The sequence below is a fragment of the Rhinolophus ferrumequinum genome, chromosome 15 (genome assembly GCF_004115265.2).
Source record: "Rhinolophus ferrumequinum isolate MPI-CBG mRhiFer1 chromosome 15, mRhiFer1_v1.p, whole genome shotgun sequence".
Classification (NCBI taxonomy): Eukaryota; Metazoa; Chordata; class Mammalia; order Chiroptera; family Rhinolophidae; genus Rhinolophus; species Rhinolophus ferrumequinum.
In genome coordinates this window covers 47931534-47994444 of record NC_046298.1, presented here as the reverse complement: position 1 = coordinate 47994444, position 62911 = coordinate 47931534, and the positions used below count along the sequence as shown (strand labels likewise).

Genomic DNA, 62911 nt, shown 5'->3' with positions numbered 1-62911 from the left:
AGCATTTGACAAGATACAACATCCATTTATGATTAAGACACTTAATAAAATAGGTATAGAAGGAAAATACCTTAACATAATAAAGGGCATATATGACAAGCCCTCAGCTAATCTCATAATTAATGGTGAAAATCTGAAGCCCTTTGCTCTATATTCAGGAACACGACAGGGCTGTCCCCTATCACCTTTGCTTTTCAACATAGTGTTGGAAGTCCTTGCCAGAGCAATCAGGCAAGAGAAAGAAATAAAAGGCATCCAAATTGGGAATGAAGAAGTAAAATTATCACTCTTTGCAGATGACATGATGCTATATATAGAAAACCCTAAAGACTCTACCAAAAAGCTATTAGAAACAATCAATGAATACAGTAAAGTTGCTGGCTACAAAATCAACGTACAAAAGTCCATTGTATTCCTATATACTAACAATGAAATGTCAGAAAAAGAAATACAAAAAACAATTCCTTTTGCAATTGCAGCAAAAAGAATAAAATACCTAGGAATAAACTTAACCAACGATGTGAAGGATTTATATGCTGAAAAATATAAGACATTTTTGAAAGAAATTGAAGAAGACACAAAGAAATGGAAAAACATTCCATACTCATGGATTGGAAGAATCAACATTGTTAAAATGGCCATATTACCCAAAGCAATATACAGATTTAATGCAATCCCCATCAAAATCCCAATAGAATTTTTTAAAGAAATAGAACAAAAAATCATCAGATTTGTTTGGAACCACAAAAGACCCTGAATAGCCAAAGCAGTCTTAAGAAAAAAGAACAATACTGGAGGTATCACACCCCCTGACTTTAGCTTGTACTACAGGGCTACAATAATCAAAACAGCATGGTATTGGCAGAAAAACAGACACATAGACCAATGGAATAGAATTGAGAATCCAGAAATAAAACCACATAAATATGGACAGATAATATTTGACAAAGAAGCTAAAAACGTACAATGGAGGAAAGACAGCTTCTTTAATAAATGGTGCTGGGAGAATTGGATAATCACGTGCAAAAGAATGAAACTGGACTGCTACCTGTCACCACGTACCAAAATTAATTCAAAATGGATCAAAGACTTAAGCATAAGACCTGACACAATAAACTGCATAGAAGAAAACATAGGTACTAAACTTATGGACCTTGGGTTCAAAGAGCGTTGTATGAATTTGACTCCAAAGGCAATGGAAGTAAAAGCTAAAATAAATGAATGGAATGAAACTTAAAAGCTTCTGCACAGCAAAAGAAACCATCGACAAAATAAAGAGGCAACCAACTGAATAGGAGAAGATTTTTGCAAACAGTGCCTCCGATAAGGGGCTAATATCCAAAATAGACAAGGAACTCATGAAACTCAACAACAAAAAAACAAACAACCCAATTGAAAAATGGGCAGAGGACCTGAAGAGACATTTCTCCAAAGAGGACATACAAATGGCAAATACACATATGAAAAAATGCTCAACATCACTACTCATCAGAGCTATGCAAATAAAAACCACAATGAGATATCACCTCACCCCAGTTAGAATGGCTATCATCAACAAGACAAATAGTAACAAGTGTTGGAGAGGCTGTGGAGAAAAAGGAACCCTCATACACTGTTGGTGGGAATGCAGACTGGTGCAGCCATTATGGAAGGTTGTCTGGAGGTTCCTCAAAAAATTACCAATAGAATTACCATATGACCCAGCAATCCCTCTCCTGGGTATCTACCCCAAAAACCTGAAAACATTTATCCATAAAGACACGTGTGCTGCAATGTTCATTGCAGCTTTGTTTACGGTGGCCAAGACATGGAAACAACCAAAATGTCCTTCTATAGATGAATGGATAAAGAAGTTGTGGTATATATACACAATGGAATACTATTCGGTGGTAGGAAAAGATGAAATAGGACCATTTGTGACAACATGGATGGATCTTGAGATTTAATGCTAAGCAAAACAAGTCGACAGAAAAAGTCGAGAACCATATGATTTCATTGATATGTGGTATATAAAACTGAAACAACAAAAGAACAAGACAAACAAATGAAGAAACAAAAATTCATAGACATACACAATAGTTTAGGAGTTACCAGAGGGTAAGGGGGGAAGGGCGCTCTAGAAGAGGGTAAACGGGGTCTAATATATGGTGATGGAAGGAGAACTGACTCTGGGTGGTGAACACACAATGGGATTAATAGATGATGTAATACAGAATTGTACACCTGAAATCTATTTGACTTTACTAACAATTGTCACTCCAATAAACTTTAATTTAAAACAAGAAAAAAACAACTACTCGACTTAGAGCAGATGGGTCCTGGGAAAACACACTTAAAATAAATAAAAGTTTAGGTCCATCCATATTGTTGCAAATGGTAAGATTCCATTCTTGTTTATGGCCGCTTAATACTCCATTGTATAAATGTACCGCAGTTTCTTTATCCAGTCGTCTACTGATTGGCATTTTGGTTGTTTCCATGTCTTGGCGATTGTGTATAGTGCTGCAAGACCTAGAGAACATTATGTTAAGTGAAATAAGTCAGACAGAGAAAGACAAATACCATATGAACTCACTTATATATGGAATCTAAAGAAAAGAATAAATGAATGAACTAAGCGGAAACAGTCTCAGAGACATAGAGGAAAAACTGAGGACTGCTAGATGGGAGGGGGGAGTGGGGATAAGGGGGAAGCTGAGGGGATTAGAAAGCACAATCGGTAATCACAAGAGTGCACGGGGATACGAAAGTCAATTTGAGGAACGTAATCAATAATGTTGTAAAGATTTTGTAGGGTATCCGATGGATACTTGTCTCATTAGGGAGACCACCTCAGGGATGATGTAGATGCCTGATCACTGCACTGTACACCTGAAGCTGAAGCTGAATAATAATGAATGTCAACTATAATTTTATATACATGTATAGTTACAAGAAGTGGAGTATAGCATTAGGAATAGAGGCAGTGGGAATGTAATGGCTCTGTGCAATGTCAGAGGGGTAGTGGATGGGGGGAAGGGGTTATCACTGGGTGAGGGATGTAAATGGCTATTACATTGTTTTGTACACCTGAAACTAATTAAAAACATGTAAAAAAGTAAGAAAAAAAATAATAAATATATAAATAAATAAATAAATAAATGAATAAAAGTTAAAAAAATAAATAAATAACCCCATGCTTACTGATCACAATCTTTATGGCCTAGAATTCTTTCCAGGTTACTGTCATCACTGCTCCTGGGTTGATGACCACATTGAAGAGCCACATCGCCAGAGGGAAGGCTCCATGCAGACCCCCGGCACCATCACGTAGCCTCTGGAGGAAGGCCCAGATTTCCCTTAAATATCCCAGGCTAGTCTGAGAATGTAAGGCAGTTTTTGGAGGTGTTAAAGTGCTGCCTCCTCAGACCACTGGAGCTCTGATAATAAACGCTTATTCTATGACTCAACTCCTGTGTTGGTCTATTGGCTGAGCGGTACAGGCAGCACAAGCCCTGGACTCGGTTGACCTCCAGTTTCAGTTTCTGGCGACTACACCAGGATAGCCTTGTGGTTCCTCCAGTAAGTCTTGCGGCTTGCGGAGGGTCTTGGGGACTGCCTGGGACTGGGTGGATTCCTTGATGCAGGACTGACCTCTGGAAGCAGATACCAAGTGATTTTGCTCACTGAGGTAGTGTTTGTGCCAGGGTTTGCCTGTCACAGACGCCTTTTCTGGTCAGTTGGGATAGAATAAGCATTTGCTCTGTTTCCTGCCTCTAATTACTGGTTCGGAAAGCAGGGTTGCCCCAGTGTGCGCAGCTGGAGGATTTTGCACTCACCATCTGGGGGCTCCTCTTTGAAAGCCATTTGGGGGTCATGCTGACCCACAGGTGCCAATAGGTGAGGCTGCAATGTGCATAGGACCATTTGTGACAAGGCATAATACCCCCACCAGTAAGGGTGGGGGCAAGGCATAATACCCCCACCAGTAAGGGGCTCTGGTTGCAGGCTCGTTCTGGTTCTAGAAGCGCTTGTGGTTGGCAACATGGTTCCTCGTGAGGAGGGGCCCATCTGCCGCACTGTAAAAGCCACCACGTCCGGTTTTGGCCTTTGGGCATTTAGTGGTCTTATGGCCACATCTGGTTTCTGGTTCTAGCCCACTGGCTGACTGTCTGATGGTCGACGGACCATGTATAGGAGTAACTTGACGTCACATCCCAATTTGGTGCCTGACCAGGTTCAGTTTTGGTTTTTGTATTCAGATCCAAGTTAGGTTTTCTGGTTTTGTCCGTCCAATTCAGGGAATAGTTAGATGTGTGTGTGTGTGTGTGTGTGTGTGTGTGTGTGTGTAGTGCAGCTGTATTTGGTCGAGCTCCAAAATTGGATCTAAGGTTTCAATCCTGGCCGAGAGCCCATTGAGCAAAGTATTGGCTGGCAAAACTAAGGCTATAAGCCTTGACCAAAAATAAATGAATGTTTTATTGCAACACCGCTTGGCCAATGTATATATTAGATTCTGGGGAATGCTGGCTGCTCAATGGTTCACTGAATTATGATACTACTTTGCAACTGGAATTGTTCTGTCCGAGGTCTGGGAAATGGGATGACATACCTTATGTACAGATGTTTATGAGTTTCCATAATTTGGAAGCTGGCAAAGAGGGAAACAAGCTAATGTTTCAGAGGCAGACTGCCTCAGTGCCAGAACCAGCAGCTGTCCCAATACCTGATTCTAGGCCAGGGGAACTAAAGGGTGAGGAGGAACTCAATGGCCTGGTAGCTGAAAATCAATACCCAGGACCTGCAACCCGTCCCCCACTGCCAGGCATGTCTGAAATAGACGGGGTTGATTGAATGGCCTCCCCCTCTTCTACCAGACAAGGTACGCAATTTGGAGTAGGGCTAGGGAGCCAAGGGGCCACGGCAGGGCAACACCCTTTGAGGAGGCTGGCTGTCAGAGTTGGTCCTGGGGGACCGTCCGCCAGATATTGTTGGGCACATACTCCTTTTTCCACCTCAGATTTAATGAATTGGAAGAATCTTAACCCCTTTTATCGAGATAGCCTCCAAAAGATGACAGATCTGAAAGAGGGAAATATAAACTATAACGCCAAACTGAGGGGAAAAAAATGAGTCCAGGGCTATGCTTGAGAAGGAGGATCACAAATAACCAAAACCGAAATTATGCAATCATTTTTCCCATAACCCAGTTTTATTGTACATTAAAAAATATTGGTAAAAAAAAAAAGATGACTGATCTGATCTTGGTCTCCTCTCGCCTACCCGCCCACCTGGGCAGATTTACAAGCCCTGCTCAACATGCAGCTGACTGCAGACGAGCAAAGGCTAGTGACAGGCAAGGCCAAAGAAGAAGCTGAGAGGTTGCACCAGGAAGATCCTAATGGGACCCCGACACCAGACGGGGCGATCCCTCTAGTTGAACCAGACTGAGACCCTACTGACAGGGATGATCAGTCCAGATTAGACCATTACCGGCGATTTCTTATACTGGGGCTACGTAAAGCGGTGCCGAGACAAAAGAGCTTAAATATGGTGCCGTCTGTCCAACAGAAACCAAATGAGGATCCCTCAGTTTTGGGAGAAAATTCACTAAGCCTACTGACAGCATACTGATATTGATCCCCAAGTGGCTGAAAATTCTCGTTGATCAGTATAAGCTTTGTCTTCCAGAGCACCCCAGACATCCAGAATAAACTGAAAGTTAGATGGAGTCATGAGCATGCCACATGCCCCGCTTGTATTATAGATATCGCCTACAAGGTGCACAATAGCTGTGGGTACCAAAAGGCTAAGGCCACCACCGTTTTTCTAAATCAAGTAAAGGGGGATGAGCCATGAAATATGAATACGCAACGCTTGGGCTCCCCACTAGAGCGAGAGAGACAGCAATGCGCCTATTGCAAAGAGAAAGGACATTGGAAGAAGGAATGCCCTAACAGAGGTAAACTCAAGGGTCAGAAAGCACCAGTCACCCTGATGGCCTAAAGGATGGCTGGCTCAGAGGAAGAATGATGGTCTCTTCTGTTTCCCAAACAGACCTTAGCGATCACCCCTAAGGAGGCTCGGGTACAACGGACAGTGCGGAACATGAAACTAGACTTTCTTTTTGATCCTGGCGTTACATACTCAGTTCCAAATGAGAACATTACTGGACTTTCGCAACAAACTTTTCGGGTCACTGGGGTGACCTGGCAAACTAGAATATGAGCGTTTTCTGCAACCATTATAATGTGTAGTGGGTGATACACGTTTGCAACATAAGTTTCTATATATGCCTGATTATCCAATATCTCTGCTGGGTCAGAATTTACTCTCAAAACTGCATGCTCAAATAAGCTTTGCTCCTGAAGCAAACCAGCTCCACCTACAGGTTCCGATTGAAAACGCATATCGACTCCAGAAGCTCCTGGAAGACCTGACTGCAATGTTGGAGAACAAGTTAGAAGATTCTGCTTTCTTATTCCGGGTCAATCCCTCTGTCTGGGCAGACAGGAGCCCTGGGTCAAGAACAGTGAACCAATAAAGATAAAACTGAAGGAGGGGATACCAACTGCCCGGAAAGGACAGGACCCCCTCAAAACGGAGGCCTTGAAAGGCATCCAAACTTTCATTCAGAAATTCAAGGATTTGGGCCACATTCGGCCCTGCCAGTCACCATATAACACCCCCATTCTGCCGGTTTTGAAACCTGAACCTCAGAAATACCGGTTTGTTCAAGATTTGCGAGCAATTAAGGAAATTACGGAGGCTATTCACCCAACTGTACCCAATCCATACACCTATTGACTGGTATTCCCCGCACTTCCCAGTACTACACTGCGCTGGGTTTGAAGGATACCTTTTTCTGTACACCTCTGGACCTACAGTCTCAAGAGTTGTTTGCCTTTGAATGGCAAGACCTGGATTTGCTAGTGAGGATGCAATATTGCTGGACTGTGTTGCCACAAGGGTTTAAGAACTTCCCTACCCTCTTTAGGGAAGCCTTGGCCCAGAACCTCAGGCTTTGCAACTAGAAAAAGGAGTGCTTCTGCAATATGTGGCTGATCTGTTAATCACTGGTGACTCTGAACAACACGATAGAGGCTTTAAACCACCTGGCAGAATGCGGGTATAAGGTTTCTCCAGAAAAGGCCCAGATCTGTAAAAACCAGGTCACCTTTCTAGGATTTCTTCTTGAGCCCAGAAACAGAAGCCTCCTCAAAGACCAGAAGGATCTAGTAACAGGTCCGAGACTCCCTCAAGTAGGAGGCAGTTACAAGGATTTTTGGGAATGGCTGGATTTTGCAGGGTTTGGATTTTTAATTTCAACCTCATCACCAAGCCCTTAAATAAAGCCCTAAAAGGAGAGGAAAGACTGCCCCTCGATTGGACTCCTGAATGTCAAATCGCCTTCCAGAAATTAAAAAGGCTCTTAAGCTCTGCTCCTGCTCTTGGGCTACTCAATGTGTCTAAGCCATTCCACCAATATGTTCATGAGAAACGTATTGGTTTTGCCCTGGGGATGTTAACCCAGATGATTGGGACTGCTCGACAGCCAGTAGCTTAGCTTTCTAAGGGCAGGAATGGCCCAGCTGCCTATGGGCCGTAGCTGCCACCTATAAAGGGACTGGTACAGGAGGCGGAAAAGTTTTCCCTTAGATAGCGAATGACCGTACTAGTGCCACACCAGGTATTGACACCTACTGGAACAAAAGGGCAGACTATGGTTAACAGCTGGACAGGTGCGCAAATATCAAGCCATCCTGCTAGATAATCCAAACCCCCACCTCCAGACCGTCTCTGTCCTAAATCCAGCAACATGCTACCCCTTCCCCACAAACCATTAACTCATGATTGTATGGAAACTGGAATTAGTCTGTTCCAGTCGGCCAGATCTCAGGACCAGCCCATCCAGGACCCAGATTGAACTGTTGTTGTGGATGGAAGCAGTTTTGTTGACAACGGGAGACAAAAAGCAGGGTATGCGGTGGTTACTCTGGACCAAATGATAGAGGCCTGACCTTTATCGGCAGGTGTGCCCGCCCAGAAGGCTGAACTCATTGCACTCAAACAAGCCAAGGGAAAACGAGTCAATATTTACACTGACTCAAAATCTGCTTTCCTGGTATTACATGCACATGGAGCCATTTGGAAAGAACATGTCCTTCTTACAGCTGGGAAGAAATAACACACCTCAGAAATTTTACAACTACTTGTCCAAGAACCCGCCCAGGTCACTGTAATGCATGGCGTGGGGCATCAGAAAGGTGGAGACCAATTGGCAACAGGAAACAGATGGGCCAAGTTTGCAGCCAAGGAGGCAGCCCACCTGGACACAGTTATGGCCCTGATTCCCGTGAGAGATGTCCGGAAGCATCAGCCTGCCTATTCCGAAACGGACCTGCAAGAGGCAGGCATCCAAGAGGGGCTACACACAAAGTAGTTCCACAGGGAATGGAAGGTCAACTCGGAAGGGAAAGTCTTCATCCCCTCCAAACTCCTGCCATTGATTCTCCAAGAAATACATCATCAGGCCACACACTTTGGGAGAGATGCTTTACTTGATTTTGTAGCCCGCGAATCACTGGAATTCACTTGACACAAATAGCTTAAGATACTATCAATAAGTGCTCGATTTGCCAGAGAAATAATCCAAAAGCACATTCAGACTCCAGAGGCCAAGGTCGTCAATACGGAGGCCAGCTGCCCTTTGATGACTAGCAGACTGACTTACTCACATGCCCCGGGCACGGGGAAATGACCAGAACCTGCTCGCACGCATACTTTCTCAGGCTGGGTAGAAACATTTCCTACTCGAACAGAAAAGGCAGCTGAGGTAGTCAAGGCACGACTCCGGGAGCTCATCCTCAGGTACAGACCCCCCCGAAGTCTGCAAAGTGACAATGGACCATTGTTTATCTCAGCCATCACCCAAAATGGGAGTAAGCACCTAAATATTACCTGGAGACTTTACACACCATGGAGGCCCCAATCCTCAGGCAAAATAGAAAAAAATGAATCATATCGTTAAAAAGGCCATAGGAAAACTCTGCCAGGAACTCAGCTACCATGGACTCGAGCACTACCACTTGCCCTGCTGAGGGTCTGGGTGGCTCCCCAAAGCAGGCTGAAATTAAGCCCATTTGAAATTGTTTATGGGAGACCATTCCAGGCCCTAAGGGACATAGCTCCGTCTGAGTTTAACCACAATTTACCTGTTAGGAATTATCTTAAGGACCTTACCCAGGTAGTAGAGATTTTCCCTTAACAGGGAGTGGGCCCCATCAGAGGGACCCTGCCATCCTCTCAAGACAGGAGACAAAGTACTGCTCAAAACCCGGAAACACCAAGGACCTGCAGACCAGCTAAACGAACAGTGGACCGGACCTTGGATTGTGCTGCTGACCACAAACTCAGCCACCAAACTTGAGGGAATGTGGCCCTGGATTCACCACACCAGAATAAAGAAGACAGAACTGGAAGACAGAAGAGAAGATACTGCAACATGGAAATCTATGCCTTTAGGGGACCTCAAATACTTGTTCTCACGGCCGTCCTCCTAGGATATTCCTCGGAGAGACCAATACCATTTGCGAGGAATGAAAATGTCTGGGCCTATCTGGCTAAACATGTACTTAATATTTCTGATTTTGCCTTTCAGGAGGGACGTATGTAGCACAGACCTTCACCTCCTGCTTAATAGGAGTTTGTACCCCACTAGGGACTATCAGGACTCACACAATGTTCCAATCTATTGACAAGTGTATATCATACTCTGACATCTATCACTGGGGTCCTGTCGTCACCAGGAAGGACAAAGCTATGTTTTCCTTCAAGGTCTCGGCGGTGACCCCAGCAGAGGATTGTGTTGTGTTTACTGGTTGTACCCATTCTTGTTTTGTTGTTACAGCCAACGCAGAACTAAACTGCAGTTCCACCATCTTAATAAGTTATGCCAATGGACATGTTAAGTTACCTGCTGGGTGGTTCCTCAGCTGTGGAAGAACTGTCTATTCTTATGTGCCTACCAATAGTTCAGGAGGGCTTTGCTCCCTTGAAAGACTTACTGTTTTTCTGCCACAGAGACCCCACCAACCAGACGATCGCAGGCAAATTGCTCTAGGCCCTGACTGCAATAGTGAGCTACACTTGTTTAGTCCAGTTGAATACGCAGCCTTCTCTCTATGACTATTGCCCTGAACGTAGAAATAAGCAGAATGGCCTGCTCTATGGTAAAAGCCCTGAATGCCACCTCTTAGGCCATCCATGCTATCGGGGAAGAACGAGGACAAGTTAGAGAGGCCGTTCTTGAAAATCTGGCCGCTATAGATTATTTGTTGCTAAGTCACAACCATGGATGTGAGGAATTCAAAGGACTTTGCTGTTTTGTTTTGTTTTTTTAAAGATTTTATTGGGGAAGGGGACAGGACTTTTATTGGGGAACAGTATGTACTTCCAGACCTTTTTTCCAAGTCAAGTTGTTGTCCTTTCAGTCTTAGTGGTGGAGGGCGCAGCTCAGCTGCCGTTATCTAGTTGCAGGGGGCGCAGCCCACCATCCGTTGCAGGAGTCGAGGAATCGAACTGGCAACCTTGTGGTTGAGAGGACGCGCTCCAACCAACTGAGGCAGCTCAGCCTCAAGGTGCCGTGTTCAATCTTAGTTGCAGGGGGCGCTGCCCACCATCCCTTGAGGGACTCGAGAAGTTGAACCCGCAACCTGTGGTTGAGAGCCCACTGGCCCATGTGGGAATCGAGCCAGCAGCCTTTGGAGTTAGGAGCATGGAGCTCTAACCGCCTGAGCCACTGGGCCGGCCCAGGACTTTGCTGTTTTAACCTTACCGAAAACTCCCAATTAATTGAGGGAAGGTTAAAAAAATTCATGATCTCGTTCGTATCTAATATCAGAGAGAAGGGATTTTTTGGTTTGGGTCTATCCCAGCTTACTTCCTGGCTCCCCAACCTTGCGGTTTAAGGGAAGCATCTCTCATTTTCCTTTTGTTTATAATTGTAGGGCTTATGTCTTGCTGCTGTGCTCAGTGTGCCCTTGCTTATAGGTCTGCTGCCAGCTGGCTGCTGGAGGCCCGACAGACACTGGAGGCTCGAGCCTTTCTTCAACGTCACAGCGACTAATTTCACCTCAAGCTGGTCTCATAGATATGGACCTTGCCTTTTGACAGTGGGGAATTGAAACAGGGCCCAGTTGCGACCCCCACAGAACAGGCCTCACTTTTCCCTGACCTATAGCTTAGTATTAGATCAGCACCCCCATAGCAGAGGCCTTGCCATGTCCCCGGCCTCACCTCTCCTTGACCTGCCTAGAGCTTAACATTAGGTCATGCCCCTGAGGCTTGAGCTCACAGCGTCCCCTGGCCTACCCAGTTCCCTGTTGTAGAAAATTACCCTGAAACTTATGATTAATACCCCTTGCTTACGGATCAAAATCTCTATGGCCTCGCATTCTTTCCAGGCTACTGTCATCACTGCTCCCGGGGTGATGACCACGAAGGAGAGCCGCATCGCCAGAGGGAAGGCTCCACGCAGACGCCCGGAACCATCACTCACGTAGCCTCTGGAGGAAGGCCCCGATTTTCCGTTAAATGCCCCATGCCCAGTCCGAGCATGTTAAGGCAGTTTTTGAAGGTGTTAACTTACTGCCTTCTCTGACCACTGGCACTCTGATAATAAAGGCTTATTCTACAACTCGACTCCCGTCTATTGGCTGAGTGGCGCAGGCAGCATGAGCCCTGGGCTCCGTTGACCTCCAGTTGCAACTTTATTTCACTGACGCATTCTTAAAAGCACTACGGGTATACGCCATTTCTTGGGGAAATGAAACCTGCAGAAGTTACAGAGTACTGCGTGTCAGTAAATGGACCATCACAGGTCTGCAGGGGGTTGTGTTAGTGCATGTGTGTCTGCGTGTGTGTGCGTGCATATATGTTTGTATATGTATGTGTATCTAGGTGTGTGCATGTGTGTGTGTAGCAGAACATGATGAAATGCAGTTAACCAGAAAAAAACAAGTCTTTGTTTTGTCCATCATTGCTCTGATCTTACTCAGGAGCTGCCCCACTTAATAAGAGAGGGCACACATACAGACACACAGACACACAGACACAGACACGCAGACACAGTCTCTCTCACACATGCACACACAGCCCTTCCCAATCATTGCAAACGCTCCTTTAGGTTACATTCCGTCTTCCAGGGACCCCCTCTCCTTGCTGCTTCCCAGGATGCCATCCAGGGTGCAGGGAGCAGGTGGCCAATGTGACTGTTGGGGGATGAGCGGCTCTGTGTCCTCCCGCTGGACCCTGGGTCTGAGCTGACTGGGTCTGAGCTGTCTCTTCTTCAGGTTGTTGGAGGCCCCGCTGATGTCTGTGCCCAGCAGTCATGGGGTCCACTCTCCGTCTGCTCCCTCAGGACCTGGGGAACCTCCTGGTAATCTCAACATCCACTGTATCCCAGGGGTTCAGAGGACGTGTCCGAACATCCACTCCTGCCCCATCTGGGCAAGGTTGTATCTTCCCTCCCACCACACGGGACCTCCTGAGGCCCCCCGGCATTCACCCCAACACACCTCAGGGGATTTGGGGGTCCCAGTGCAAGGTAGAGCCCCTGTCCCCCTGGCCACGCGGAGCCACCAGGAGTGCTAATCATGGCTTGTCCTCCAGGTGGCGCCTGGGGGCCACGGAGCAGGAGGGACGTCCTTCCAGACAGGAATGTCCCTGCATCCCATGGCCCTGTCCTGCCTCCAGTGTCTGGCAGGTCAGAGGGTCAAGTAGAAAAGATTGGCCCTGACCTGGGCTCTTCTGTCTTCTCCCTGAGACCCCTCCTCTTCCCACCAATCCCACGAGATGGGAGAGTTTTCTGTTTTATTTTAAATTTCTCCCAAACCATGTCTCTTCCCACTGTGTCCTTGCTGCCTGGACTTACAGGACATCTTTTCACTGAGCCGTCTGTGCTGGGGGCAGGGGGTGTAGAACACTCAGGATTCCTCTCTCTGTGAATGCAGCCTCTGCAGCGTCTCCTCTGCTCAGGAGCCCTGTGCCCACCTGTCTACCTCGGATCTGAAGCAGACAAGCCAGAGTTTAGGGGTGTGACAAAAAAAGGGGTCTATGGAAAATAACCCCATAGGGTGATCTGATCGTAGATTCCTAGCTGGGCAGGTCACGGTGGGGAGTCTCGCCCCAGGCCTATACTTACTTTAGTAAGAAGGTTTATCTTTGCCTCCAGCAAGTCCTATCCTTTGTTTTTGTGCATCTCAGTTAACACACCTTTGAAATGTCCCCTTTCAGACCTTTCCTTCTAAAGCACGATCACCCTCAAAAGAGCACATCTTCTTAACTATCCTGTAATCTGATCTTCTTTACATTCCCTCCTTAATCTCAAATGCATTAAAGAAGCTGCAAAACTGTCATTCTCTGGAGCATTTGAGATCTTTCTCCCTGAAATATGTCATCAGTTTGGCTCAAATAAACTCTTATAAAAATTCCCTACAGGTTTGGACATTTCTTATGTTGACACGGGAAATGCACCTGATGATTTTTGTCAACGGACTGGGCTTGGGGCCCTGAGAGCTGATAAAACACTGTTTCTGGGTGTGTCTGGGAGGGGCTTCTGGAGGAGATTAGCTTTGATTCCTTGGAATGAATGAGCCACACTCCCCAGTGTGGGCAGCACTACCCAATCCCCAGAGGCCCCAACAGAACAAAAAGGGGAAGGAGGGAGAATTCTGTCTCTTTTTGAGCTGGGAGAGGGGTAGACACAGGAATGGCACTGCTTGCTATTACCCCTACTGACCCACTAGCAAAATTTGTGCTTTCTGTCCCTGCGACCTTATGCTCTGCTGGCCTAGAGGTCTTAGTTCCAAAAGGAGGAATGCTTCCACCAGGAGACACAATAATTATTCCATTGAACAGGAAGGAAGTTAAGATTGCTGCCCAGCCACTTTGGGCTCCTTCTGGCTCCGAATCAACAGGCAAAGGAGGCAGTTACTGTGCTTGCTGGGGTATTTGATCCTGATTATCAAGGGGAATTTGGATTGCTATCCACAATAGAGGTAAGGAAGAGCACGTCTGGAATACAGGAGATCTCTCAGGGTGTCTATGTATAACCATCCCCTGCAATTAAGGTCAATGGAAAACCAAAACAACTCAAGCAAGACTACTAGCAGCCTAGACCCTTCAGGAATGAAGATTTGAGTCACCCCACAAGGTAAGAAACCATGACCAGCTGAGGTGCTTACCCACGGCAAAGAGAATATGGAATGGGTAGTAGAAGAAGGTAGTTAATACATAGCAGCTAAAATTATGTGACTAGTTACAGAAACGAGTGCTGTAATTGCCATGAACATTTCCTCCTTATTTTGTTATGAATATATATATATATATATACCTTTGTTTTCTTCTCTCTCTTATTCCCTTATCATGTAACACAAAATGTATTGACTCTGTATCATAATATTTAAGCATTGTTAAGCTTTACTCCACAGTATTTGAGTTATGGAATTTCAAGGAAAAGAGTAAACATCACCCAAAGACTTTGCATCCTGTTCTAGGGAACAGGATAGTGCATTTTCAGTTGTTCGCAGGATAGTAGTATCACATTAGGTGGAAGTATAGCCTGTTATGATCTTTATCTGGAGATTAAGTGTGATTTAAGGAGATGTAATGGGTGCCAAGTTGACAACGGGTGGACTTGTGATGGTTAAATTTGTGTCAACTTGGCTGGGCCAGGGTCAGCTCTGTGGTCAAACATTATTCTAGATGTTTCTGTAATGGTGTTTGTGGATGATATTAACATTTAAACTGGTAGACTTTGAGTAAAGCAAATTGCCCTCCATAATGTTGGTGGGCATCATCCAATCAGCTGATGGACTCAACAGAACAAAAGATTGACCTCCTCTGAGCAAGAAGGAATTCTGCCAGCAGGCTGCCTTTGAACTTGAACTGCAACTTCAGCTCTTCCAGGTCTCCAGACTGCCAGCCTATCCTTCAGACTTTGGACTTGCCAGCCTCCTTAATTACATATATATATACATATATATATATAAAATTGTTGCCCAAGATTGCGAATGTACCCAATGCCACTGAATTACAGGTATACACTTTTATTTATTTATTATTTACTTATTTTCAACTTTTTTTATTAGTTTCAGGTGCACAAGACAAAGTAATACTTAGACGTCTATCATTTACATCCCTCACACTGTGTCAATCCCCCTCCCCCCATCCACTAACCCTCTGACATCACCCACAGCCATTACATTTCCACTGTCTCTATTCCTAATGCTGTACTCCGCTTCTTGTAAGTGTATACATACATATATATACATATATATATATATAAAATCATAGTTGGCATTCATTATTGTTCAGCTTCAGGTGCACAGTGCAGTGATCAGGCATCTACATCATCCCTGAGGTGGTCTCCCAAATGGGACAAGGGTCCATCGGACACCCTACAAAATCTTTACAACATTATTGATTCGGGTATACATTCTTAAATGGTTAGTGTTATGCTAGGTTATGTGAACTTTACTGCCATAACAAAAAAAAATGTAATGATGTGATGTTTGTAAAGCAGGCAGCACTGCCCTGCGTTTCATGAGGGCATTCTCATTGCACTCATAATGTGTATTCATAACATATGCAGAGAAGACAATATTATGACTCATCCTAGTCCAGGGTGCTTCCATTTGTGCTTCCTCTCTGCCTGCCCCAGTGTAGAGTGGGGGGAACATTGTCTTTTCCAGATGACGGCATTCTGTGGTCAAGCTGATCCTCATCTATGTGTTGAGCCTCCCTGACTCCTGAAAACTTGTGGCTCCTTCTCTGGGTGTCCCCAACACCTCTGGACCTGTATCTAGATACTCTCCCTAATTCACCCATCAGGACCCAACCCCGGGGGGTGGGGTTCGGGGGCAGTGGCGGCTGTCGCTGTCCATGGTTCTGATGGGGTCTTTTGCTGTTTGACTCGAATTTCAGCACCATGGTCAGATCCTATAGGGGGGCAACATCACTTTCTCCTAGCCCAGTTGGCAATTTTGCATTGGCTGAGCCCCCCAGCTTTGGTTTTCCTATATAGTCGCCATGCAGAAATCTAATAAAAATATTCAGTCAGAGCAGGAGAGTAAATTGGAAAAATACTAGGGGATGACAGTAGTTGGCATCAGTCCAGACTCCCCTCACAATCCGTGGATCTCAAGTGGGGACAGAATTCGGGAGCTCACGGTGTTGGCTCTACACTCAGCATCACAAGCACTGGAACAGCCCAGGGTGTCCTATAACATTAGTTCTCCCCTATTTACTGCAGAACGTCTCTTACCTGACCAGGTTCAGGATGCCAACCACTGGGTGGCTCCAAAACGTAACAGGTGGGGTCACAGCAAATTGGTTTCAAATCTAGATGTGCCTCTTGCTAGCGCTGTGTCCTTGGGAACATCATTTTGCCTTTCTGTGGCTCACTTTGCTTTCCTGCAAAATGGCAATAATAATGGTGTCTGCTTCATAGGAATCTTTGGAAGATTCATGGTCAGAGATATTCTGCCTCACATAGGAGGGAAAGGTCTAGAGCCAGGCAGCCTGGGGTCTGATCATAGCTCTGTGCCTTGTTAACTATGTAATTTAGGGAAAGTCACCCACATGCCTCTATTTTGTCATCTGGAGAATGAGGATCGTGCCAGGACCTACTTCACAGGGTTTTGGTGAGAAACTAGTTTGTATGTGTGATGTGTGAAGAGTTACAGTTGAATCCAGTTAGCATTCATTCAAGAGTGTGAGCTTTTGTTACTATTATTACCATGATCACCAAAATCACCCTAATGGTTATGTGCCTTGACACAGACTGATAAACTGCCTGTGTTCAGTAATGATAGCTACTTTCACGGATTATGGGGAGGACCCTTAGATATCTGACACAGGTGAAGAAACTGACACTAAGAGTTAAAAAGTGACTTGCTTGGGGCCGCATGGCAAAGTTATTGGGACTGGGACTCAAAGCCAAGCCTGTCTGATGCCAGTGTGTGGATTCTTGCCGCCGTCCCACCTGCCCCATTTCCTGTCAAGGCAGGAAGGACTTTAGGAATCTCCTCCACCCCCAGATGGAAGACTGAGGCTCATGGTACTGTGGTCACGAGTTTGCAGCCATTATCTCTTGGTCCTTTCCTATTTCCTCAGCTTTTCTAATTGTACCAAGATACCTCTTTCCTACACAGAACCTGCAATAGGCCCCCAAGGACTTTTCCTGGTGAGGTTTGAGGGCAGAGGAGAAGGGAACTGCAGATAATCTGAGCACAGGGGGACAGAGCCACGGGGAGACAGGGGTCACTGTCAGACAGCTCACCTAAAGAAGGAAGAAGCTGAGACACATCACAGGGAGCTCCAGAGACAGAACTCAGCTATTCTTGGAAGTGCCAGACTAGCTGCAGTCCACTCACTGGTGTGTCGGCTTCTCCTGGGGCTCTCTCTGTTGAAATGGTCCTAACTTACTTCCTCTTTTCTGCTTCCCTCTGCATCGCTCTGTCTCTGTCTCTCTCTCCCTTTCTGTCTGTGTGTATCTCTTCCTCTCCCTCTTCCCTTCCCTTCCTTTCCTTTACCTTCCCTTCCCTTCCCTTCCCTTCCCTTCCCTTCCCTTCCTTTCCCTTCCTCTCTTTCTCTGTCTTTTGTTCTCACTTTTGCTGTCTCTCCTCCCCACATTGCTGCATCTTCGACTCTGTCTTCCTCCCTGGGTTTCTTCTCTGTCTCTGTCTCAGTCTGTGTTGGTCTCCATCCCTCTAGCTGGCACTCAGCCTGTCTTTCCTGGCCTGTCTCTGAGTTTCTGCCCCTTTTACTGTTCGGGATCTGGATCTATAGGTCTCTCTGTCCTCAGAGGCTCTTGTCATGCCGTCTGCTTTTATGTTGGGGTGTTTGTGTTTTTGCACTCCTCATCTCTACATTGCACTATCTACTCCCCCACACACACTTCTGTCTGTGCCATGTGTGCCTCTTCATTAAATCTCTCCCTCTCCGTGTTTGTGTTGTGCAGGTGTGTAATTTTGTCTCTGTCTTCCTGGGGCCTCTGCTCTTCTCTCTGACTGTACATCTCTTTCTCTGTGTATGTGTCTCTGTCTTTCTCTAGGTCACTCTCTCTCCATCTTTACTCTCTTTGGGTCTCTCCTCTCTCTCTCTGAACCTAGATGGTGCTCTTCAAAGTGCTTTGGTTTTTGGAAATCCTTCCTATTGGCAAAACCCCAACCCTGGGTGCACTGGTCGCTGCATGGTTATAGCCTCTGACTCACAGCACAGCACAGATAAGTGTGCCCGGGCCCGGTTCCCACTCCAGCACCCAGCAAGCATGCACCTGGGACACAGTGCTCACTGGATCGTCCCGAGGGCTTTAGCGGAGGACCTGGGGTCCTTCTCCTTCTCAAAGCGATGAAAGCCCAGAGGCTGAGTGAGGCTCCTGACGAAGCCACACACCCGGGACGCGGGTCTTCAGTTCACCTCAGTGCCCACCTGGCCAGCTGGGCTCACATGGTTGACCCACCTTTCCCACCTGCACTTACCGGCACAGGGCGCACAGTAGACGGGTCGGGGGCGCAGGTGAGACGCAGGTAGTGCTTGGTGACGTCAGGGCAGGTGCCCATGATCTGAAGCTCCTGCCAGTCAGGGTCAGCCCCGCTGCTCTCCAGGCTGCCCACCTGCAGCACCAGGGGCTCGAGGCGCAGGCGGCGGGAATGTCCATGCTGGAAGCGGGCCGCCCGCTTCTGCTTCTTCAGCTCGCGCTCAGGGTCCTCACACTCCAGGGCCACCATCCTCTTGCGGCTGCACTTGGGAGCCAGGTCGTGCCTGGGGAGGGAGGCGGCCCGTGGAGGCATCAACGCCATCCTCAACCGCAGCAGCAGCCATGTGCCTCCCCAACCCTCCCCAAGGACACGGCCCCTCCTCCCTGGTCACCACTGAGACTCACCTCTTCCCACGCTGTGCCCTGCCTCTGCCGCGATCCATGTGGGCTCCCCTACCCCCGCGGCCCTTGGGGGGTGGGTTCCTGCGGCCCACAGGCTGACACTCATTCCCTGAGTAGGAACTGTCAGAGTCCGAGTGGGAGTCACTGTGGAAGAAGCAGGAAGGTGAGGTCCCACCTGGCTGCACAGGTCACTCACCCACAAAGCTGGCCCTGCTTCAGTCTCTCCTGGGCATGGTCTTCAGCACCTTTCAAACACCTGTTGCTCCTCCCAGTTCTCCACCTTTGTGGTGGCCTCACATCCCCCAGGACTTGCCCTCTTAGGGTCATAGGGTAGACAGAATGCACCTCTAAGGATGTCTAGGCACGAATCCCTGAAACCTATGAATACGTTGCATCACCTGGTAAAGCGACTTTGCAGGTGTGATTAAAGTGACAGACCTCAAAATGGGGAGATTGTCCTGGTGTGATGTTCCCTTTTATGTGTCCTCTTGGCCAGGCTATATTGTGTCTGGTCATTGAACCAAACACAAACCCAGGTATTGCTGTAGTTAACACCTACAATCAGTTGAAGCCAAGGAAAGGCGATTACCCCTGGATGTGGCCAAGCCTCCGCCAGTCAGTTGAAAGGCCTGAGGATGAAGAAGTTTTGCCTCAAGACTGCAGCATCCTTTCCTGCCTGAGTTTCCAGTCTGCCCTGCAGATTTGGGGCTTGTCTGCACCTAGCATTGCAAAATCTAATTCCTTGTAGTAGATCATATACATATATGTGTGTATATATTACATAGATATAGGGAACTTACTGATTACCAAATAATACATAAATACATATCCATTACCAAATATATATATGGATATGTACTACTCGGTAATCAGTAAAAATATATATATATACTTTTCCCCGAAAATAAGACCTAGCCAGGCAATCAGCTCTAACGCATCTTTTGGAGCAAAAATTAATATAAGACCAAGTATTATATTATATTATATTATATTATATTATATTATATTATAAGACCCGGTCTTATAGTAAAATAAGACCGGGTCTTGTATTAATTTTTGCTCCAAAAGACGCATAAGAGCTGATTGCCTGGCTAGGTCTTATTTTCGGGGGAAAACAGTATTTACACTGGGGGTGCCAAAAACATGTATACAAGTGGATACTTTGGTAAACGTTGCTCAAGTAGTAGTTCGCCGTAATCAGAAGTGTCTGGACGCTGATGATAACCACTTTGAGCACCTCTTGTAATTGCGAACTCAAACGTGACTTGTATTCATCTTTTTTTTTTTTTCAAGATTTTATTGGGGAAGGGGAACAGGACTGTATTGGGGAACAGTGTGTACTTCTAGGACTTTTCCCAAGTCAAGTTGTTGTCCTTTCAATCTTAGTTGTGGAGGGCGCAGCTCAGCTCCAGGTCCAGTTGCCATTTCTAGTTGCAGGGGGCACAGCTCACCATCCCTTGCAGGAGTCGAACCGGCAACCTTGTGGTTGAGAGGATGCGCTCCAACCAACTGACCCATCCGGGAGCTCAGCGGCAGCTCAGCTCAAGGTGCCATGTTCAATCTTAGTTGCACAATCCTTTGTGGGAGTAGGGGAATCGAACTGGCAACCTTGTGGTTGAGAGCCCACTGGCCCATGTGGGAATCAAACCGGCAGCCTTCGGAGTTAGGAGCAGGGAGCTCTAACCGCCTGAGCCACTGGGCCGGCCCTACTTGTATTCATCTTTTGTTATCTGTATATATTGAGTATTACAATTTTAATAGTTTTTTCCTTTCCTAAAATGTGTATACATTTCTTGGGGCACCCTCTGTATATATATACTATACACACACACACACACACAGTCAATTAAGTTCACGAACTCACCCTAGAAAAAGTGCCACAGACCTCATTGCTGAATATCACTACAGTCACCTTCGAAGTACGCCCCTTGGGAAGCTATGCACCAATGCCAGCACCTAGTACACACTTTAAAGCAATTTTGGAACTCTTTTTCTGGAATGGTCATCACAGCTGTTGCTGTATTACCCTTGATGTCCTGAATGTCATCAAAATGTCTTCCTATCAATATTTCCTTTATCTTTGGGTAAAGAAAGAAGTCATTGGGGGCCAGATCAGGTGAGTACGGAGGGTGTTCAAATACAGTTATTTGTTTACTGGCTAAAAGCTCCCTCACAGACAGTGCCGTGTGAGCTGGTGCATTGTCATGATGCAAGAGCCATGAATTGTTGGCAAAAAGTTCAGGTCATCTAACCTTTTCATGTAGTTTTTTCAGCACTTCCAAATAGTAAACTTGGCTAATTGTTTGTCCACTTGGTACAAATTCATAATGAATAATCCCTCTGACATCAAAAAAGGTTAGCAACATCGTTGCAACAATTTCACTAACTTAATTTCTGACTTTGTGTGTGTGTGTGTGTGTATGTGTGTAGCATATATACATATTATACAAAAAGATATATATCTTAACTAGAGAGATAGCTTCATTCTATACTTAATAATATACATGGAGATATATGTGTCTGTATGTAGCTATATGACTCCCACTGGTTCTATTTCCTGAAGAATCCTGATACACCTGTTATTCAGGTGCGCCCAACGTAATCAATCACATAAATCCTAAAAGCAGAGATCCTTCCCTGGTTGGAGGCAGGAGAGAAGGAGCAGACCCGCAAATAAGGGAGATTTCAAGCATAAGAGAAGAGGGACTCAACCCAATGTTGCTGGTGGAGAGCCACATGGAAAGAACAAGAAGGATGCAGGCAGCCTCTGGAGCAGACCAGCCCCAGCTAACAGCCAGCAAGAGCCAAGGATTTCAGTCCCATGGCCACCAGGCACTGAATTGAGTCGGGAAGAGGACCGGTCCAAGTAAGGCTACAGCTCTGCTGACACCTTGATTTTGGCCTCCTGAGACCCACAGGACCCACCCGGACTCTGCCCAATGGAAACTGTGAGATAATTAATGTTGGTGGTTGTGAGCCATGTGAGTTGTGGTGGTCCGTGATGGCAGCAATGGAGAGCTACTAGCATTGTCCTTGGTTCCTCTCTCTCCTGCAACCCCATCCCTTTCCATTCCCAAGTCCGAGTGAGCCTGCCTCCTGAATCCCTTCTGGTCCATACCTTCCTCTCCATCCTTGGGCCCCCACCCCAACTCAGACCCCTCCCAGGGTACTGATATGAGGCAAAATAAATAAATACATAAAATTCAGCGGGAACCAAAGATTCAGTCACCACAATCCACAACATTGTAATGCAGCAAATGAATAAATGGAACAAAAAGAATAAGTGACACATCTAAGAGGAGCAAAGTATCAAAATTGTAAATGGAGACATGATCTGTGTGACTGATTTTTTCTTCAGCAGTCTCTCTCTCTCTCTCTCTCTCTCTCTCTCTCTCTCTCTCTCTCTCTCTCTCTCTCTCTCTCTCTCTCTCTCTCTCTCTCTCTCTCTCTCTCTCTCTCTCTCTCTCTCTCTCTCTCTCTCTCTCTCTCTCTCTCTCTCTCTCTCTCTCTCTCTCTCTCTCTCTCTCTCTCTCTCTCTCTCTCTCTCTCTCTCTCTCCCTCTCTCTCCATACACTCCCACAACAGCTGCAATCTGGAAGAAATTACTGTTCCAAACAGCCAGACTTCCCCAGTTTCAGGAAATTCCAAGCTGGGCACGGGGCGGGGCCAGGTTGGGGGGCGCGCCCTGTGCATCCCCCACCCCCTCTGCGTGTCCTCCGCGCACATCCAGTCACGGCCTCCACCCGCCCCCACACTCAGCCCCGAGGGGCCTCAGGTTTTCCACCCGCTGCTTTCTAGTCCTTTAAATCCTAGAAGCAAACTTTTGGGGGATAAGGAAAGCTGGGCGGGGCCTGCGCCTTAACCCTGTCTGCCCCAGACGGACTGAGCTGGACTGCGCGGTGACGGCGCGCCCGTTTGGGCTTCTACCATGGCCCCCGAGAGGGGCTGACATTTCAGTCCCGGTGCAGGTAAAAACGGGACCGATGCCAGGGGTGGGGCCCTGATTCCTGGGTCTGAATGGGGGAGACACTGGGACCCCTGACTCCTGGGCTGAAGAGTAAGAGCTGGCAGCCAGGACTCCTGGGACCTGAGACAGGAGGGGGCCTGAGGAGGTGGCACCGTGCGCCGGGACGCCTGGGTTCTGATCCCCTTCCAGGTTCCGCGTGACACTTCCTTTGCTAGGTGAGATCCGGCCGGGAGGCAGGAGGAAGAAAGTGCGGGCCTGGGACCAGGAGGCCGAGGCGGGCTCCGAACCCAGGACACGGGGTCCCAGCTTGAGCTGAGCCTGAGCGCGCGGGACCCCCTCAGCGAGGACCACGAGGTAAGTGAGGGCAGTAGTGGGCCGGAGTCCCCAGTCAGGTCCAGAGGGAAGCGGACCTAGGGCCGTAGAGACGGCGGCCGCTGGAGTCTGGGCCGCAGCCACGTGGCCTCAGGAAGCGCGTACTGCAGCCCCCAGGGACCGGGGTCTCCCCCTTTAGGGTGCCCCACCCCACCTCGCCTCGTCTCCCACCCGGCTGAGAACCAGTCCGGCCGGATCTGGAGCGGGTTGTTATCTCTGTCCTGGCTGGGCTGGGGCTGGGAGAGGACAGAAGAGAACCAGCTGTGCCCCCCACCCCCGCCCCTACAGCTGGAGCGCGCTGGAAGGGGCAGAGGCGGATGGGGGCGGGAGGAGGGCCTCAGCCCCGGGCGCGAAGGCAGGCGGCCGGTGTCCCATTTTCGCTATTGCCTCTCTGCCTGCTTCACGTTTGTCACAAACAACGGCCCCTCTGTAGGAGCTTTGGCCGAGTGATGGACTTTTTCTGAGTATGATCTCATTGCATTGAGCACAGAACTCTGCTCGAGGGAGATTAGAGCCTCTCTTTAAGAATACACGAGGCTCAAGGCTAGGAGAAGTGGAGCGACTTGCCCCAAGGTCTCAGAGCTGGCAGAAGAGGTGGCATTCAAAACAACAAACAAACAAAACACATTTACTTCATTGTTCTCATCTGGAATAAATAAAAAGAAAAGAGAACCAAACACGGTCATGGGTGTAGGAATCCCTGGCCTTCATAGCAAATCAAAACATTCTTTCCATGGGATGCACAGAGCCTGCCCTATCCTATGGGGGCTATGAGCGATCAAATATCCTTAGACTCTGGAATTCAAGTGCTGGCATCCAAATCCGTCCCCCAACATTTGCTACTGTGTGACCCAGGGTGTTACTTCACCTCTCTGTGCCCCAGCCACCACTTGTGTAAATCAGACATTATAACACTGTTCTCCTCTTTGGGTCGTTCTGAGGATTACTTGAGTTTGTTCATCTGTGTAAAGCACGTAGGCGCCCGCCTGGCCCTGAATAAGTGCTTGGGAAGTAAAATGTGAACATCCTGAGTGTACTTTGTAACCACCTCTAGCACACACGCATTCTGACTCCCGTTTTTCAGCCGAGCAAACTGAGGTTTAAGGTTGAGGAAGTTCAGGGTGCTACAGAAAGGAAATGGCAGCCCAGGTGTGTTTGACGTCAGAAACCAAGATCTTAATGTGCTGCCGGGTGCTGGAAAATGACGGTGACATCAGCTGTTAGGGAAATAGGAGGATGGGACAAGGGGCAAACTAGGGCTTTGCAGGGAGAAGCAGTTCCTCAGAGCTTCCCAGAGAGACGTCCCTTTAAAGGGCAGCAGGCAGTGGAAGCAGTGACTCTGGGCTCTGAAGACCCACAGAACTGGCTTTGTGACCTCCAGCAAGCCACGTACTGTGAGTGTGTTTCCTTATCTGGAATATGAAAGAATGACCTAAGGTGGGACTCCACGGAACATTATTGAGCATTTTCTGTGTGCAGGGTACTATGCTAAGACTTTCATGGGCAACATTTCAGCTATTCTTTCAAAGAGGTTATGAAGTATCATACAGGTGTCATTCCATTTTTGAGGTGAGGTCAGAAAGGTTAAGTAACTCCCCAAAGCCACACAGCAATGGGGAAAGGCAGATCCAAACCAGGGCAGCTTGCTTTCCAAGTATTGCTCTTTTCACCTATAAATCACTGCAGTGTAATAATGGGCACTGGGAGAGCATTTTTTACTTTAAACTGTGAATTGATATTCATTAATGAATGTCAGAGGTCAGCATTTAAAAAATATACAAAATAGATTAGAATTGAAAATATCCAAGTGCCTAGCATGTTATAAGAGTAAGTCTTGTTTTGTACAATTTTTATTTCCCTTATGTGGAGAGCGGGGTGATTGTGTGCCAGGTTGCAATAAAAATATATTTGTTCATCTAGGTGGAGGTCAGAGAAATTTGAGAAACACTGCACAGGTGGTGAAACAAAACTAGTTTTCCCAGAAAAAACAAATAAGTGTGTGTGTGTGTGTGTGTGTAGGATAGAGGGCAGTTCTCACAACTCATCCATCTACAACTATTTTGAATCCTTTTGGCTTTCCTTTTTGTCCACATTATCACTGATAGTGCCCAGGGTGCTTGTTACTAAAAGAACAATGCTGGGTGTTTAGTCTCCCTTGTCGGATTTTATTAAATCTAAATTTTGTTCCACTGTGGTTGTTTGGGAACACATATCCTGCCATCCAACACTAGCACTCACAATTGGCTGGCACTGTTACAAATACCATTTTCAACATAGTTTTCTTTGATTGAGCTTTTCTGTGTGCCCTGCAAGGAAGCTAGTACTATTTTAATCATTTTACAGATAGGAAACAGAGAGAGATGACATAACTCATACAGCTGGCAAAAGGTGGGGCCTCAATTCAAATAGAAAGAACATCATTCATTATAATAACAGTGACTGTTATTACAAAGGCACAAGGTCATCAGAGTCCCTCCCAGAATTCCATAAAAACAGGCAAGTTCCAGGATGTGGGCAAAGGTTGGCAGACATTTCTGTTTATCAAGAATCGCTGCAGCCATGGGGCAAGAGGGCATCTACTTAGCTTACAGTTCACAAACTGCCAGATTCAAATTTATGCCATTTTGCCATTTTTAAACATAGAGAAATTTGCATTATCTTACAAAAAGTGAGACTTTGTTTCTTTCAAAATCAAATAATTCAAATTAAGACATGCTGTGCCTATATACAGATTCCTAAGCCCACCCTAAAACTCCCGACTTAGAATCTTCAGGCAGGCCTACAGTCATGATTTTTGTGTGCTCCAGCCAAAGCCTTTATGGGCCCCTTCGTATACATGAAATTGCATTTTAAAACTGCACTGTTATAAAGACATTTTAAATATATATATGCACACATTTAATAAAATAAAAATAATGCACACATTTTAAAATAAATTCAAACATTTCCACGTTTTCGCTGGCCTCTGAAAGTGTGTGGACCCTAGGCATGGTGCCCTTTGCACCCACTGGATGCAGCCAGCCCTGTCTTCAGGAATCTCCATGTGTGAGGAGCTGGAGTTTCTGTCAAGTTTGGGAAGCACTCTTGAAGGTTGCTCATTGCCTGGCCTCTAAGAAGCTCAAATGTTAGTTCTTAGTGGGATCAGTATAGCATGATGGTGATGAGCAGACCTAAACTTGAGTCTGAGATGTGAATCAAGCAGATGCGACCTCGGGGCCTCTGGGAGCTTGTTTTCCCACCTATAAAATAGTAATAATCCCCCCACCATCATCCTGTGGAGGGCGTCCTGGGAATGGCTGCCTAGACTCTTCACTGGGGGAACGGCAGGACTAGGGCTAGGGCGCTCCCTCCGGATGGAGGCCGGGCTGACTCGCCCCTACCCTGCAGATGCCTGTGTTGAAGCAGCTGGGCCCCGCACAGCCCAAGAAGCGGCCGGAGCGCGGCGCCCTCTCCATCTCCGCGCCACTCGGCGACTTCCGGCACACGCTGCACGTGGGGCGAGGTGGCGACGCTTTTGGGGACACGTCGTTCCTGAGTCGCCACGGCGGGGGGCCGCCCCCTGAGCCCCGGGCGACCCCCGGAGGGGCCCCGCGCTTCGCACCACCGCCCGCCGTGCCGCAGCCCCCGCCATCCGCCCTTCGCGCGCCAGCACCCACTGACCCGTTGCTGTCCTTCCACCTGGATCTGGGCCCCTCCATGCTGGACGCCGTGCTGGGCGTCATGGACGCGGAGCGCCCAGGGGCTGCTGCCGCCAAGCCCGATGCGGACCCCGGCTCCGGGAAGCAGCACCCCAGGGCCCGCTGCCGCACCAACGCGGACCTCGAGCTGGACGATGTCATCGGCCTGTAGGCTCCCAGTTCCTCACGCCCTTGCCGTCCGGCACCCCACTTCTTTATACATAAACGGCCAACTTCTGTGCCCCGGTTCTGTCTGTTCACTTTGCACGTGTGAAAGGGGGGTGATGGGGTCCCGGCGCCATTAAGAGTCTGGCGTGTCATCTGGAGTTCTGGTCCCCGCAGAAACCAGACCCGCCAGGGCGAGGTCGGATGATAGGCATGAAGTCATGGGTTGTAGCCCCTTTAAGAGAGCTCGGGGACGTGGTTAGGAGGACCCCTCCTAGGGACCGGGTCCCGACGGGGCGTTTCTACAGCCTCATTCATTCATCCTGTTGACAGTGCCGCTACCGGCCAGACACGGTCCCGCGCGGCCAGACTCGTTCCAGCGGCGGGGCCAAGTGCAGTGGACCCTGCCCTTTACCCTGGGAGCGGCATCACAGGAAAGTGGCCGGGAAAAGGCGTGGTCCCCTGGAGGAGGGCCCTTTGTTCCCCCGAAAGTGTGTCGACCGGAGGACGAGGGCGGCAGCAGCGTCAAGTCTGGGCCACGAAGTTCGGTCCTGAACCTGCAGTTTGTCTTGTTATCCGAGAGCGACAACCCGGGACCCAGGGGGCGTGGCAGCACATGCAAATCATAAGGTGGGGAGCAGAGACGGGCTCACTAGGGGTCCAGAGGCGGGGCTTCACATGCAAATCATTAAACAGGGGCGGACCAGGCTCGCTAAGGACCCAGGAAGGGCGGTGCCGCACAGGAAAATCACTGGAGTAGGGTGCGGAGCGCTAAGGGACCAGGGAAGGCAGTGCCACAGGGGTAAATCTTTTGGACTGGGGGCGGGGCCACACATGTCAGCCGCCTGACCGCCGAGGCGTTGGGCTCAGGCTCCCAGACGACTTAGGAGGGCGGTCCACTTGGGCCAGAGTCAAGAGCCCCGGGGGCGTAGGAGTGGCCGGAGTGCTTGCCCGCGACGTCACAGCAGAGTAATGCCTGGGTTGAGGCGGGGCTGCCCACCGCCCGGGCCAGGGCCAGCTAGGGCAGGACCGGCTCACCAGCCTTCCCCGGTTCCCATGGCGGCAGCCGGAGAGTCCCCGGAGGCCCCCACCGCGGAGCCCACGCCCCCGGCGGCCTGCCGCTTCTTCCTGGAAGGCCGCTGCCACTTCGGAGCCCGCTGCCGCCAGCCCCACCCCGGGGCCCCGGAGCCCGCGAGGCCTAGTGGCGGGGCCCGGGCCGAGGCCGGGACCAAGAAGCCCCCGCTGCGCACTGCCGAGGCGGTTATCCAGCGCATCCGCTGGGACCCGCGCCTGGACCCTGCCGACTTCTCGGTGGGCTACGCGGACCGCTTCTTGGGTGTGTGTGAGGAGCCCTTCAGCGCCTTCTGCTGGGACGAGCCGCTGGCGGCACTGGGGCCCGGTGTGTTGGCCGTGCCACAGCACCGCGTGCTGTACTTCCGCTTCCGCGACCGAGTCGTGTGGGACCGCGCCTCGCGCTTGGACCACGTCTTTGGCTCCGGCTCCGCGGAGGGCCGCGGACCCACCATCCTGGACGCACTCGACGGCGGGACCGCTCAAGTGTCCGGAGATGTGCACGATGACGACGCGCAAGGGGCCTGGGAAGCACAGGACTTGGTAGCTGCTGCCCGTGCTGGCGCCCCAGAGCAGCCGGGCGGGACAGGTTCTAAAGCCGATCACCTGACACTGGCGTCTGCCAACACCCAGGAAGTGGACGGGACCAGAAGCCTGGATGCCCCATGGACAGAGCCCAAAAGGGTGCTGAAGATGGCCGTCGAAGCCAGGACTGAGGTGGTACAGGCCATGGCAGCCCCAGGGTGGCACCCGGGAGAAAGCTTCCCTGAGACTAAAGTGTTGTGGGGTCCCGGAGCCTGGCCCGAAGACAGCAGCGGCGCAGCCCCTCACCAGCCCCGCCCCACGCATTTTGTAGCCATCATGGTGACAGAGCCCAGGCTGCAGCTGGGGGTGGCCAAGGCCCAGGAAGAGCTGGTCCGAACCGCGCCTTCGTGCGCGGCATTCACAGTGCCCACAAAGGCCCTGCACCTAACCCTGGCCCTACTGAGGCTGGTTGGACCCGGAGAAGCAGCAGCCGCCATTGGAGCGCTGAGACGCGTGCTTTCAGCCCCCGGAATAGACGCACCCCCGCAGCTGACGTTTAGGCGGCTGGTGCTCCTGGGTTCCCAAGTGCTCTATGCACCACCTTCCCCCTCCCTGGAAACCGTGGCCCAAGTGCTGAGCCAGAGGCTGGAGGCTGAGGGGATCAGAGTGCTACAGCCCTCTGGGGGACTGCACCCCCACCTCACGCTGGCCAAGGTGCCCCGGGGCTCCCAAGGCCGCCTCCCTGCCACTGGGTTCAGCCCAGAGCAGGAGCTAGGGAGCCAGCCCCTGACGCAACTCTGGCTGTGTGTCATGGGGAGGGCAGGGGGCGCCTACCAGCCCCTCGCTGAAGTCCCCCTGGGGTAATAGTCCCAGACCTCTGGGACAAATAGGATTTCAACCCGAAACCACCCGAGATCCAGTCCAGCAGGAGGTACAAAGCTCTCTCTCTCTCTCTCTTTAATTTTGGTTTCTCTCAAGCTTCCAAACTGTGCTCAGTGCTCCAAGGAAAAGAATGAAGGAAAGAAAGGGGAGGGGAGAGGAAAAGGGAGGGGAGGCAGAGGAGGAACATCTGGAAAAAAAGCAGCCTGACAGTCCAGCTGTTTGCAAACTCATTGCACATCCTCCAGTTACATGGCAGAAGAGGGAGGGAGGGCCGAAAAGAAAAGGGGGGAGGAGGAAGAAAAAATAACTTAAAACACACACAAAAAGAAAAGAGAAGGAAACATGACGTGAGCTGGTGATCCATGAAGGCAGGGAGGGGGACCGTTTACCTGTGCTGAACCAGGGGGGGGGCAGGAGGAGGAGGAGGGAGGGAAGGGGGAAAAAAACCAGAAGAAACACTGGGGTGGAGGGAGGGGACACGAGACAACTTAATACAACTGCAGACGAGGCGGCCCGGCCGGTGAGGTCCCGCGATGGCCTCCGGAGTCCTCAGTGCGAGGTGGCGGCGTGCTGGCGGCGTGGCGATGGCGTTTCTGGGCTGGGGGCCGAGGGCAGGGCACAGTCTCTACGGGCTCCCCTTGCTCCAAACACTGAGGCCCCAGAGGGCTGGGCAACAAGAGTCTGTGGTGAGGCGGGCGGCGGGCAGCGTGCTGGTGCCCCCGCTGTGGCGGGCATGGGCGGAGCGGCCTGTCTTCTCCCGCTGGCCCCCGGCGTGGGATGGCCAGCCAGGGTGCCGGGTCGGTGCCGGAGTACGAGCTCGAGAGAGAGAGAGAAAAAACACTGAGACAGCATTAGTGGAGGTACAGAGTGGACACAGACCATGCCCCCACCCCTCCGCGCCCCACCCCTCCTCCCCGTCCCGTCCCTCTGAGGCAAAAAATAAAAATGTAGAAAAAAATCTCTGTACAGACTCCCCAGTCGGAAAACGGGGGCAGGGATGGTGGCTCTTCCTGGAGCCCACTCCCCACAATTAATTTACAACCCAAGTCCATGGCTCAAAAACAAGATCTGCAGAGGCAGCACTGGGGACTGCAGCCCCACCCCGCCCCGTCGTGCTGGTGCTCAGAAGGCGGACAGCTGCGCCAGGCTGAGGCGGCAGTCGATGCTGGTGTTGTCCGGGCCCGAGTAGGCCAGGCCCAGGGGCTCTAGGAAGGCCCGGCAGGCAGCCTCGCCCTCGAAGGCCAGCTCGGCCTGCAGGTAGGAGACGGGCAGCGCAGGGCGGAAGCTACGGAGACAAGAGGAGAATGTGATGAAGCGGGCGGTGGGCAGGGGGGGCCCCACAAGCCCAGAGTGGGTGCCCCCCCTTCGGACACCCAAAGGGTTTCCTCAGCACGTTACCTGCTGACCTTTAACCCCCTAACCTCCCCACCTCTGGGGCTTGGGGAGGCCCGGGGTGGGGCTGATGGCCCCAACCCCAGTTGTGCCCCCCCTCACCCTCACTTACCTGTGCGGGGGGTGGGGAAGGAGAGGGGACAGGAGTGAAGGGCCCAGCTGGCTCCTCCATGGCACAGGGCCTGAGCAGTCCCTCAGAACAGGGCTGCTGCGACCGAGGGGCAGAGGCCAGGCAAAGGTAGTGACCTCGGAACCACATGGGATGGCAGGGCTGACTGCTACTCTGGGGGCCCAGCCTTCATGAGTCCCCAACCCTGGGCTAGTGCCTTGGAAATGCCCAGACACAGGTGTCGGCCAGCACTTACTACATACTCAAAACAGGATTTCTGATTGTCCAGAAGAGATACTATTTATGGAGCACTTGGCATGTGACAGGATACAGCTGTTCTAAGTACTGTCACACTGACTCACTGAATTCTCGCCTGTAAGCTATGTCACCCTACGCTTTATAAATAAACACTGAGCAAACTGTAGATCCAAAGACAGAGCCACTTGACCAGTGTCACCTAGGAAGCAAGTAGTAAAAAATACATGAACCAGTCCTGCCCCAAACTGATGCCCACATGGGGTGGGGGGCACGGGAGAGCCTACTGTCCCCCACATCTGAGCTGGCCTCCTGGCTGCCGTGCAGGGACCTGACTCTGGGATGGAGGGACGTGTCTGCCCAGGAAAGCCAGTACCAATTTAAAAAGTGGGAAAGCATGAGAGCCTGAGGCTAGTGACAGGCCAGGGCCCCTTCCATAGGTGCCTTGTTGTCTGTGTCCCCACAAGGCAAGCACACGGTAGCTCGGGAACTGCCCTGCAGGAACCTGTCCAGCCACACAGGGCGGACTCACTCGGAGGGGTTTCTGGGTCCTTCAGGCACACCGCCGCTGCCGCACCCCCAGTCAGTCACCAGATTCTATGCATCCTCACCCTCCATGTTTCTGCCCCATGTCCTCTATTTCCATGGCCCCTGCCCTGGCTCGGCCTTTCCCTTCAATCTTTTTGACCCAAACTAGATCCTAGACTGTGTCCTTAACCTTCAGGTTGACCGTCCCTCCCCATGGCGCCCAAGTTAGCAGACGTGGCAATCAAGGCCCCTGGGACCAATCGACCCCTGACCGGGATTCTCAACCTCGGCAACACCAACACGAGGGCTAGATGATCGGCTGTGGGGCACCCTGCGCACTGCAAGCTGCTCAGCAGCACCTCTGGTCTCTGCCCACTACAGACCAGTAGCACCCCCAACTCATGACAACAAAAGATGTGTCCTAACATTGCCCTATGTCCCCAGGGGGAGTCTCACTGCCCTGAGCAGCACAGGTCCCCCTCGATGTCTGGCGGCAGGACACAGACGGGGTCAGCACTGCCCACGTCCAGTTCGCCCCGCATCATGCCTCTTTCCCTAACCCTTTTTGTACCCTCGAAGGACTCAAGTGGGAACATGGCCCTGTCCCATCAGACCAGAAGCTGTCAAGAGCAGGACCATCTTTTCTTTGTCTCTAGAGCAGGAGCTCAGCGACAAGAGAGCCGAGAAAGACAGACACACAACTTGCAGGGAGGGAGGCTGGGGCCCAGAGCAAGGAGCAGACCAGCCAGGGTCCCAGGTGACGTGAGCGAGAGGAAGACAGCAGCAGGGAGTAAAGAAGGACCCCCAGCGCACTAAGACAGAGATGGTGGAGGAAGGGAGAAACAGGAGGGCCAGAACAGAGGGTGGGCTGTGCGAAGGGAAGCAGGAGGCACTGGAGGGTGCTGTGTGTGGAAAGAGAAGGGGAGAGGGGACCAGGAGGGAGACCAGAGATGACAGGGGATGCAGCTGGAGGCCCGGCGTCCGGGAATGTGCAGATAAGGGAAGAGAGGAGGGCCGGGGGAGAGCTCAGCAGCACATACGTTTTGATCATCGCCTTGAGGGCAGCCTTGCGCTCCCGATCTGCGAACTTGTCTACGAGGTACCCAGACATACAGGGCGCATGGCAGTAGAGCCGGAAGAAGCGGTGGTAGTTGCCCAGAGCCCAGGCTGCCCTTAGCGCCAAGGCGTGGGCCACGCAGGGGTCTGTCTTCAGCTCCCGGGTCAGGTACGCCAGCTCCGTGGTGATGTCTGTGGCCCCAGACAAAAGGGAGTCAAGAATGGCCCAAGTCGGGCCGTGTCGCCCAGTCCTGCGGCCAGGGCCTCACCTCCTGAGTTCTTGGTGAAGATATAATACAGGATCCGGTAGGCAGTGAACTCGCCCACGTTGCCCGGCAGGTTCTCTGCATATAGCGACTTGAGCTGTGTCTGGCACTGGTTGAACTCCTCATGGTCACCCTGGCGGTGGGGGAGGAGGGAGGAGCACAGTGAGGCCCGGGAAGGGGACCCGGGTCCCCGGAGCAGCCTGGGGCATGTCACCACTCACCTTCTCCAGGGCGATACGGGCATGCGTCTCGTACACCTCCACGGTAAACTCCGTGCGCACACCTTGCACCTGGTCCGTGGAGATAGAGGTCAGACCACAGCAGGGCAGCACATGCTCCCATCAAGCCCTCTCAGCCCCACCTCACCGTCAGGTCCTGCCGGATGGACTTCATCTGTTCGCAGGCGAAGGCGTAATCCTGCTTCTCTTTCCAGTGGGACTTGACCATGCACAGTGATTTCTTCAAAACCTGGGGAGGAAATGAGATGAAGGCTTGGCGTGATAGGTAGGCAGAGCAGGGACGTACCACACCCCGCTACAGTTCCATTCCCTCGGTGTTTCAAATGAGGGCGCGACACGAGAACCACTCAGTGACTCGCTACTGTCACAGGGAAAAACACACAGCACAGCCCAGTAAGTGTGCCCGGGCCCGGTTCCCACTCCAGCACCCAGCAAGCATGCACCTGGGACACAGTGCTCACTGGATCGTCCCGAGGGCCTCAGCGGAGGACCTGGGGTCCTTCTCCTTCTCAAAGCGATGAAAGCCCAGAGGCTGAGTGAGGCTCCTGACGAAGCCACACACCCGGGACGCGGGTCTTCAGTTCACCTCAGTGCCCACCTGGCCAGGTGGGCTCACATGGTTGACCCACCTTTCCCACCTGCACTTACCGACACAGGGCGCACAGTAGACGGGTCGGGGGCGCAGGTGAGACGCAGGTAGTGCTTGGTGACGTCAGGGCAGGTGCCCACGATCTGCAGCTCCTGCCAGTCAGGGTCAGCCCCGCTGCTCTCCAGGCCGCCCACCTGCAGCACCAGGGGCTCGAGGCGCAGGCGGCGGGAATGTCCATGCTGGAAGCGGGCCGCCCGCTTCTGCTTCTTCAGCTCGCGCTCAGGGTCCTCACACTCCAGGGCCACCATCCTCTTGCGGCTGCGCTTGGGAGCCAGGTCGTGCCTGGGGAGGGAGGCGGCCCGTGGAGGCATCGACGCCGTCCTCAACCGCAGCAGCAGCCATGTGCCTCCCTCCCCAACCCTCCCCAAGGACACGGCCCCTCCTCCCTGGTCACCACTGAGACTCACCTCTTCCCACGCTGTGCCCTGCCTCTGCCGCGATCCATGTGGGCTCCCCTACCCCCCCGGCCCTTGGGGGGTGGGTTCCTGCGGCCCACAGGCTGACACTCATTCCCTGAGTAGGAACTGTCAGAGTCCGAGTGGGAGTCACTGTGGAAGAAGCAGGAAGGTGAGGCCCCACCTGGCTCCCCACAGGCCCACCCCAACCTGCAGCCAGCACGCACCTGCGGCGGAAGTGGCGGCTGGGGGACCGGGAGGAGGAACGGGAGCGCGAGTCGGTGCTGGAGGAGGAGCTGTGGTCCTTCATGAAGACGTTGCGGTTGCCAAACTTGGCGAAGCTGCTGCCCCTCGCTCGGCTGGCTCCCCCAGCCCCTGGTGTCCCTCGCTGGGACTGGGCGGCTCCGCCCCTGTTGGTGGCTCCCGCCCCCCTGGGGGGGTGAAGGCTGCTGGGGGCCTCCCATCGCTTCTTCTTGGGGCTCTCTGCCACAGGATCTCGAGTCAGCCTGAGAACAAAGCAGGGCAGGGCATCACCAACCTGTGCTCCCACCGCCCACCAGCCATCGACCTCAGGGACACAGTGCGTCAGGCAGGAAGGGGACGCATGTCAACAACAACTGGGCTGACGTGCTTGGGCAGAAATGGAGGCAAACCCGGCTGGCTGTGCCTAGCAGGTGCCTCAGACTGTAGAACCTTGGGCCCGGCCGTTCGTCCCTCCCCACGCGGCACCCAGGCAGCTCACCCTGGCAGGGGCTCGCGGCTCCAGTCGATGGTGTAGGCTGAGCCGTCCTGCAGGCGGGCCTGCAGCACCTCCTTCAGCAGCTTCTCCGTCCTGTCTTTGTCCTCCTCCGATTCACAGGCCGTGAAGCAGCGCTCCACGTACTCTTTCATGTCCTGTGGCCAATCGTCTGGCTTCCCAGAGAGGCTCCCCCTGGGCAAGCGCATTGCAAGGACTCAGCTAGGGCTCACCCATCGGCAGAGCCCCTTGTCACTAGCACTCACTGAGCTGATTTGTGTCCCAGACCTAACGTGGCGTTTCCTTCTCCATCCCAGTCTGTGCTCCCAACCCCGCGGGAGGCCCACTCCCCTCTTGAGGACCTGCAGGGGGTTGAACACAGATGCTGAGCATGGGAGCAAGGGAGTGGTCACCTGTGGTTCTGGGCCTTCTCGGGGTTGGGCTGGGGGCCGAAGCTGCTGTGCTGGCCCTCGGAGGAGCTGAAGCTCTGGCTGGTGACAGCGAAGGGCCGTTTCTGAATGTTGAACTTGAGACCACCAGTCCCGGGGGCCGCTGTGAGGGAAGTGAAAGCCAGGATTAGGCCTACCCCGGTAATGGAAAGGTATAGTGCCTGGCGGCTGCCCCAAGGCCCTGACGATGCCAGCACCCAGGTAAGGCCCCGTGTACCGGTTTCTCTGCACTGCCCACTTACGCTTCATGCGGTTCCATAGCTGCTGGCCTTTCTTGGGCTTGGTGGGCTCTGTGTAGGCGTGTGGCCCGTAGGCCTGGCCCGAGGCAGGCCCGGCTTGGCTATGCTGTGACGCTGGGGCTGTGCCAGGCTGGGGGCCGCTGTTCAGAGCATGAGCCCCATGTTGGGGGTTGGAGGGCTGAGGGGGCTGGGCCGCGGGCAGCTGCTGGGGTGGCGCCTGGTAGGACATGCTGTCATCCATGCTGGGGACCGGGGGCTGTCAGAAGAAGTGGTGCTGAAGACGGGAGCAGAGTCTCGGGCTGCTCTCAGTCTGTCCACAATTATGACAGTACTCAGCTCTCAACTCTGCCATGTCCTTCTTCTGAGGTACGGCCTTTTACTAATCACCCTTCCACAGCTGGGAGAATTCGGGCTCGGACACAGAGCTACTCCCATGGCCTCAGCTGTTAAGTGGCATCCTCCCCCCACCAGTGGTTATGGTCTGAGCACGTGTCCCGTGCCAGCCAAGGTACACATATGACAGCACACACGCACAAGAGCCCTGTAACAGGATCACCTCTCCCACTCTAAGAACTGGCTGAGCTGTGGAGGTCACGTGACCACACCACCAGGTCCACCCACCTCCCTGCACTGGTTGTACCACTCCTCCAAGCTGCACATTAAGTGCAAGGCCAGAATGTGTGTGTGTGTGTATCACACACACACAGAGAATGTGTGTGACTGCACGTGTGGGGAGATACAGATGACAGGCTGCTACCACCATCACCCCAACAGCCCAGGCCCAAGCCGTGGCCAAGCCCTAAACCCATCCTGGTTTCCAAACCTCTGCTCTGCCCAGCCTCAGAGCAGGACTTGCTTGGCAGAAGGAAAAAAAAAAGGGGAGGAGGTCAACTTAAATAACACAGGTGTCCCCATTGCTAGCCCACTCAAAAAACTACATCCCCAGCTGGAACATGACATGGAGCTGGGCTGGGGCGTTACCTGGTTCAGAGTCCCTTGGTGCTGGGGGGCTGATGGCTGCTGGGGTGTGGCTGAGCCATAGGAGCCGGCCATCCCGTACTGGGAGGGGGAGCCATAGCTCTGGTACATGCTCTGCCAAAGGCAGGAAGGAGGGTTAGTGGCAGGCCGCCCCCACCCCTGCTGCTCAGACGCTGTATGCAGCCTGTGGCCCTCCCTCCATCATCCCTCACCCTTTTCTTTCTACCGCATAACGACCTAATTATCTTACATTAAGAAAAATTATAAAATAAAAACTATTAATTCTATATCCCACCTCCACTAGTCCTCAAAAGTTATTTCTCTATTCCACAAGTATTTACTGAGTGCCAACTCTTCTAAGCACTACAAAAGACAAAAATCCATGCTCGAATGAAGCTGGCACTCAAAACAGCACAGTTGCAGACAAACATATAACACAACCAGCAGTTAAGAGCTAGGAAAGAAAAAGCCAAGCAAAGTCATAGAGTGCAGGGTGAGGGGACGCTCCTTTACACATAAAGTTGGTCAGAGAAAAGCACTCCTTTTAGGATCCATCTGTGCAGCCCTCGGGAAGGTGAGGACACAGCAAGGTGTGGGCACATGGGATGGAGAACAGCAGCAGAGTATGGAATGGACCTGGTGTGGGAACATCGAGCGTATGGCAACTGGAGTGACCGTGGGGAGGAGAGGTAACTGGAACCACGAGATAGCACAAAACCTGGTGGACCAGGGGCGGGCTTGGGAATTGATCTCGTGGGCGATGAGTTAGTGGGGCGTGTTCAGCAATTGTCATGCCGTCTTCGATCCATCACCATCCGGGCTGTGCCCCACGGAGCCCGCCTGCACCCCGCAGCTGAGCACTCACCACGGGATAATAGTAGCTGTAGGGATAGGCGTAGCTGTACTGCTGGTACCACTGGTAGTACTGCTGCTGCTGTAGCACCGAGGCTTCTACCTGGGGCACATACTGTGGAGAGAGCCCACTTGATGTAAGCCTGGGTGCAGGAGCCCACGGGCCCCATGGTCTCCAAAGGGCAAACCTATTTACTGGTCACCTGCCATGGAACAGAACTGGGCCCACATCTCCCCATGGAGAGCCACCACCTCCACCCCCGGACTCAGACACCTTACGAACCAAGGGCATGTCTCCCTCTTCAGGTTGGACGCCCAGGGATAAGGACACATGTTGCCCTGGATGCTTCAAGGGAACAGTCCTTGCTTCCCCCACGCTAGAGCTCCTAGGGTGTCTTCAGAGCCCTCTGTACTGGTGATACATGGGGACACCATGCGTGTCTCTCCCCCAGCAATCCCCCATCAGGGTGCTCAGGCCTATGTGGCATTCTCACCTGTGTGCTGGCCACAGGTCCATTGCTGCTGGCCTTGGCGGAGCTGCCAGCGGCACCAGCTTTACTGATGCTGGCCAGGGCCTGGCGGGCCTTCTCCCACTCCGGGTTCTCGTGCATGGGCGTCTCCATGCCGTTCTCTCTGCCTGTCCCGGCCACCATGCTGTACTGAGAGGACCTGCACAGGGTGCACCGAGTCAGTCTGCTCTCCCCAATGCACACAGTGGGCAAGGGGGTCCAGGCAAACACCAGGGCTGGGATCCCAGATCTCCCTCTATTTATTGGAGCCTAACTTTTCTAATCTATGATATGCTAACAACCAGTTTCTGTTTCACAGTGAGGAATAAATGAGATTTCCTACCTAAGGTACTTTTCCAGGTGACTGGTACACAGCAGTTGTTAAAAATCAAATACAATTAACAGCATCCAGAGAACTTAACATAGGACCTGGTGCCTAGTAAGTCTAAATATTGTGAGTCAATAAATTCTGTCTGACACCACCCAACTCAGCAGGTTATAATTACAATGTTTTGGAAAAAATAAAGAATTAACAAAAAAGTAAATAACTATTAAGTGTTGGAGGCTGCCTCCCAACTGTAGCTCACTGAACGAATCACCAGTTTTGTGAAACAAGAACTATACTGTAAAAAACGAAAGCTCAGAAGGCTTGACCCTGTCCACACTACACCCAAATGCTTCCTGTATCTTGTGGCCAGAAGGCCTTCTCTCCACCCCCAGGGACAACTGCGTCACTTCCCCCCACCCTGTGTGAGGTCCCGTCCCAGACGACAACACTGGGGCTTGCTTCCTTTGGCCCTCCCCTCTGGCTTCTGTCCCTCTAACCCACTAACCAGTCTGTGCTACGTTGATCACCCACGTTGGCCGCCATCTGGACCTTGGGGTGTAAGTGGTGGACCTCGGGAGCCAGACTGCTTTTTCACTGTCTGTGAGAAAAAGAATGAATTAGGGAGACTCAAAAGGGAGCAAGAAACATGCCACAATGTGAGGAAAGAAACAGATGGACTCACGAGAAGACAGGCAGAAAAGAGATGTTTGAGAAAGGAGCCCCTAGGGTAAAGAATCTGGAGAGAATTCTGGGTGTGGGAGAAAAGGTGAGGGGAAGACCTGGGCCTCCCGGTACTGCTGTGGGTGGAAAATGAAGGATTTGAAAACAGGAAAGTTTGAAGCAATTTCCCATAGGGAAAGAGAAGGATCTGAAACCCATGAGAAAAGGGAAGGATTCGAGGGAACCCTGAGGCACATACGGAAAGGTCAGAGAGTGGGATGGGGGACCTCGGTCAAGGTTAAGATGTCTAAGAATTCCTGAAAGGAAACAGAAGAGAGAAGACACTTTAATAAGCAAAGTCTGAATGAACCCTTAACGCTGGAAGACTTGGAAAGATTTCTGAGAATTCTGTAAAGAGGGAAGCACTTCAAGGAGCTTTGAAAACAATGGAGAATGGAGAAAAAAATCTGAGAGGAAAAGGGGACTTCTAGAAGTTCCTCCTAGAAGCAGGAGAAGTTGAGTGCGCGCAAGGGAAATGCCAAAGTGAAGAAATGGGTTCCTAGGAAGCTCTGACAAGAACGATTTCAGAAAGGTGCTCCCAGGGCAAAGAGCCCTACGTGGGCAGTTCCTGGGGTAGAGAAAAGGCAATTGCTTCGGCTGGGGGTCTGGAGAGAAAGCGTGGGGACGCCTCAAGAGGTCCAAAACGTGTTTTGGAAGGTAATAGTGGGATGGAGAGGAGTACGAGGAAGTGAATGGGTGTCTTGGGGGCAAGAATTGGGGGGCCTAAACTTGAGGGGATAACTGACAAGCACGGACGGGCTCAAGGCGAGTCCCGCTTGAGAACTCGACAATCCTACAAGAAGTGAGGTGACAGGAAAAGGAGTCTGGAGCTGGAAAACGCCCTATGAAAAAAAGGTCTTAAAAGAACCAGACCAGGGTGAAGCAGAGGGTCATGAGCAGGGTACTGGTAGGGTGGCAGGACAGGAAGGAGACTGGGGGGAAGTCGGGGCCGGAGTGAGGGTCCTGGGCAAATCTAAAGGGAGGAGGCAGGAACCGGCGGGAGGCGAGGGGCACCTGTCCGCGAAGCAGGCGCGGGGAAGGCGAAGGAGGGCGCTAGGCGGAAGAAGAGCCCGCCCAGATCCCAGCGACAGGCCCAGGAACCACCGCCCCGACCGCGCCACGCATGCGCACTACGTTCCCGGGAAGACGACGGCGCAAGACCCACCCGTCGCCCGGGGCAACGCCGTCCTCCGCTTGGAACCGCCTGGTCAAAGGGAGTTGAAGAAAGGGGCGCCGGGGGCTCAAAAATTCCAAGGGAGGGACGGGAGAGCAGAGACAGACTGCACAGGAACGAGGGTGCGCGGCAGCGCGCCCCACCCCGCGTGCGCAGGCGCAGTGCGCCCGTGCCCACCACACCCAGTAGACGCTCGCGCGCGATGTCCGTTGGGGTGACGGCCACCAAGGCCTCGAGGTCCGCAGGGCGTAAGACTGAAAGGAGTTGCCGTGCTCGTCTCCCCGCCCGCCGCTCCCGACACTCACCTCCGCCGTCCACCCCCGGGACTCAGCAGCAGCGGCCCAAGGAGACAGCGACACAGCCGCGGAAATGCTCGCGACCCCGCAGTCTCTAGTCTTCTTTGGGTATCGACGTCCAGACCGCGGCGTCCTGACGTCACGCGGAGTCCTTGCTCCGCCTCCCTCGGCTCTGCACAGCCAATGGACGCCGCGAACTTGACTTGAGTCCGCCCTCCCGCCTACGCAATGACGCAGTGGGCGTTTTAGGCAAGCCGGAAGACCCGGTGGGGATGGTGGCCCGGAGGGGCGACGCGCCGCTGAGCTGGGCTCTGCGCCCTTCCACGCAGCCTTGTTAGTGGTAGCCATTATTATTATTTCTAGCTATAAACGAGGGTGTTGGTAATTGTAAGACTGCTCACCGTACAGGGATGTGGAAGCCCGGGGAAGAGAATGACGAACTCTAAGAAAGAGTGAGAACAGGCTCCACCGGAAAGGGAAGCTTCCCCAGTAAATAAAACTGGAATGGCGCACCTGGTGGAGGGAACAGCGTGTTCAGACATTTGAGGCGAGAAATAAGCCCATCTTGGGGAGTTGGGATGGGAAGCGGTGGGAGGAGCAGGGGGCTGTGGCAGAACAGAGGTATGTGAGGTCCTGGAATAAAGAAGTAGGTGCGGAGAAGTGGGCAAGTAGCAAGGCCATGGATGTTACGCTGAAGTATTTGGACTATGTCTGTAAACAGGCCTTTCTATAAACTTTTTGTAACCTTTCGAGTCTGCCGTGTGTTTCCATCCATGACTGATAAAATTATCCAGTCCAGTTCAGGGACAGGTCACTGTAGTTACAGTAGGTGGCGGAACATTAAGGGGCAGCTTCCTTTACATTTTCCATTGTTACAAACTTTTCTATTGATAACTACATATTATGTTTTTACTGTTAGCATATTTGATCTTCTATCTTTTTACATTTATAAATTAAAATTTGCGTTTCAGAATTATTTTAGGTTTACAAAAAAGCTGCAGAGGTAATTCAGAGTCCTGCATATCCTACACCCAGTTTCCCCTAATGCTGTCATCTCACATTATTGTACAATATTTGTTAAAACTAAGAAACCAACATTAGCACATTACTATTAACTAAGTAACAGGCTTTATTTGAATTTCATCACTTTTTCTCTGAAGTCGTCTTTGAGTCCAATCCAGAGTACCATACTGCTTTTAGATCCCATTACTTTTTTCTTTCTTTTTTTAAAGCTTGCTGGGATTTTTTTTTTTTTTTTTTTAAGATTTTATTGGCGGAGAGGGAACAGGACTTTATTGGGTAACTTTCAGGACTTTTGCCAGGTCAAGTTCAATCTTCATTGTGGAGGGCGCAGCTCAGCTCCAGGTCCAGTTGCCTTGTTAGTTGCAGGGGGCGGAGCCCACCATCCCCTGCGGGAGTCCAGGAGTGTTTTAAACCGCCAGCCTTGTGGTTGAGAGCCCACTGGCCCATGTGGGAATCGAACTGGCAGCCTTCAGTGTTAGGAGCGTGGAGCTCCAACAGCCTGAGCCACCGGGCCGACCCAGATCCCATTACTTTTAACCAGTATATTTAAGGTGGATTTCTTGTTGATAGCATGTAAATGGATCTTTCTTTTTCACCCAGAGCATACAACCTCTGCCTTTTAAAAGAAGTGTTTATAACTTTATAAAATGTGATTGTTGGTATGGTTAAGTGTAAACCAATCATCTTGCTATCGGGTTTCTACTTGTCCATCTTTCTTTGTTCCCCTTTTCCTCTTTTTCTGCCTTCTTTTGGTTTGAGCATTTTTTTTACAGTAGACTATTTTAGAGCAGTTTTTAGGTAGGGCCTTTGGGAGGTGCTGTACCTCAGGTCCCCTCCCCTGTCCTATGGTGGGAAACTCATGAGTTTCCCGGCTGTGGCGATTTCAGGGCTCACCTGGATATTTTCCATCTCTCAGGGATCACTCTTCCTTGCCTAGTGTCCAGAGTCTGAGTACCATTTTTTCACATATTTTGTCTGCCTTTTTGGTTGTTTCAGGAAGGAGAGCAAATCCCATCCCTGTTACTCCTTATTGGTTGGAAGTGGAAGTGCTCATATATATCATTTAAAAATATTTACCTTTTGAAATGTGCTTTTATCTTGGTTAAAGCTGACCGAGTAAAGATCAGTGGCAGGCTCTTTAGCAGGAAATCAGGCGGCCTGAATCTCGGGGTATTTTGCCAACATCCAACCCATCAGAGCCACGCTTCAGTTTCTAGACATGGTCTCAGAGTCACTAGAGAGCAAAGCAGCCAGAATAGCAGGGCTGGCCCCAGGGTCACACAGCTCAGGCAGCCAGCCATGAGAAGAAAGCGAGTCAACACAGGTGGCTCCCAGAACCTCCCTACTGGAAATCGTAGTCCATTTCTCTTTCCCAGCTTCAGGCCCACACATTGAAAACTGCCTTGAGCATCCCTTGCAGTGCGCAAGATGGAAATGATTATCAAGCACGGTGCAGTCCTCCAAGGTCAGCTCCCCTGCTAGATATCTGAGGTGTGGCACTCGGCCAGCAAGCCTTGACCTGAAACCCTTGGTGCCATGTATGTTTTAGGATCCAGGATTTTTCAGTTTTGAGAGGCGACATGGTTTAGAGTCCACACAGTACACTGTACCCTCAGTACCCCATATGACACTTCGAAATAACCCCATCAGTGTTTCTGCAGGAAACAGATGAATGTTCCCAGCAGGCGGGGACATTGTCTGTAAGTGACCCCATGCCAAGGTAGGTCAGGTTCTGCTGCCCAGTGAGTTGGGGAAGACCTCTGGTATGACAGTTGTTTAGGTTTTGGAATTCACAGGAGGGACTGGGGAGCTGTTTGTGACCCCTGTCTGATAGATGCAGCCACGGTCCAACAGGTCAGGGGACTGGCCACGTCCCATAACCACAGCCTCGTCTGTATTTGTCCACTCTGCTGCCATTGTCTGTTGTACCCACCTCAAATCTCTCTTCTCAGGCTTTCCCCTAAAATCCCAAACCTAGCCAAGAGCTGCCATGTTTCCAAGAGCTGCCCTGCTGTGCAGTGACTTAATGGATTTGACCTCTTTCTGTGGACTTTAGTTTCCAGAGTTTAGCTGATTGAAATGTTTTTTTTTTTTAATTATCCCCCCTCTTCTTCCGCCTCCACTCCCCCACTCCAGTTCAAACGGTTGTTTCTCAGTCTAGTTGTGTAGGACACAGCTCCCTGGCCCATGCTGGTATTATGAGCCTTGTGCTCCCCTGGCTGAGGCAGTCAGTTGCCATTCGTCAGTCAGCCGCTCATAGCAGCTCATGGCAGCTCTCGGCTGCCAGCAACTCATGCTGCTCACACCAGCTGCTGACCACTCACGGCAGCACATGGCAGCCCACAGCAGCCTACAGCAGCTCCCGCCAACCTCCGGCTGCTCCCGCCAACCTCCGGCTGCTCATGGCAGCCCAGCTCCAGGGAGAGCTGTTGTTCACAATCTTAGCTGTAGAGGGCGCAGCTCACTGGCCTATGTGGGAATCGAACCTGCAACCTCGGCCGCTAGGAGCATGGCGCTCCAACCACCTGAGCCACCAGGCCTGCCCTGATTGCAGGAAACAGCCCTTAATATATGTCCTTAGATGCCTCTGCTTTGTTTTCATAAATTGATTCCCAAAAGCAGGGTCTTATAGTTTTTATTTTACCCCACATGAGATTATATTTTTTGAAGGATTGCAATTCACAGCCTCAGGAATTGCAATTCCTGGGTGGGAGCCCATTTGAGTGCCCGGGTCCTCCCTATCCTTTCCAGTGCAGAATGTTAGCACTCCTTTCATTTTATGAGAACTGGGTGGTGAAAAAAGTTTCTGGTAGTTTGAAATTGCACTTCCTAATTATCAGGATTTGAACATCTTTTCATCTGTTCCCTGGCATCAGGATTTTCACTTCATTGAATGCTCCTGTTAATTGCTTGTTTTTAAGTTGTCTTTTTTCTTGGTTTATAGAATCTTTGCAGGTTATGTATGTGTATTAAGAATTACATATTTCTTTGCTGTATGTGTTAAACACACACAATTTTCCTCAGACTATCAATTTCTATTGACTGTACAGTATTTGTTTTCATTCCACAATTTGTCAAATAAGTGACCTTTTTTTCCCCAGCTTTAGGATATCTTGCTTAAAATCCACCCCTGCAAGCAAGATATACAATATACAAAATTCTCCTTTCTCTGGAAATACTTTGGTCCCCTTTAGATGTGTCACCCATCTTGTACATACGTAGAGCATTTTCTTCAGATGGAGAGGCAATTGTGTCAGCAGTGCTGTGAAACCAACCAGTCCTTTTCACCCTGACTTAAAATATGTTTTCTGTCATATATATATATATATATATATATATATATATATATATATATATATATACACACACACACACACACACACCAAGATCTATTTCTAGGCTGTCTATTCTGTCCCGGGGATGGCTCTCTCTTCTGTGTCAGGACACATGTATTGATTTTAGAATTGGGGGGAGGAAAATTTGTTTTTTTAAAGAAGAGCAGTCCCTTTGAAACTGCCACAGAGCCTGGCCTGGAGCAGAAATGCCTGGCAGCCAGGAGGTTGAGGTGAGGGGGTCTCCCCACCCCAACCAGGAAGCCAAATCAGGGAGGAGAGAAATAAGAGGTACCCAGCTGCTTGTAAAATAAAGTCTTCCCTTTTATTTGAAACCAACCCATTCCCAAGTTAGTGCCACAAGTTGCGATCAAGGGCCCCAAGCCCACCAGAGTATGGTGGGGGTGAGGGAACTCATGTCCCTTCAAGGATGGGCCTGGTGACCAGGGAGGAGGGGCCTCCTCCCCGGCCAGCCCCTGGCCCTGGCCTGCCCCTTAGCCTTCTCCCAGGGTTAAGGACACGTAGAGGGGGCAGGGCGGGGAGGCAGTCCTGTTTGGGGTGTCCGTGGCCAGGGGTGATGTTAGTGGTGGGAGCCCACTCAGGCTGGGTTAGTGGGGTCTTCTCCAGCAGCCAGGGAGGGAACTGCAGAGAGAGGCAGAAATAGGGCACCAGATGCTGGCAGGAGGGCCACCACTGTGCCCAGAGTGGGAGAGGTGAGTGGAGGCCAACTTCGGGAGCTGGGGTGTCACTTTGGAAGCTCACCGGAGAGGGGGGGCAGCCTCCAGTCTGGCATGGAAGAGGGGCTCAGATAGACGACTGCCACTGCACGAAGCGCTTGGATTCCTGCAGGGGATTTGGGGTTAGAGGAGGCCATGATGTAGGATGTGGCTTTGTAGTGTGGGTCCCCAGTCTCCTCCCTCAGACCTAGGAGTCCCGTACCTGAGGGTTGAAAGGGTCATCATCGTCTGTGTCATCGTAGTCGTCACTGGGGTGTGAGGGGGCCGTGGCAGAGGAGGAGGATGGGGGAATCCATCAGGACGCTACCCCCTCAAACAGGGCCCCCCTGAGAGTCCTCCCCCTGCCCTTTCCCCCCAGGACTCTGCCTTCTCCCCTCCTGACCTGGGCGGGAACAGGGCCCAGGCTCGTGGCAGGCTGCAGAGGGCTGTGGCCAGGGCCCCTGCGGACAGGAGGGAGAAGAGCAGCAGGAAGAGCAGGCCTTCCAGGGCATCTTCGCACAGTCCCCGCAGGGCTGTGCCATAATCCTGGGGTGGGCAGAAGACAGCATCAGCAGGCATGCCCCTTCTCTCCCCCAGCACCGTATGTCCACCTGGCTGTACAATGCGGGACAAGTCACTCGACCTCTCTGTGGCTCCTCATACGTGCTCAGCACAGGGCCTGGCACAGGAAGCACTCAGGGCACACAGCAGGCACTGTGGTCACTGTCACTATCATATCCGCAGGCATGATCCCAAATCTTGGCCTCTTGTCTGTCACTGTGCCCCCTCCACCACAGCCCCCGACACCGCACCAGCTGGGCCTTGGTCCAGGGCAGGGCTTCTTGACTCGCACAGCTGGCATCGTGAACCAGGTCATTCTCCAGCGTGGGGCCAGCCTGTGCACTGGCAGGTGTTGAGCAGCATCCCTGGGCTCCACCCTCTAGATGCCACTAGCACCCCCTCCCCAGTTGTGACAGATAGTCCCCACTCATTGGCCGGTGTCTCCTGGGCAAAATCCCTGGTTTAGAAGTTCTCTAGAACAATTCTTAGAATCACTTGCACATAGCACACACTCAATACGTGCTGGCTGCCATCGCTTCATCTTGGAAATGAGCAGAACACCCATGTACTGACTGCCGGCCACCACTCATCAGCAAGGATTGGCCCTGAGACACTTCAGTAACCAGGTCCCCAAAGGCCACTTCACACCACACGAGCTGGTGAGAGGCAGTAGGCGACAGCAGAGGTGGCACCTGCAGGATGGAGCTATGCTGACGAGAGGTCGGTGGGGGCTGGGGATCCAGGAGCCCTGAGACAGGCCTCAGGGCTGCTGTGGCCTTTTCAGGAGGGGATGCAATGGGGGTGGGGGTGCCTGGTACTGAGCCAGTGAAGCCTAGGGGAGGGGCCGTCAGGGCAACGGGGAGTTCTGCTTGACTGGATCAGGCACATACACGATGTCCTTCCATCCACCTAACAGCCCTGTAAGGCAGAGATCAGCTCCCCCTCACATTGCTGCCTTGTGCCGTGATGGAATGAAGCCTGGAGAGGGCAAGCCACACGCCCAGTTACACAGCCTGGAAGGGGCACAGCTGGGATTGGAACCAGGTCTGTCAGGCTCCGGAGCCTACCCTCTTGCCACCTCATCCCTGCTGTCCCTTGTCCTGATTTTAATATGTGGGGATCCTAAGACCCAGACAGGAAACCAAGGCCCAGGGTCACATGCTGAATCAGCAGAGGGCAGAGAATCTGACCCACTCTTCTCCCTCCCTTCTTTCCCTCCTTCACAATGAACCTTGGGCTGTAATCCAGCCTAGTGTCTTCCTGGACCATAGAGAAATGCGTGGATCCCAGTTTGCCCTTGAAAAGAACAGCATAGCCTTTGAGGATGCCCCTCCCTTCTGAGCTCTGTAATTCAGCACTTCTGACTGTTAATTCAGTGCCCCCTATGCTCCCATGTTAGAGTGCCGGTTTCAGAAGCTTTGGGGGCAACGGGAGCCATTGAAGGGATGTGAACGCAGCAAGGAGCAGCTCAGACCCATCCTGCAGAATAAATGGATCCCTCTGGAGGTCGGGGTGCCAGATTGGACACAGGATGCCCAGGCAGACTTGAATTTCAGATGCCCAACAACAGCATAAAAAACAGTGCAAGTATCTCCCCAGTATGGCATGGGACATACCTAAGTAAAAGGGTATTTGTTGTTTGCTGAATCTGGCAGCCCCAGCTGAGAGCCCATGGGGGCACAAGTGGGAAGGGGAAGAGGCGTGTGTCCTCTGGGGAGAGACAAGGCCTGAGCTCCAGCACACCCTTGGGGGTTGGGGCCGTGGATGCAGACATTGAGGAAGCAGAAGGAATGAGACCACTGGGTGACGGCCTGGCTGTGGGGGCTCGTGAAGTGAGGGGGCAATGACCCTACCTGAGGTCTCTGTCACCATAGTGTGCCTGGGCCAGCTCTGCGACCTTGGGCAACCCAACCCTCTGTACATTATCGTCCAAGTGTGTTAGACAGGCAGTAACAGCAGTTCCTTCTTTATCGTGTTTCTAAGGAGGGCTTGGCGAGTCACCACCAGAACCCACACTCAGTAAAGCCCAAGTGCACGCAAGGTGTCAGAGGGAAAGACTGATTTTCTCCTTAACCTTCACGACTGTCCAGTAAACAGGTACCATCTCCCTCACTTCACAGGTGAGACAACTGAGATTCAGGGCCATGCACCTGCGGTGTCTACAGACCCTGCATCAGACCCCAGACTGGCAGGAACCTGCAGGACACCAGGCACTCTTCCTCCTGGGTGTCCTTCCTGCTCAGCCCTGCCTCAGCACAGTAACAGCACGCTTTACAGGTACTCACCTCTGTAATCCCAGTTTTATAAGTGAGGAAACCGAGGCACAGAGAAGTTAGTGACTTGCCTGAGGTCAACAGCTAGGACTGGAACCCAGGCAGTCTTGCTCCAGAATTCACTAAGCTAAATAGCCAATAGGAGGGGCAAAGGGACGAGGAGGGAGGGAGGAAGCAGAAGAGGAAGAGAAGGAAGGAAAGAGTAGGAGGGCTGGAGGGGCTGGGAGAGATGAGGACGATGGAGCCAGGAATATGGGTGGGGAGAGAGGGAAGGAGGAAAGAAGGAAGGAATATAGACGGTAGATGGATAGATAGGTAACAGCTAGATCGAGAATACCACCTATATGATAGATAAATAATAGAGGAATGGAAAGATTTCTCAGGGGCAATGGGAGGAAGGCTGGCAGGGTTGGAGGACGGGAAGGAGGCTGTTCAGTGGGTACGGGTCGGGTCAAGGCTCCCCTTGGGAGAAGAATTTGGGGAAGGGGACAGAAGTCACCTTGTGCAGGCTTCGACAGTGCAGTAGTGCCACCAACTGGTGGAAGTTTCCTTCAGTCACATTCAACGTCTCCTCCAAGGACAGCAGAGACTTCTGAGGTGGGAGGAAGGTTGTTATCCCACGTACTTTTGCTAGCTAAGCCTGGGCCCCGCCTCTTTCCGGGCCCCGCCCACAACCAGAGAGCCACCCCTTTTCATACGCCCCACCCACACCCTACGGACCACGCCCATGGGGACGCCCCCTCCTGCAGTCCCCGCACTCCTTCCCTGGGAGGCGGGGTGTAGGAGGAGCGCCCAACCCGCGGACCTGCGCGGAAGGGAACTGGGGCACAGCTTCTCTCTCCAGGCCCTGTAGCTGGGAGTGGATGTTGGCCAGAGCTCGCTGGGACAGAGTCAGCCTCTGCGGGAAGACAGAGGGAGGGAGGAGGACCCAGTGGTCCACTCCTCTCTAGGGACACAGGACTGAGGCCCCTGGCGCCTTCATCCTCCCCCAGAACCTTTACGCCCAGGACCCAGCCCCGCCCTCCTCCACCCCGTTCCGTTGCCCGCAGCCCTAACCTGTTGAAAGGGGTTGGAGACGGCCTGATTGCAGAGGAAATAATAGTTCAGGATGTCTGAGGCAGGAGGGGAAGAGGGGGGAGGCCGTGAGCCTGGGCCCAGGGCCTCTCCATGGGGGAAGGCGAAGGGGGCAGGGCCCTGTCTTTCCACCCTCAGGGCCAGGGGCCCCTCCCCAGCTCAGGACTCTCTTGTGGTTCCAATGGCCTAGCATTCTGAGACCGGCCACCAGCCCGGTCCCTAAACTCTTCTGCTCAGGACACAGCCCAAAACACGCTGGTCTCCACACTCCCTGGGAACCCTTGACTAAACCGCTCCCCCCAGTTTCTCCAAGTGGCCAAATCCTTCATCCCTCAGGCCTTGCCCCCTCTCCTGAGTCCAGCATCTTTATCCTCCCTCTTTTCCATTCCACCAGGGAGGTGCTGAGAGCTTTGGGGAACCAGGCTAGGCCTGGCTGATGGCTGGGCACCCCCACCCCACTCCAGGCAGGGCTGAGGACAGAGGCCTGAGGATCCAGGGTGTGCACTGGGCCGATGGGGTCACCTGAGCCGAGCCCAGTCTCCTCCTGGGTCAGGTTCAGCACATAGGTGTCAGGACTGGAGCAGAAGTCACTGAGGCCCTGAGGGAGGCAGCGGGAAAGGGGCTCAGACCAGAAACTGCCCCAGTGCCACTCTCCCACACTCAGTGTCCCCAGCCTTTTCCCTCACACCCAGGAGTCCAGGCCCCCAGCCCTTCCCTCCCTCACACCCAGGAGTCCAGTCCAGGCTCCCAACCCCCTCCTTCCTTAGAACCCAAGCGTCCAGGACTCCAGCCTCCAGCACCTCAGGATGTAGGAAACTAGCCCCAAACCTCAGATCCTATGATCCTGGCCCCCAAGTCCTTCCTCTCAGGACCTAAGGCACTGGACCCCACCCACCCCAGGATTCAGAAGTCACGTCCTCCAGCCTTGCTGAGTCCTAGAGCCCAAGGACCTGGCCCCTGTACTCACCAGGGCTGTGGCTGCCTCCAGGCCCAGGGAGCCCCAGCTCAGGACAAGAACCACAAGACTCATCACAGTCATCCTGTGGGGGGAGGGGATTGGACTTGGGGTTTTTGATCTCCCCACCTCACCTCTTCTTTTTCCCCACCCCAAATCCCATCACAGCCCACCCCCCACCTCTGGAGCCTGGAGGATCAGAATTAGGGACAGAGAAGTTGATTGGGGAGGGTGGACCTGTGGTTGGTGACATCAAACTGAATATTTGGCCCTGCCCAGGGGGTGGGGGACTAAGAAGGGCACTGGAGGGCAGGATCCCAGCCCAGCTCTGCCCCCATCTTCTTCTGGGACTCTGGGGAGCTACTGCCCACTGCTGGGCCCCATTTCCCGGCTTTGAATTCTATAGGACCCCGCTTTTCCCAAGCATGGTCCCAGATTCTCCCAGAGCTTGGTCAGCCTCCCACTTGCCCAGACTGTTCCTCCCAGGAATGGAGACAGCTCCAGGGCTGAAATCACCTCCAGGCTTTTCTCTGGGTATGGGGTTTGGGGGGGTCAGCGCTGGAGAGTGGCCAGCAAGCAAGAAGGGCACCTGGGGGACCCAAACCAGAGGTCTGACCTCAAGTCCCAGACCTGAGTGCCTGGGCTGTGTTACCCTGGATGGGATGGCAGGACCTCTCTCCCCAGGGGGAGTGTGGAGACAGTGGTGGGCACTCACTCACCAGTGCAGCTTCTCCCCACCCCCAGGAGCAGGGAGGAAGCAAGGGCTCCTCCAAGTGGGACAGGCTGGCCTGGGTCGAATCCCAGCTCCAGTACTTCCTGGCTGGCTGGCCAGTGGTCCCACCTGTCTGAATGCCATTCTCCCCCTCTGTTAGGGGAGAAGGAAAGTGCCTCCTGATAGGGTTGGTGTGAGGGTTCCATAAGAGCATGGAGCACACAGAATAAGAACGTGGCCCTGCGATTCTGCCATGCCACGTCATGGCCATGCAGCCTGGATGTGGTCGCCTCCTGCCTCAGGTCCCTCATCTGTAGGATGGCCATCTGGCAGGCACCTCCTTTATGAGGATGTGTGACAACTGAAGGAGTCAGCATGCATGGCCTTCAATAGACGTCAATGATCACCCTCATCCTCAGTGCATTCTAGAATTTCCCGAACTTCCCACTGCTAGGTGGCCTGTTTGCAGGTCTGCCCCTCACTCCTGGGCAGCTCCAGGTCTGATTTTACTCTATGTGCCCCACCCACACTGGGAACTCCGTGGAGATCGTGGAGGTTCGTGGGACAAAGGAATGAACCAGTGTAAGCCTGTGGTCCCTCTCGCAAGAGGGCTGTGGGATGAAATGTGGTCCCCCTGTGCGGTGACATGAGCCCCCCGAGAATGCCCAGACTTACACAATCACCAGCCACTTGCTCTGCTTTGCCAGGCCCAGGAGGGTGAAGAGGCAGACCAGGAGCTCCAGGAGCAGCAGGAGAACGTAGGCCAGCCACCTGGGGGTCAGGGGGAGGGGGGCGACAGTGGTGCTGCTGAAGCAGCAAATCCAGCCTTCAGGCTCACAGGCTTCCAGACTCGGTAGAAGGCAATGCACCCCCACGGCCCAGCCGGCCATGTGACTTTCTGTCATCTAGGTCTCCAGGCCACAGCCCAGCTCATCTGTGAAATGGGTGCACTGGGAGGCGGGTCATCCTAGCCTTCTAGATAGAGCTCAGGTCCGAGGGTCTCTGTGACAGAACATGTGTGATTTGGCCACAGAGCCCCAGTCCCCACCCCCCCCCCCGCAGAATATAAAGCAAGTCTCTCCCAGGCATGCACCCAGCGTAACATTGCACAACCTAAGGGTGTGGTGTCTGCAGGCAGATACCTGGGTCTCTACTTCCTGTGTGTAACTGCTTCAGTAACTTTGCCTCCCATGCCTCATTTACCCAGCCTGTAACATGGGGAGAACGATGGCACCCACCCCAAAAGTTGTGGTGAGATTAATGAGTGAGAACCTGTAAATTGCTTAGAAGAGGGCCAGGCACGTGGATGCACTTAAATATTAGCTTGAACGTTAAATACTATTTAACAGTTCAGTATTATCGAATAATTAATTCACTCTGATTGGAGAGGAGAATGTTCATGAGGCCAGAGCACAGTGCCTGGCATGTAGTAAATGCTCAACAAATAGCAAGTTCTCAGTGGCCCCTCGTAGCTGAGCAGAGGCTGGGGTACCGGAGTGGCAAGAGAAATGCCACCCTCTCTGCAGCAGCCTCTATTTGGAACTCTGCAGGGGCTCACTCTGCCTTCCTTTCCTGGACCATTGGAGGGTTAAGCTCTCCCAGGGAAGGGGAAGCTGGGCCCAGTGACTCCAGGTGACTTCCATGCCTTTGCTTGCCATGTCCCCACTGCCAGCTCCTGCCTCCAGGCTTCACTTCAGTCAGGGGCAGGCAGCCCATCCTGCTCTAAGTGGCCATGAACTCCTGTGTAAGCCTCCATGAACTTGGCCAGCAAAGTTCTCCCTCCCTCAGGGGCCAATTTCCTTCCAATAAACTGGCCATGTTGGTTGAGGGACTCAAAAGTGCCAGGCACTCTCGTATTGGTGCATCCAGAAGGTATTTTCTGTTGATGGTGGTTCCGCTCACCCTGGTGTAGTCTGCATGTTGGCTACCCCCAGCTGGCCTGGAAGGGGGTTAAGCCCAGTGTGTGTGGCCCCTGGGCTCGGCCACCACACAGAACCTGGATTTGCTGGGACCCAGGCCTGCCTTATGCCCCACGAGGCATCTTCTTCTCGGCCTGCACCAGCCTGGTCTGCCTCCCTCTGGAGCACAGCATCCAGGACCGAGTCTTCCATCTCTGACTCCACACCTGGGCCAGGCCTTTGGAGGGTGTCAGATGAATGAGAGAAATAATTTCTAGTGGATGAAGCAAGGCAGAATTCATTATGGTGGCTGCCAGGAAGGGTGGTATTCCAGATGTCTGCATAACTTGTTTCTCCCCTCCTCCAAATGTCACCTCCTCAGTGTGACCTTCCCAGACTCCCAATTCAAACCATCAGCCTCTGTCCCCAGCCCACCCTCTTCCTTGCTTAACTTTCTCCAAAGCTCTTTCCACCCACCACCTTCCAACATTATGTTTTATGTTTTACTCGTGAGTGTGTTTGTTTCTTATTGGTACACCCTGGAAGCCAGGCGGGAATCGCTGTCTGCCTTGTGCATGGCTCTATCTTATAAACACCTACATTTTACAAACAGCTATGTAATGTGTGTTAGTCGCTGTTGTAGCCACTGGACCAATGTCGACTCATTGGATCCTCAACAATCCAATAAGTGGGGTTACTGCCCATTATTCCCATTTTACAGATGGGGACACAGGCACGGAGCTGGTGAGGGCTGGTTTAAGTTTCCAGGGTTAGGAAGTGGATGTCTGGCTTCAGAGCACATGCTTCCCTCCCCCCACTCCCACCCCCACTGGGTGTGCCTTCTCACCAGAAGATGCTAAATAAATGTTTGTTGAATGGATACATGAGTTAGAGGGATGACCGAGGCAGTGAAGTAATTAACGGGCTGGTCAGGGAGTGAGCTCAAGAATGAACTAATGAGGAGTAAACTCAGTTGAGGAGTAAATGAATTCATGAAGAAATGGAGGGAGTGGGTGAATGGATGAATACTCGGGTACAAGGATGGGCATCACTTGGTCCCTCTCTCTACGCCAAGGTTTCTCAACCTTGTCCCATTGGCACATGGGACAGATCCTCCTTGCTGGGGGGACCGTCCTGTGCACTGTAGGGTATTGAGCCACATCCCTGTTCTCCACCCACCAGATGCCAAGAGCACCTCCTCCCCCAGTTGTGACAACCAATCATGTTTCCAGACGTTGTTTGATGCCCCCTGGGGCACAGTAACCCAGGTTGAGAAACCTCTGCCACATCAGGGTAGGAAGAGTGGTCACCCACCTGTACTCCTCCACAAAGGACACATCTTCGGCCACCTGTAGGGGGCTCAGGGGCACTCCCTGCCAGAAGGCCAGCCCCTGGAGCTGCTGGGCCACAGTCTCTGCCTGCCGCCGAGCCCCCCGGGTGGCAGCCACCAGCTCTGTGCGCTGTGTGAACACTTCTTCCAGAGTGGTAAGCTCCGTCCTCACGGCCTCCCCCAGCCTCTCCACCGTCTCCAACACCTGGGTGCAGGGACCGGGCTGGGGTCAGGGGAGGGCACTCTCAAGGTGCACAAGGTTTGGGGACAGGGTTGTGAAGGAGCTAGATCCAGGGCTAGGGCATCTGTGATCAAGAAAGGGGAGGGCTCTGCGATTTGTTTGTGGGGCTCTATGGCCTCCATCTGGAACTCTGGGTGGTCAGTGGCTTTAGCCCTGGGTAGAAATTCAGGCCCCAGAATGGGATTAAGTCTGGGGTCCTAGGTCTGATGATGGCAAATGCCTTCTGAGTCTGGGGTCCTGTCTGGGTTCCATAGTCCGGGATCTGCACGGATGTGAGATCTAAGGTTTGAAGTGAGGCTGGGTCTCATCCTGGAGCTGGGGAAGGGAGTGAGGCCTCTTATCTGCAGCCTGGGTCTCAGCACTGAAGCCCCCAAGCTTGCATTTGGGCCAGGGATCAGGTCTGGATCTGACCTGAGGGCAGAGGCTAGGGTCACTGATGACTCGGATATGAGCTGAAGGTCAGGACTGGGGCTGGTTGTGCGTTTGCGTCTGGGTTTGAGCCGGAGTCCCAGGTCTGGGTTGAGGTTTGAAGGTCCTGATTTGCAGTCAGTGTGAGGGGTTTGCTGTACACTCTGAGGTCTGCAAGTCTGTGTCTGAAATTCTGAGTCTTGGGGTCTTAACTATGAGTTTGGATTCCGTTTCTCGGGGAGGGGACCCATTTCCCAGTGTGGGGAACCAGTCTGGGTGTGGGTCTGGGGTCTGGCAGCTGCCTGGCCCCTCACCAGGTGGTCAATGGTGCTGAGCGTGTGGTTGGCGTGCAGCAGTGCTGAGCTGAGCTGGGACACCCCATCACTGGTCTCGCTGTTGCCATAGAAACCGATGCCAATGCCCGCGCTGTGAGGAGGGACGGGAAATCACAACGGATCCTGGGACTGTGGTGGTGGTGGGGGGCGCCGCCTCCCACCTCCTCACACACTCAATCCTGTCTCCTACTCCCACCCCATTGGTCCAGTCTGTCGTGGGAAAAGACCGTCTCCAGCCTGGCCCCCACCGGTTGCCACGGTAACGGGAAGGCCGAACACCTCCAGCCCGAGGGACGTCATTGTGATGCTAACAGTGGGTGGAGTGGCAGAAGGGAGTGGGGCCCAGATTTAACTCGCACCTCACCCGAGCGGGCCGAGCACACCCAGCCCCAGGATGACAGTCCTCCCCCACTGACGACAGCCAGCCCCGCACCCGTCCCCTTCATCCTTTCCCAGGCTCCTTAGCACCTGTCCCTTCGGGGTCCAGACGTCCCCCTCCTCCTCCCACGTCGACACCCCCCCCCCGGCCCCCGCATCCTAGGGGTTTCTAAAAGTGCAGGCCCCCAGCCACCATTTCCTGGGGGAACCCAAACCAGGAGCTCCCGGCCATCCCCCACCCCCGGGACCCAAGCGTCTGGCCAGCTGGGAGCGAAGCAAGGGAATGTGGGACGATGGGCCAGGAGCCGGCGGCCCCGCCCCTCCGCGGCCAACATACAAAGCTCCATTGTGGGGCTTGAATCGAGTCCCACGCCCCCCTCCCCTCGAACTGCGCGTCCCTCAGTGGAGGGGCCAGGGCCAGACTGAGGCGGAGGGAGCGGGACGCCCTCCCAGTTCCCAGCCCCGGCTGTGCAGGCCCCCACCCCCAGCCCTGGGACCCGCCGCCCGCCGCACCCCCGCCCATTGTTCGCTGTCCCACAAAGCTGCTCTTGTTCCCAGGCCGCGGGGGCCGGCCGTGTCTCTCCCCCACCGGGCCTTTGTCCACCCACCTCGCCGTCCACCCCCATCAGTAGTGCCCCAAGAGGAAGCATCTTGGATATAGGCCGCCTAGCCGCCTCTCCCACATACAGCCCCAAACACACTGGTGCTCCCTGCAGTGAGGGGGGGTGGCAGAGCCCAGCCTGGGTGCGGGTGGGAGTATGGGCTTCCAGACCATTCCCCGGAGCCAGGCACGTCTCTCCGGGTGCCCTGATCTGTGGAATAGGACAGCTGTCATGCCCTTGTAGAGGTCGCCCTGCCCGAGGGGCTGTGCTCTGAGCTGGCCCTTGGTAAAGCTGTCACGAGTGCTCTTCTCGTCTCTCCCCTGGGGGTATCCCAGAAAAAGTTCCCTGGGCTCCAAGGGGTTTGCGGGTCTGAATCTCCACTCTCTAATAGGGCCACATAGCCTTGAAATGTTGCCGTCTCCCTCTCCCTGAACCATCCTCTTTCAAAACTGGGCATGAGGACCCTGAGTCCAGCAGGATTACTGCAGGAGGCAGGGACAGGGGCTCAGGTCTGGGCCCGAAGGTGGTCTGGATTATAAATACCCATTTGTCTGTCTTCTGGACTAGAACATCAGCTCCATGAAGTAAGGAATCTAGTCCAGCTTTGTCAGTCTATCCTGACACAATAGGAACTCAAGAAGTAGTTGTTGAATGAATGAATGAGTTAATGAATGACATCACTGCTTAACATTTACAGCTGGAAGCGGGCACTGCTCCTTTTCTCATTCAATATTATAACTAGGAGGTAGTTATTACCATAATGCCCGTTTTAGAGATGTGGAAACTGAGGCCGGGAGAGACTCTATCACTCTGCCAAGTCGCACAGCTATTCAATGGCAGAGCCACCAAACCCAGGCAGTCTGACCACTCAACTCTTAACCCCTATCTTGTCTTGACAGGCTGGCTGCCCTAGAAAAGTCATGTCTCTTGAACCTCAGTTTCTCCATCCATCAAATGAGGGTAATTCTTCCTGCTGCTGAAATGGAATTCTAGGACACCACAAGAAGACTGACAGAGCACTGGGGGAGCCATGTCCCCACTCCCCACCCACCCTGGGGCCCCATTACCAGCCGACGAGAAGGGCAGCAATACAGCTCCAGGTGACACAGCCTCCTCCAGGTGGGGGGCTCTTGGAACCGGGGGGCTCTGGGGGCCGGCAGCAGCAAACGCGGATGAGGTAGGCAGCAATGAGAATGAGGCTGAGGCCCAAACCCAGGCCAGCCAAGGCCACCACCAACAACAGGGCCTGGGGAAGGAGTGACATCAGGCCTCAGAGAGGCTCTGGGCTCTTTCTCTGCTTAGCGGGAGAATCTGCATCCGGGATCTCAGTGGAGGAGGTAGACATCCTGGCTAGACTGGGGGCCAAGCCCAACCTGTGCTATTCAGGTTGTAGGAAAGATGAGATCCCCGGCCCCACCCCCAGGCTGGCAGCTGGGGCTCTGTGATTTAGGACTGGGTCACTGCAGGGAGCTTCCAACTGGAGCGAGGCCCAAGTCTTGGGTTCCAGTTCTGCTCTGCCTGCCAATGGCTATGTGATGTTTGTGAGGTGCCCTCACTTCTCTGAGCCTTGGTTTCCTCCGCAACCAGGCAGTTGGATGGAGCATTTCACAGGACTTCCTGAGACCTGGATCCCTGAACTGCAGGATCAGGGTGCAGGTGGGGGTGCCTGTTCCTGGTGAAGTGTGCACAGCTGGGGGTGGCAGGCTTCCTCTTCCCTCCTCCCTACTCATCCTCCCCACTCACTGCTCACTCTCTCTCCCCTGTTGCTGAGCTCTGCACACCCACCTCAGTGTGAGTCTGTCACCCAGAGTCTCATGGGAAGGGGGGTATGTCAGCTGCTGTGACAGTGTGTGTGTGTGTGTGTGTGTGTGTATGCATGTGCACAAGACTCAGAGATGGAGACTGGGAGACTAAGAGAATGAAGACAGAGCAGCAGGGAGGGAGGCTCAAAGAAAGAGATAAGAAAAGTAGAGTCTCAGAAAAAGGAGAGACAGACAGAGACAGAGATGGAGGATGGAGGTGGAACAAAAGGCTGGGAGGACAGAGGCAGGGAGAGAAAGCGTGTCTAAAGTTGGAAAAGGCTTTCAGAATAATGGGGTTCTCCACGAGGCAGGATTTTACACTGGACATTTTGCAGTCCTCTCACCTTCACAGATGCCCAGAGTAGGACAGGGGTTTACCTGGAGCCACACAGCACGGTAGGGCTCCATCAGGGCAGAATCAGACCTCTGGACTCACTAAATCTATTTCTCCTAAACCAGTGTGTCTGCCTTTGTGCTCACAGTGGTGTGTGTGTGCACGTGTGTGTGTGTGTTGTGACAGTGGACAGTGTGTGGAGTGTTTGTGTTTCTGGCTGTGAGAATGGATGTAATATCTTTGAGTTTGACTGAATCTGCCTATTACATGTGTGTGTGTGTAAATGAGTGTGTGAGAGTGTATGTGTGTCTCTATGGGAGCACCTGTATCTGCAGGTGTGAGAGAGATGTGTGGGCATTTATATGTTTCTGGCACAATTCCTTGAGTCTAACTGGGTGTCTGGTGGTGTGTGTGAAAGAGAGAAAAGGAAAAAGTGTATGTATGTGAGCATAAGTGCGCAAATGTGTGTATGTGTGAGTGTGTGATCATGTATGTATGAGTGTGAGGGTGTGATTGAGTTCAAGAATGTGTGTGTATGTGTGAATGTGTATATGTGTACATGTGTGAGTATATATTTGAATGTGTGTGTGTGTGCATATGTGAGTGTATGTGAAAACGAGTGTATGTGAGTGTGTTTCTGAGTGTGAGTGTGGTCCCCAGCTCGGTGTTGCCCAGTCCCTGGTTGTTTTTCCAGCTGTGCTCGCAGCAGTGATCTGCCTGGGGTTAATGTCCCCTCCTGGGGTGTGTGACTCTGTGCTAAGTATTCCAGTGCTGTCACCCTGGCTGTTGATGGGCATGGGGGTGGGACAGGAGTGAGCTTGTGAGCCCCTCTGGCAGTGATGGGCTGGGCCGGGGACCCTGCGTGCGTCTGTGTGGGCATCCGTGTGGAAGGTCTCCTTGGCCATGAGCAGGTGCTGGGGCTGGCTTTGGAGGTTGTGATTGTGTAACAGGGAGGCTGTGGGCGAAGGGCTGGCGGTCCCCATTTGGTGGGGAGAGGGCCGCGGGGAGTAGGCAGGGAGGAGCTGGCACAGCCATGACCCAAATAGCTCAGAATGCAGCACACATCCCCGTCTCCGCTTCTCTGGGACCCCTCCCCCTTCTAAGCTTTCCAATCCCCAGGCCCCAGTCCTAGGAGCTCCCAGGACAGGTGGGAGGGGTGTAAGATCCTATAGGCAGGGCCTGGGACCCATCCCTGGCCCCACCAGGACTCCCAGCCCACCCCGTATCCCCCACCCCGCCGCTGCAGCTCAGCCAAGCTTTGCTTATTAATCTCAAAGTCAAGGACTTGAATTAAACTGGGTCAGAGGACAGTTCTTTGGCCCCTATTGGAGCTGACCCAGGCAGGGCCCCGTTTCCCAGGGACCCCGGTTTCTGTAAGGGATCCACCCCAGCCCCACCCTCAGGACCCATTTTTGTCATCCTCCGCTCCTTAAACCTCCCCTCACTGTTCCCCTTCCACTCCCGCTCCTCCAGTGCCCTGACCATCCTTCTGTCCCGGGACTGGCTCCCAAGCCTCCTCTGCCAACATCTCCACCTCATTTTCCCACCCCTAAGCTCCTCACCCCCATTCACCATTTCTAGTCTCAGTCCTGTCCCAGAACCAGAACGGGGGGGGGGGGGGGGGCACCCCCAGCCTTTTCCCTCTCCACCATTATCAGCTGTTCTCTCCTGGGCCCCACCTTCACTGGACTGCCCCATCCTATAAAGGGAGAGGTCACCTTTTAGGACACCTATCCCCCGATGACCCTGGACGCTACCCTCCCAGGCAGCTCTCGGATACCCTGGAATCCAAGGGCCCTAGTCACCTCCCTCCTAAGGGACTCAGGGGTCCAGACCCCTAGCCCTCCCTTATTTAAGGAGCAAGGGGGTCTGGTCCCCCGGCGACCGTCCCAGGGGAACCTCCAGGTATGGGAGCCGCGCGCTCCTCCTCCCTCAGACACCCCAAAGTCGGGGTACGGCCCCCACCCCCGGGGGACGCAGGGATCTGTCACCCAGCCCCCTACCCCCGTGGGAGCCAGAAGCGCAGGCCCCCAGCCCCCGCCCCCAGGATTCTGTGCCCACTCCCACCTGCTGGTATTCTTGCTCCTGGGGCGCGAAACCGCTGGGCACCGGGCGGAGCTGAAAGTCGGCGCGGGGCAGCTGGTGGAGGAGATGCACCCAGGCCGACGGTCGGTAGCCCGGGGGCGCCCCCATGGCCCCCGGGGGAAGGCGCGCGGGGCCGGCGCCGGGGTTGCGAGAGCCTGGGTGGCGGAGCGGGGCGCGGGCGGAGCGGGGTCTGGCGGGGCTCAGGGGAGTGGAGCCGGGGGAGGGAGGGGGCGGGGGGCGGAGATTGGGGGAAGGAGGGGAGAGGCGCGGGCCGGGCCGGCACAGTGCTGCCCCTGGCGGCTGCGGCGGGGGACTGCGGTGCCGCGCGTCGGCCCCCGGCATTCCTCCCCTCCAGGGACCGCTCCCACCTGCGGCCCGCGCAGGTACCCGACATCCTCGTCCCCATAAGGCCGCTGATACTGTTACGTCACTTACAGTATAACGATCACTTTATCTTTAGGAAGAACCCTCAGGTCCGTGCGAAGGTCGCTAGTATTTGCGCAGCATTTTACAAATAATAGTTGCATCAATCAAAAATCCTCACTTCTGTGTATAAGCGCGCTTTCACCTGTAAACGATGCCTTCATTTCGGTAAAATCCCTCTTCCGCCTAAAAAGAAAAATAAACCAGCATAAGGACACAGCTTCTACACATCAACCTTCCTTTGAGGGTATAGAACACTCCAGAATGCATACCTGCACACCCGTGTAAGGCCCCCTGGCATCTGCCTAAGGACCCCTGCCACCTCTGCTCATCTATACACGACCCCTCTCATCTTCATAAGGACCCCTGCCATGTGTTGAAGAACCTCTCCAAAGGATTACTTCCACGTATATAAGGATGTCACTGACCCTTACCACTCACTTTATGGTTTATAGCCACTACCTATATTGAGTCTCACAGGACCCCGCTGATGCCGTGCTGATACACGGAGAAGTAGAGACCCTCGGAGGGCATCTGGCCACTTTGATGTCACCTCTCAGGCAGTCACTATGGGAGCTAAAACTAAGGTCCCCAGGAATCTGCCGCAAGGGTTTCCCCACCCCTGCAGAGCAGGGCTACACTTTCCCCTTGGGGGGAATGAGAAGGGAGGGAGGAAGAAGGGGACGTTAGTATTCTACCTATCTCATCCCAAGTTTTTGCCCAGATTGTTGAGAAAGGGCTGGGGTCGTTGCCCATCCCATTACTAGAGAGAAAAATAATGATGGTGATGGTGATGACGGTGGTGATGGTGGTGATGATGATGGTGGTGATGGTGGTGATGATGATGGTGGTGATGATGGTGGTGATGATGATGATGGTGATGATAATGACGATGATGAGGAGGAGGAGGAGGACGGCAGTGATGATGGAGACAGGACAGAGTGAGGATAGCTGCCCCATGAAATACACACACATAAATCCTCATCACTTCCAGGGGCAGCTCAATGTTTTTTGTCCCTGCACCCTGCAATATGTGTGCACGCACACACACACACACACACACACACACACACACACACACGGTGTGCACACACACCCCACTCCCTTTCACTCCCCTAAGAAAAACATTTGAATGGACTGACTCTCCCTCTCTTTCCCTGCTTCACTCTGGCTCTCTCTCGTGTCCCTCTGTCCATCTCTCTCACACAATTTGGGTCCCAGATGCCTGCATTCTGGCCCTTTAGAGAATTACTTTAGCCTGTATTGATTAAGCCTAAGACACCCATCCTCGTGTTGGGGAGACCTGAGATGCTGTCTGGTAGAAATTTGCTGGCTTGACTGTTTCCTACCCTTGTTCCCTGGGTCGTTTCTCCTGGGGGACACAGATGGTTATTTCAGGGTGGTCTTTGAGCATTTCTAGGGTTCTTGGCCGAATACCATCTCAAGATCTATAGGTGTTAATTCAGGGTTTGGGTGTATGAGAGACCCTCCACCCCTACCCCATAGAGGATGTCTGGAGCACATGGTTTTTGCTATTTAATTTCAGCCAAAGCTTACCATATGGGAAGAGGGACACGGCATTGCCAGATGTTCCAAATTTCCAACAGAAGACAGAAATCTGGATATTTTTAAAAGCAAAATCCCTCAGCTTTTAAATGTTAAAACTAATTCAAAT

General features: G+C 52.6%; 5 protein-coding genes across 9 annotated transcripts; 2 read left to right on the top strand and 3 right to left on the bottom strand.

Annotated features, from left to right (window-relative positions):
- Positions 1 to 18473: 18473 nt before the first annotated feature.
- On the bottom strand, positions 18474 to 19075 carry LOC117035197 (leukocyte receptor cluster member 8 homolog). The gene is made up of 2 exons (XM_033128952.1): positions 18929 to 19075; positions 18474 to 18807 (listed from the first exon to the last, which is right to left on the bottom strand). The coding sequence occupies exons 1-2, from the start codon at positions 18964 to 18966 to the stop codon at positions 18489 to 18491; spliced, it is 357 nt and encodes a 118-aa protein (XP_032984843.1). The 5' UTR covers positions 18967 to 19075; the 3' UTR covers positions 18474 to 18488.
- A 3548-nt stretch (positions 19076 to 22623) lies between these two features.
- On the top strand, positions 22624 to 27182 carry CDC42EP5 (CDC42 effector protein 5). Its single transcript, XM_033127229.1, has 3 exons — positions 22624 to 22893; positions 23108 to 23246; positions 26652 to 27182. The coding sequence occupies exon 3, from the start codon at positions 26652 to 26654 to the stop codon at positions 27111 to 27113; it is 462 nt and encodes a 153-aa protein (XP_032983120.1). The 5' UTR covers positions 22624 to 22893; positions 23108 to 23246; the 3' UTR covers positions 27114 to 27182.
- Positions 27183 to 27328: 146 nt separating this feature from the next.
- On the top strand, positions 27329 to 29703 carry LENG9 (leukocyte receptor cluster member 9). Its single transcript, XM_033127227.1, has one exon. The coding sequence runs from the start codon at positions 28079 to 28081 to the stop codon at positions 29564 to 29566; it is 1488 nt and encodes a 495-aa protein (XP_032983118.1). The 5' UTR covers positions 27329 to 28078; the 3' UTR covers positions 29567 to 29703.
- Positions 29704 to 29915: 212 nt separating this feature from the next.
- Positions 29916 to 41228, bottom strand: LOC117034388 (leukocyte receptor cluster member 8). Of its 4 annotated transcripts, XM_033127226.1 has the most exons (16): positions 40764 to 41222; positions 39070 to 39162; positions 38222 to 38396; positions 37741 to 37842; positions 36879 to 36989; positions 35901 to 36153; positions 35623 to 35761; positions 35216 to 35404; positions 34701 to 34979; positions 34486 to 34626; positions 34078 to 34360; positions 33557 to 33658; positions 33412 to 33480; positions 33194 to 33323; positions 32909 to 33116; positions 29916 to 30869 (listed from the first exon to the last, which is right to left on the bottom strand). In XM_033127226.1, the coding sequence occupies exons 2-16, from the start codon at positions 39105 to 39107 to the stop codon at positions 30707 to 30709; spliced, it is 2382 nt and encodes a 793-aa protein (XP_032983117.1). In that variant the 5' UTR covers positions 39108 to 39162; positions 40764 to 41222; the 3' UTR covers positions 29916 to 30706. The 4 variants fall into 4 exon arrangements, with proteins under 4 accessions (XP_032983117.1, XP_032983114.1, XP_032983115.1 ...); XM_033127223.1 differs by having other exon boundaries at positions 30728 to 33116; positions 40764 to 41226; XM_033127224.1 differs by lacking the exon at positions 40764 to 41222 and adding an exon at positions 40450 to 40591 and having other exon boundaries at positions 30728 to 33116.
- A 4184-nt stretch (positions 41229 to 45412) lies between these two features.
- Positions 45413 to 61024, bottom strand: TTYH1 (tweety family member 1). 2 transcript variants are annotated; one of them, XM_033128890.1, is made up of 14 exons: positions 60796 to 61024; positions 57660 to 57838; positions 55592 to 55703; positions 54613 to 54833; positions 52076 to 52171; positions 50701 to 50773; positions 50256 to 50331; positions 49716 to 49771; positions 49465 to 49557; positions 49159 to 49251; positions 46229 to 46371; positions 46049 to 46094; positions 45872 to 45952; positions 45413 to 45751 (listed from the first exon to the last, which is right to left on the bottom strand). In XM_033128890.1, the coding sequence occupies exons 1-13, from the start codon at positions 60919 to 60921 to the stop codon at positions 45914 to 45916; spliced, it is 1353 nt and encodes a 450-aa protein (XP_032984781.1). In that variant the 5' UTR covers positions 60922 to 61024; the 3' UTR covers positions 45413 to 45751; positions 45872 to 45913. The 2 variants fall into 2 exon arrangements, with proteins under 2 accessions (XP_032984781.1, XP_032984780.1); XM_033128889.1 differs by lacking the exon at positions 46049 to 46094.
- Positions 61025 to 62911: the final 1887 nt, after the last annotated feature.

What these genes read in the sequence shown, in the direction of transcription:
- LOC117035197 (XM_033128952.1), bottom strand. Translation starts at nt 18,966, where the DNA reads ATGGATCGCGGCAGAGGCAGGGCACAGCGTGGGAAGAG. An exon ending in AGGGCACAGCGTGGGAAGAG is followed by an intron (nt 18,808 to 18,928) that starts GTGAGTCTCAGT and finishes CTCCCTCCCCAG; the next exon opens with GCACGACCTGGCTCCCAAGT.
- CDC42EP5 (XM_033127229.1), top strand. Translation starts at nt 26,652, where the DNA reads ATGCCTGTGTTGAAGCAGCTGGGCCCCGCACAGCCCAAGAAGCGGCCG.
- LENG9 (XM_033127227.1), top strand. Translation starts at nt 28,079, where the DNA reads ATGCCTGGGTTGAGGCGGGGCTGCCCACCGCCCGGGCCAGGGCCAGCT.
- LOC117034388 (XM_033127223.1), bottom strand. Translation starts at nt 39,107, where the DNA reads ATGGCGGCCAACGTGGGTGATCAACGTAGCACAGACTG. An exon ending in ACAGCTACTATTATCCCGTG is followed by an intron (nt 36,990 to 37,740) that starts GTGAGTGCTCAG and finishes TGCCTTTGGCAG; the next exon opens with AGCATGTACCAGAGCTATGG. An exon ending in ACCAAGGGACTCTGAACCAG is followed by an intron (nt 36,154 to 36,878) that starts GTAACGCCCCAG and finishes TTCTTCTGACAG; the next exon opens with CCCCCGGTCCCCAGCATGGA.
- TTYH1 (XM_033128889.1), bottom strand. Translation starts at nt 60,921, where the DNA reads ATGGGGGCGCCCCCGGGCTACCGACCGTCGGCCTGGGTGCATCTCCTC. An exon ending in TCAGCACCATTGACCACCTG is followed by an intron (nt 54,834 to 55,591) that starts GTGAGGGGCCAG and finishes CCCTGCACCCAG; the next exon opens with GTGTTGGAGACGGTGGAGAG. An exon ending in ACTGTCGAAGCCTGCACAAG is followed by an intron (nt 46,372 to 49,158) that starts GTGACTTCTGTC and finishes TGCCCACCCCAG; the next exon opens with GATTATGGCACAGCCCTGCG.